This window comes from Ylistrum balloti, unplaced genomic scaffold (genome assembly GCF_031769215.1).
Source record: "Ylistrum balloti isolate Yb309-2 unplaced genomic scaffold, AGI_CSIRO_Ybal_v1 Utg371668, whole genome shotgun sequence".
In the NCBI taxonomy this organism is placed as follows: domain Eukaryota; kingdom Metazoa; phylum Mollusca; class Bivalvia; order Pectinida; family Pectinidae; genus Ylistrum; species Ylistrum balloti.
The window spans coordinates 275124-331658 of NW_026782845.1; the positions used below are offsets into that span (position 1 = coordinate 275124).

Below are 56535 nucleotides of genomic sequence, written 5' to 3' on the forward strand. Positions count from 1 at the left end.
TCACTTTTTTCATCGAATTCTAGTTTAAATAACATTTTTTGTTCACGACAATTGTCATAATTGTATGGGAATTATTGATGAAAGTTCAGGAATAAAATGCATCTATCGCCGAGTGAAAAATTATGACATCTAGATATCAAAGATATGGCATGAGCATTTAAGTAATTTCTGATCTCATTTACTATATACATACCCGTGATAGCAGTAATAAAAAAATAACTTAGATTGAACACGACGTGATCACGTGACCTGACATACGGTATCAAATCCATTAACAAAACCACATTCCTTCAGGAAACAATACATAAATCTATAGCATGAAACAACACAACAAGAACAGAAATAATTACAAAAAATACTGAATGTGATGGTAACTATGGAAACTGTTCGGATGGCGCCGATATCAAATATTTGATATGATAATCTAGCTATGTCTTTAATATCATATTTTTAAGTACAAAAGATGTAACTAAAGTGGAATTTCTACCTCGACATTAACACACACACACTTTTATACAACAATATTGTTTAAAATTTAACATGAACATAAAAAGTTTCCTTCTCTCGAGGTTTGAATTAGCATATATTTAATATTACCGTAACTGTGATTAAGGTTTTTTACACACATTTAGCTGTGTCTCTTCAACCTAGTAAATGAATACATTTAAGTGTTGATTCTTATATTTCTTTTCTGAATTTCATCTTCAGTTTTTATTTACTTATCTATTTATCCTTATTGCAGCGTTGTTAATTAAACAAAACACTGACTAATTGTATACCCAGGCATGGATCGCTAAAGTCCTATATACTTATTAGATTATATTAGGAGTATTTTTTCTGGGATTCCAAAAATGACAAATTAGATTTTTTTTTTGAAATTTAGTAAATAAATTAAAAAAGTTACCGGACTGCTAATTATTAATCGTGGGGAAAAGGTGACAGACAGAAAAAATATTTTTATCTCATACACATAACAGTGAAATTAATGCTATCTTGTATCTTTTAAAGGGACTGAATGGTTGAATTTCGTTATTTTTTCAATGCGTTTGATTTCGGGAAAGCGTCGGGAATACTTAATATTAGACTATATTATATTAACAAAAGTTTCGCACTTCTGAGGAAAATTTATAAAGATTATTAGTATTAGCATGAAATTAACACTGGTTGACACTCGCTGTTGTGATCTAGGACAGCCAACATAATCACGCGATCTTTCGGAGCCTCGTTTTAACCCAGCGCTTTGTTATGATTTCTAACACATTGTTTACACTTTCCGAACGATAATGATATGAATAAGGGTAGCTCCAATTTTATTAGTTTTATTATATTTTTTTCACATTTTTGATAAAAACGGTTATGCAAAATTTTAGATATTGAGAGTTACTTCCCTTAGATTAGCAGTTATCCGAGTTCCGAGTTCTCGGGTCCCTAGCATTTTTCCGAGTTCCCGGATCCCTGGGAACTTTTCCGAGTTCTCGGGTTCCTGTGTTTTTCCCCCGAGTTCTTAGGCCCCTGTGATATCTACATGACTAGAAGGCAAGGGTATCATTTATCAATATCTACAAACAATTTCCGGAAGTTCGAATGTGGGAAAAAATATTGATACAAGCAACAATTCCGTTCAGTCGTAATTGTTTGTCTGTTTTTTTGTTACTTTTTTGATAAATTGCCCTTGCTTGAGCCAGGTTTGAAATAAAACCTAGATCACACACTGTTTAGATATAATAATACTCTTAAAATATCGATGAAAACTTAGGTACTTGTGAGCTGACCGAAAATATATCAGCAAGCCATTAAATAATTATGAAAGAAAAAACTATACCCACATATAAAATAGTTTGTGATGTTAAAATATGTACCAGAATACCCTGATTGTTCATGCGACATCTCGAGATTGCTGGTTCAAAAGTAGACAACCGTCCTCCCCGATTCTAAGTTTCGTTCACACCAAAGGCATTCTCCTCTTCAAGGAGTTCGATTTTTCGTTTTCTCCAAACTTATGTATTAGAATCTGATTTTCTGTTTTTCACTTCATTTTTGTCAAATGTGCAAACACCTACACGCGCGGCATATGCCATCACGTGCGCGATGTAATTCTGTTCATGAATGCCATGTATAAGGTGAGACATGGGTCCTCGGGCATAGATAGAAACGTCTTCTCCGGCATGTGTTTCGGAATCTATGGGGATAGTGGTTTCCTGTTGATAGTTGATGAATGCTGTAATTTTAAAGACACATAAAATAAGTGAAAGATAGCTCAGGATCGAGATTCCTGGGGTGGCAGGTTAGGGCCATTTAGCAACTCGCACCCTCGCGTTGTCACAAAATCGATCTGTCGACCTTTAGGTCAAGGGAGCGAGCTAGCAAGGTAAAGGGGGACCTATATTTGTAAATGTGATTGTACATTGACCTGTATTTGTAAGTGTGATTGCACATGAACCTGTATTTGTAAATGTGATTGTACATGGACCTGTATTTGTAAATGTGATCGCACATGGACCTGTATTTGTAAATGTGTCGTACATAGTCCTGTATTTGCAAATGTGATTGTACACGGACCTATATTTGTAAATGTGATCGTACAGGGACCTGTATTTGCAAATGTGATTGTACATGGACCTATATTTGTAAATGTGATCGCACATGGACCTGTATTTGTAAATGTGATCGTTCATGGACCTATATTTGTAAATGTGATCGTACACTGTATTTGTAAATGTGGACCTGTATTTGTAAATTTGTGTGTACATGATGGACCTGTGACCTGTATTTGTAAATGTTGTAAATGTGATGTACATGAACCTGTATTTGCAAATGTGATTGTACATGGACCTGTATTTGTAAATGTTATTGTACACTGACCTGTATTTGTAAATGTGATTGTACATTGTAAATGTGATTGTACACTGACCTGTATTTGTAAATGTGATTGTACATGGACCTGTATTTGTAAATGTGATTGTACACTGACCTGTATTTGTAAATGTGATTGTACACTGACCTGTATTTGTAAATGTGATTGTACACTGACCTGTATTTGTAAATGTGATTGTACATGGTCCTGTATTTGCAAATGTGATTGTACATGGACCTGTATTTGTAAATGTGATTGTACACTGACCTGTATTTGTAAATGTGATTGTACACTGACCTGTATTTGTAAATGTGATTGTACACTGACCTGTATTTGTAAATGTGATTGTACATGGACCTGTATTTGTAAATGTGATTGTACACTGACCTGTATTTGTAAATGTGATTGTACATAAATCTGTATTTGTAAATGTGATTGTACACGGAAACTGTATTTGTAAATGTTATTGTACACTGACCTGTATTTGTAAATGTGATTGTACATGGACCTGTATTTGTAAATGTGATTGTACATGGACCTGTATTTGTAAATGTGATTGTACAGGGACCTGTATTTGCAAATGTGATTGTACATGGACCTGTATTTGTAAATGTGATTGTACACTGACCTGTATTTGTAAATGTGATTGTACATGGTCCTGTATTTGCAAATGTGATTGTACATGGACCTGTATTTGTAAATGTGATTGTACAGGGACCTGTATTTGCAAATGTGATTGTACATGGACCTGTACCTGTATTTGTAAATGTGATTGTACCTGTATTTGCAAATGTGATTGTACATGGAGCTGTATTGTTAAATGTGATCGCACAGGGACCTATATTTTTAAATGTGATTGTACACGGACCTGTATTCGTAAATGTGATTGTACACGGAAACTGTATTTTTAAATGTGATCGTACATGGACCTATATTTGTTAATGTTATCGTACATGAACATATAATTTATGAACAGTACAAGATCTAAGCTGCTATGTTAGTTCATCAATACAGTAATACAAGAACAAAGTTGTGACGTCAGATTAAGAAATATGATGAAATCAAAACACCACATTATTAAAGTAGTTTGATTACTATGACAAGCCTTTCATACAGTAAAACAAATAAGTGGGAAATATAAGATCTCGAAACGAACTTTTGCAGTAGGTATATATGTATATGTATGTGTATATATATATAAGTGTCTAAATGACGTTTGCAGTACGTATATATATATATATAAACGTAATACAAAGGTAAATATATATATATATATAAATATATGAATATATAAATGTCCATTGCAGTATATATATATAGATGTTTTTAATGACCTTTACAGTATGTACTTGTATATATGTAAATGGCTTGTGTCTTTTGAGGTCTCACAATAATTCCTTAATTTTTACTAAATGTTATTCATGGTACAGTACAAGATTAATGATTAATGTCTTACTAGAATTGATGACGTTGGAGATGTCGCGAGGTCCGTCTCGATATGCAGGCCCGTTTGCGTAAGAAAGTGTCGTGAAGGGCACACCGTCAGTTGGGACGGGATAAGGTCCGTCCATAATTCCTGAGAAAAATGTGCATTTGAGTAAATTTGTAAAATGAAAGAAATTATTAAAATATTCCTGTCATCTTTCTTTAGTGGTGTTAAATGCTACGCCATGTTACTTACATATTTTAGCCGTACATGAAGATCTACGCCATTGATGGGTTAAAATGACTTTACAACCGTTAACCGTTTCTTAATAAAATCAGGCTATGTCCACAGACGATTCTATCCCCATGAGAGAGAGAGAGAGAGAGAGAGAGAGAGAGAGAGAGAGAGAGAGAGAGAGAGAGAGAGAGAGAGAGAGAGAGAGAGAGAGAGAGAGAGAGAGAGAGAGAGAGAGAGAGAGAGAGAGAGAGAGAGAGAGAGGGGGGGTTCAAGATGTTGCTTGCTGCCACAACATCAAATGTAACAAACCCTAAAACGGCCCGCATTATAGTACCGGATAGACCAAAACAACCAACGATCATTTTTATTAGCATTCAGTGGATGGTCTTCGACAGCAGACGAATATATAATAAATTAAATATGTGTGCCGATTTCTAATGGATTTGTATATATTGATTTACCTAGTATGTTATTTCCTCTGGATGGGTAACCTGCTATAGTGAACACATGGGAATGGTCAGCTGTAACTATTATGAGAGTCTCTTTCTCATTGGTCAGTTGGACTGCCCTCTTCACAGCATCCTCAAATGCCAACACATCATACAAAGCCCTTATGGCATTATTTGCATGGTGGGCGTGGTCTATTCTTCCACCTGTCAATCAATCAACCACAACTTCACATTTACATAAAATAATAATACATCTAAAACGGGGTTTTCGTTGTATAAACATTGTTTGACGCTTAAAAATCAATACTATGACAAACTTATTTTACAACACAAGGTAAAATCAAAATGTTTGGCACAAATATTTATATCGGGTCTATGATAATGAGAAAAAATGTCCAAACATAAACATAATTCTTATTCAAATTCAATGAACCAAGGACAAAAAAATCTCAATATCACGGCGATCGCCCGTCTGTTGCCGAAAGTCGTAAAATCGTGAAATGGGGAACAAACCTGTAAACATCAGAGAATTGGGGAGCTAGGATATGTTCATCTCAGAAATGGGAAATTCATAGTTGAGAAATTAAAATTAAAGTCGATAATGTAGAACAAAAACCCATACCTTCAACCAACAAGAAAAATCCTTTTTTATCCTTCTTGAGAATATTAATAGCTTTCGTCGTCATTTCCGCCAGTGACGGCTCACCGGCCAGGTCCGCACTTCTGTCTAATTCGTACTGCATATGGGACGCTTCAAACAGTCCTATAAAAGTAAAAGCTTCAAATGATATGATAAGGCAAACAGGTTTTGGTTGTAACGAAGACTGTTTACAAAAGTTTCCCCAAAATAACCCTGCTGACGCCAATGAAAATTTGTAACTGATTGTTTACTAATTTATTACAAATCTGCATACTGAATAATCATGTACTAAAATATCTACCAATCAGAGATCAGTAAATGACAGCCATGTTGTCTATGTAACATCATCAACTTTGGTGCGAGCGTTTCCTTACCCAGGAGTCTGTCAGTCTTTGCAGGGTGAACACTGTTAAACTGGGACTTTTTCCAGATATATCTAGACCGTTCGTTCTTATACTTCTTTTTCCATTTCTGTAAATATATACATATCTGTTAAGGAAATGCATTAACGCAAAATTCTATATTTTCATTTTATCATTGTTAGGGTTTTTTCGGTTTTTTTAATTGTTGTTTATTCCTAATCTCATATTCCGATGTTGAAAAAATGATTGTGCATAATTCTAAATGTAGAAGAAAAGAGAAATGCGTGAACAAGTCTCAAATGATGGAATAGTAAGTTTTCTATGAGTCTGTTGAGCCCAAATTGCTATAAGATATAAGATGTGTTGCCTATATGAGTCTGTTGAGCCCAAATTGCTACAAGATATAGAATGTGTTGCCTATATGAGTTTTGAATCCAAGTTGCTGTAAGATATTAAATATGTTGCCTACATGATGCATTGTCTTCAATATGGATCACTTTGTTGTTTGGGAGACTAAATCACGATATTTAGATTCTCTCGCCGGTGTTGAGTCTTTTGGAAACAAAATAAAAATGTCGATACGTGTCTGTCAGTCAAACTGCAAGAAAATTTAGAAAGTGCTGCCTTTACGAGTCTGTCGAAATCGAATTGTTGTAATGCTTAGAATTAGCTGCCTTTACGAGTCTGTCGAAACCAGTTTGTTGTAAGATTTAGAAAGTGCTGTCTTTACCAGTCTGTTGAACCCAAATTGATATAAGATATAAAATGTGTTGTCTACATGAACCTGTTGAACCCAAATTGTTGTAAGCTATACTGATATACTGTAGAATGTGCTACCAGTAACCGTTTTCTTACATTGATAAGATTTAAGCCGTCCTGACGATGGTATGCAGTTGTGAGATTTCCATATTCAGGATCCAAAGTACTGTTGTCAAGGAAATATATTCGTCCGCCTCCCAGGATGACCTATAATGATTAAAATAAAAGAAATGAATTTTAAATTAACATGACTAAACCGGCCGAACATAAAGCTCTCTTCAGTATGTCACACTCGGTCTGAACTGTAAAAAATGACGAAACTTGTGGAAGATGTAACATGTGATTTATCCTGCAGCTGAAGCTGCCCTTTGTAGCATGGTATTGTGAAGCATACTAAGGTGGACCGGGGTCAAAATATCATAATGTCCTACCATAAATTTCATACCCAGACGTATTGCTTTGTTATTTAAATGTTGAAAAGAATTAATCGGGGTAATTTGAAACCAAAAAATGGTAAAATAAGTTCATTGGTAAGAAAATATTGAAATGCTTCACATCGTCATGGCCAATTTTTATCATGTATGGAGGAACATATTTGAGTAAACTGATCTAAAGTTAAACTAACAAAACTTATTAAATCTAAAATGGATTCACTTTACCATGGTCTTCGTTTGATCATACTACACCTTATCGGAAAATACTTGCCACTTACATGTTTACTGTATTCGGCGGTAACGGAAACAGCTGTATTTTAGCACGTTTAACAAATTCGCCAGAACCGCTCTGTGATTTACCAAAATAATAATTTTTTAAAGATGTGTCTAACTAAATAAGCGATTTCATTTGCTCAAATGGACAAAGATATTAACAAAAATTACAACAATTGTAGAGGTTACAACTCCTGACTGTGTAGTCATCGAAGCGTCACAACCTTCTACTGCTTTTGTTATAAGAACTCCTATTCTATAACTTGACAATGTTTCAACCAATGAGATGCCAGGAAATTGCAATAATACAAGAGAGTTTCAGGTGTCTGGTTTATTTGTTCAGTTTATCGTTACTTTATGTACTATTTACAGTCAGGTTTGGAGGGAAGCCGGACTGCCCGGAGGATAACCGAAGAAAAGGGCTTGGTGACTACCCCATGCAGGCAATGGACCCGTCACCCAAAGATGGAGGGCTAATGATAGTTTTAGATAAAAACCTGACGACAAAATCCCTAAACAAAACGATAACTGAAGAAATAAAATAAAAACTGAATAAAGACAGAGGCAGCGAATGAAAGGTACTAGGTTCCATGATTCAGAATGAAAACGGATCGTATGAATGGTGATGATAACAAGATTTTAGGGCAAAAAATGCTGCTTTTTTGCTCTACGTGTATTGCTTTCTCTGTCAGTGTAAGGAACGATAACTCTAAGTTAGGTCATTTTTGCGTGAGAACATAAGTGGTTATATCATACCTTTAGGTTACTGTTGAATACAAGCTGATGTGCAATGTCTTTTTTGCAACCTTCCAGTGAAACTCCCGCATTATTCATCGCACTGTCACCCTCCCAGTTCCTGTTGGGACTTTTAGCGTAGGCCGCTGCTGGTGTGGCGTGAGTAACCCTTGTAGTGGTTACAACTCCTGACGAACGTCCTAAGACACGATAGTATTGCATTCTTTATTCAATTTTAGCCTTACAGCTCGTATCACATGTGCAAAATTTTCAATTATTTTATATAAAAAACCTATATTGTACATGGCCAGAGGGAAAACAAGAGCCACGCAAGGCCTGTATCGATCACCTGGTTTAATCAATCCAACACAGGAAGTTGTTCTATTTCTACTATTAGGCCCCACCACTTCCGCCCCAAGGGTCTGGACCCGCCAATCATATCAAACTGAATATACTTCACCTACAAGAGAGATTGGAGATTTACCTTTAACACAAATTTGGTTCCGCTTTCCCCAAAGATGCTTCAGATCTTTTTTGGGCAGAATCCCTCTTACATGACTAGAATGACTAGAAGCGAATTGTAGAAAAAAAATTGACAGACGAGCAACAGACACCGCAGTTATTTGCCTAGATATCAAAGTTATTTTCTGTTTCCTGTTATGTGCTGTCAGTGACGGATGGTTCAATAGTAATTTTTGATAATTGTTTTGCGTAAATTTATAGTCAGAGGACTGATTAAGAGAACTCGTCTTCTACTAACTTATGGTATAAATGAATGCAAATCATATATTCCATTGAAGTATTTGATATCTCCCTTCTGCTAAACGCAGCTGATGAGAAGATAATCAAAACGTTGACATAAGTCGAAAATAATAATCTGCAAGTGATTTGTTAAATATTGGCGAAAAGTAAACGAGTCTAATAAGAATTTGTACAGATAACACTTTGTTTTCAATATACTCATTAACGTTTTCGTTATCAACGCTATGATTTAACCAAACATACCTTAAAACCAGTTAATGGCAATAAGTTTTAACCTAGCACCGCCAGTTACAGTTTCTGTGATTACATTCAATCACATCTTCATAAACTGTCTTCGATTTAATTTTAATTCAATCTTTAATTTCGACTAATATTTAACTATTCGGCACTTCCGGGTAATATGTACAGGTAAACTTAACAGGTGTTCTCTTTTTCAAAATGCCAGTGTGTATTTTTCTATTTAGTGTTTAGTCAAGATCAACCCCCAAACTTCACAGCTATGATCATGATTAAGGACAGATATATGTAATATTAATATTGAAAGGGGGCTTGGAATAATGTTGACATAGAGGGGGGATAATGTTGACATGGAGGGGTGGGTGGGATAATGTTGACATGGTGGGTGGGATAATGTTGACATGGAGGGGGGTAATGTTGACATGGAGGATGGGGTAATGTTGACATTGAGGGTGGGGTAATGTTGACGCGGAGGGGGGTAATGTTGACATGGAGGGGTGGGTGAGATAATGTTGACATGGAGGGGTGGGTGGGGTAATGTTGACATGGAGGGGGTAATGTTAAATTTGAAAAGGAGGGGGTGGGATAATGTTGACATGGAGGGGTGGGGTAATGTTGACATGGAGGGTGGGGTAATGTTGACATGGAGGGGAGTAATGTTGACATGGAGGGGGGTAATGTTGACATGGAGGGTGGGGTAATGTTGACATGGAGGGTGGGGTAATGTTGACATGGAGGGTGGGGTAATGTTGACATGGAGGGGGTAATGTTGACATGGAGGGGGGTAATGTTGACATGGAGGGTGGGGTAATGTTGACATGGAGGGGGTAATGTTGACATGGAGGGGTGGGTGGGATAATGTTGACATGGAGGGGGGTAATGTTGACATGGTGGGTGGGATAATGTTGACATGGAGGGGTGGGGTAATGCTGACATGGAGGGGGTAATGTTGACATGGAGGGTGGGGTAATGTTGACATGGAGGATGGGGTAATGTTGACATGGAGGGTGGGGTTATGTTGACATGGAGGGTGGGGTAATGTTGACATGGAGGGGTGGGTGGGATAATGTTGACATGGAGGGGGCAATGTTGACATGGAGGAGTGGGTGGGATAATGTTGACATGGTGGGTGGGATAATGTTGACGCGGAGGGGGTAATGTTGACATGGAGGGGGGATAATGTTGACATGGAGGGTGGGGTAATGTTGACATGGAGGGTGGGGTAATGTTGACATGGAGGGTGGGGTAATGTTGACATGGAGGGTGGGATAATGTTGACATGGAGGGTGGGGTAATGTTGACATGGAGGGTGGGGTAATGTTGACATGGAGGGTGGGATAATGTTGACATGGAAGGGGGAAAGAATTTATAGTGATTTCGATATTTAAACCAAACATGAAAAATTATGATTACAGGCACAATCAAGGTTCCAGTGTATGACAGTCAAGATGTCATTATCACGGACACGATCAATGACATCCGGTGTGTCATTATTACTCAAGATCGGAATATATGCTACACCTGAAGGATTTCGCAATTGACACTGCCGACCTTTTATTTCAGTTTGAATTAAATTATTATCGACATGAAGAAGCAACATACCCAATGAATAAATATCGTAATATGGCATTTATAATTTACATAAATCACAGAACTTTGATAGCAACATAAAGAGCTGACTTTGTTTTAGTGTGATGTAGTCGGCTCTTGCTAATTATCCTCTTTTCGCTACGACATTATAAAAAGACGTTATATCTGTACGCGACCCTACTTAGGGCGTATGTAATGAAGGAGGTTCTGGTAACACTCCACAGATAATTAATTTACCTTTTAAAAGAAATGACTACGCAACTTTACCAGCCAATCACAATTAACGTAACAAACAATGGCGCCATTTTTAAATTTGCAAAATAAAAAAAAACTGAAGAAAAAGATATTTCCAAGAAGCAAAATCAAACAGTGTAGTAAATTGGAAATTATTTATATTTCTAAAGCTTATGAATACCGAATTCACGCCGCAACTATCATCCTAGGATATCGACCCGCAACCACCAGGACCATGTGGGTCTAGTCACACAAATACATGCTCTGAGTGAAAGATAGAAGATGTCATGTTTTGTTACGGGACACCAAAACAAACTTAGTCTCCATATTTTTGTTCAATTTGATTAGTAACCCCAATAATTGTCCGCGGTTAGAAGAAAACTAACCTGCATCTTGGAACCAATCTGTTATGCAGCTGAGTTCATTTCCAGGCTGAGTTGAACAGTTGTTGAATTCGACATTGTCGTTGATCCCGACCGTGTAACCTTTCGTTTTCTCCCCACACATAAGCGCTGTAGCTGTAGCAGCGGAGTCGGAAGTCTGTTTGTCAACGGAGTACGTCTGAAATGACAAATCTATCATTTCTTTTGATTGGAGTACCCGGAGAAAGCCTAAACATTGCAATATCAGTCAGCGTTGAATCATATTTGGGTATTGTAGACGTTAGATGATGGATCCAAAGTTGTGGTAACGCTTAACGCACCAAAAACGTCGTGCGCACATGGTGCATATATCGTGCGCACATCATGTGCACACATGCATTATACAGTATCGTGCGTACAACTGTGCGATAGTATCGCCCTTTTTATGCGGTTTGGTAAAAATGGTTGGCTTATATTACGGATTGAAAATTAAACGGAAAACTCGTGTAGTTATAACGAAAAAAATCAAGCACAGGAATAATACAACTGAAATCATTTTCAATTTGGCAATTGACAATGATAAATTTATTATAACTTGTGACTGATCCTATGTCTTCAGTTGATCCAAGTTATGTGGTTCATCCCCCACTCCCCTCGGAAACAGACCAGTCTTTGGTTGACCTTTGGACAGGACACTTAACCCTAATCGCTGTGAATGGTATGTGACGGATCATTATCCGGTGAAGTCGCCATCAGCTAGTACAAAATTACCCTGGCTGTCCACGGGGCGATAGACACAACAAACTAACAAACAAACAGTGATCGTTGTACTTACTTTGGACATCCCCACATGAGGAAATTTCTCAAACTCTAACACAGTTTCCTCCCCCGTGTGACCTTGCAGTTGACCTCTGAGTATCCGGGCAGCTGTCACCGTACTAACGCCCATCCCGTCTCCCACGAATAATATCACGTTCTTAGCAATGTTAGTATTTGTCTTGGCTCGTAGAGTTCTCTGTAATTCCTTCTGTGCATCAGCAAACCAGTCCGTATTTGAAACTGATAACGTAAAAAATAAAAGTAAATAATTTAAAAAAAAATAAAAATAAAAATAAATACTCTACGTTCTAGGTTAATTTTCTAAAAATAAATAAATAAATAAATAAATAAATAGTCCTAAAATGTTTTTTCAGTCGATGGACCCAATCACATATTTATATACAGAAATACATATTAATTTAAGCATATTGAGAAAATGGGATTAATAATGATTACATACCATCTTAATGATTGTAATACCGCAGCATGTTTAGAATTTCTTCTTACGGAAGATTGTATAATGTATAGGCGGTATTTCCTTCGCTATCAAGCAAACCTAGTTCTTTATCTACAGGTACAATAACATTAATGCCGGCAACATGTATATCGTGAAGTGAGGATTAAACACCAGGATCAAGAAATAAAGACTTGTTTTGTTTATATATTAGATTTCAGGCGGATGATTCTTGATAGCCCGATTGGACGTCACCCACTTTGAAAGTAACATGATTTCGTTTCGACCAAATTCGGAAGTGTCTTATAATTAACATCCTGGATAATGGACGGGGTTTCACGATATTTTGGGCTCTCAATGAACAGCTCTCGTTGCTTAATGTTTTGGAAAATACTTAACTCGCCAGTTAATATGTACCCGGATGGACCATAATCATTAAGGGATATAGACCAAGAACAGGTCGCTGGAAGGGGAGTAACTCTGCCCATCGTCAGTCAGTTGCTACAGCATAAGCTTTAAGTAATGGTAAGAAATGACAGGTGTATTTCTGTATAAGAAGTATGGCGAGATGTTGACTTGAACAGACTTCTGGTATTAAATATTGCTGATGTTAATAATTTCTTCAAAAGTTACCGAGTTGCTGTAGAATTTCGGTAATCGTACGTATAGACTTTAAATGCCTGGTTTGTGTCATATATTTGATTTAATATTATTGCAGAAAGTTCTTACAATAGGATTGGACACAAGTTTTACCAACTTATAAAGCCCTCTGCATTACATAGTTTATACACCAATATTTAAACAACAAGCAATGTAACAATATATATATAATAATATTTTTTGATTGAAACAAAAGGGAAGGCCTGAAGAGAAGGATAGCAAGGGTAGGTGAGGAGGGAAGAAGGGAGTATATAGTACAAAGGAGGAAAGGTGGGAAATGCAGATAACTAGCTTAATCACTCTGATGCATCAATAAATTTTTGAACAGCTCTAGCTAAAAGCGAGTTTTCAGATGAACTTTGCCTTACGTCTCCGTTTAAAAGAACGTCTATCGAAATATCACCCGGATACCACGACAGTTCGGTTAATAGGGTGTTAGGAATTCGTATAGAAAGGAGTTTTCGGAGGGATGTCCGCAGGCGCAAGATGCAGAGTTCGTGAGATTGGCTCTGAATAGGTCATAATTGAGTGAGTTTGCTCTATTTCTTAAACGACAACGAAGAATATTTACCTGACGAGGGCTATATGATAAAAAGCACGATTTTAGCTTGTTGGTGTTTCTTGTACATAGTTTGGTTTTAAACAAATTCAGTGAACCAACAGTTTTTACAGACTCATCTAATCCATTCCAGAGTTCAGTTGTAGAAGGGAAAATGGTTACACATAGATTGACGACGGTATGTTGGCTGTCGTAACTAATCTGCGTTTCTTAGATAAATTATACCTAGTGAGATTGCCAATATGTTCAGGAAGAAAAACAGTGAGGAAAGATGGCGCAGTGCCGATAATTATAGTAAAACAATGGATAACCTTCGATGTTCTTCCCGACCCGGCTCTCTTTATAGTAAGTCAGATCTAGTATATATGGGTACACCGGTCACAATGTGTGCTGCCTCTTGTTTGATTTTATTTTATATTTGATGATATAATAATTTCACAATTATCCCATACTTCGCAAGCGTTTTCTAATAATAATTTCTTTTACATGTTTATTCCATGTTCCGTCACTACTCAGTACGACTCCTAGTTGTTTGTGTTGATCTGTAAGTTCAATAAACGTATTGTTAAAAATAAAGTGGGGTTGGTGTCAAATTGTGTGTTTGTTATTATCATTATTTCTGTTTTGTGTTGATTAAAAGACATCAGCCAATCCTTCGACCATTTTCCTAATTTTCTCAGATCACTATTAACGGCAAATTCTATGTCACCTATATTTCGAGAATAGTAGGAGAGTGACGTGTCGTCAGCAAACAAACAAGCGTGATAAAGATGTAAGTTCTGTATAGATATTATTAATATAAATTAGGAAAAGTAAGGACCCTAAAAAGGACCTTTGTGGAACTCCTGCAGTGGTAGTCTTCACAGATGAGCTACAGTCATTGATAAAGACAGCTTGTGTTATGTTGGAAAGATAACCATTGAAGAAGGTTACCATTAATTCCATATTGTTTTAATTTATAGATAGGGCCAGTTTGCCAAACCCTGTCAAAGCATTAGAGAAGTCGCAAAAGACAAATGCATTATGTTCATATTTTTCCAAGCTAAGTTGAAGAGTGAGATACATCTCAATAACTCAATAAGAAGAGAGATAGGTCTGTAGTTTGACACGTTGTTGTGGTCATCCGATTTGAAGATAGGCATTACATTAGCACATTTCCATTTATTGTGATAAGAACCTCAGGAAAGTGAAAATAATGGAAAGGGATATAGAAATTACTAATGATTTTCAACATTCTATGACTAATTCCATCAGGACCTGAAGCTTTACTTACATTAAGTGAGTGGATTATATCCTCAATTTCAGTAGGTGAAATGATAAGATCTGAGAGTAGAATTAGTTCTTTTCTCTGGGTGATGTACAGACTTGTCATTATCGGAAAGTGAAGATATGGAGGAAAAATAGTCATTTAGGAGCTCACACTTGTCTTTGTCATTAAAAGTATATTCATGTGACGTTTCATCATAAAGAGGAGGTATTTCAACGTTTTTCTTACCTTTCATCAAAAGACGCAAGAGTTTCCAATATGTTTTAGGTTCGGTTTTTACTTTTATGCGTAATAGAATCAATATTCTCAAAAAAAAGTTCTTTTGCCCGCTCAATAATATCATTTGCCTAATTTCTTGCATTTTTATATTTATTTTTATTGTAGTCACTACTTCTCCGAATATATTGTTTTTTAATCTATCCCTTCGTTTTTGACGATGTACAGTGTTATTCATCCAAGGTTTATCATGAATACGGATTTGAACTTACTTAAAAGGAATGCAGGTATTAACAGCAATTAAAATATTGGTAATTCAAAATTCACATATATCATATACATAATTCAAGTCATTCAAAACATTGTTCCATGGAATATTAGAAATAAAATCCTTGAGTCCGTCAGTGTCAGTTCTATTGTACAACCAGACCTTTCTCTTGACCACTTTGTCAATGGTATTAGGTACATGGATAATAGCAAAGACAGCATCATGATCACTAAAAGACATGTCTATAGTCATAATTTCAGAGTAGAAAATGTTCATACTGTCACTAATTATAATTGGATCTAATAAAGAAGATGATATTCAGCCATGTCTCTGATAGGTTCTGTAATAATGTTTGTTAGGTTGTAGGATGTTATTATGTTAGATGGTTCGCCACGGAGAGGTTTGAGAAAGTCCATGTTGAGATCTCCCAATAGTATAATATTACTGGTAATTTCAAAACCCTATCAAGATAGAAGTAAACACGTTGCCACAACCCGTTCAAATTACTTGTATTAGGAGACCTATATAAAATACCTATCGCAAAAACTTTACTTTTATAGCAAAATTGAGCCCCAATGAGGTCGTCGTTATCAAATTCAGGATCATTTAGGCGTTTGGCAAATAACGAGGAAGAATAGTGTCGACTTTAAGAGTATATTAATGGCAGCAACACCTGTAATAATGATGTAGTTACAACAGAAATATTACCATGAATCTACGTAATGAAGTAAAGCATATAGTAATTATCACCATTGTGTACGCATAATACCAGACACAACAGTGATAACAGTAGAGCATTTGGTAATACAATATTACACAAAGCATGTGTAATGGTAATTAAGTACATTTTGTATTTACCGACAAAACAAAAATATTTGACCAATAAGATGTTATTACAGTGCATAAACAACATATGTAAGATTATAACTCATCAAATATATCCACTGTATCAATGCGGTACCATTTGATCAATATAGGCAAACCGACTGAAACCCACTTCGCATACCCTTTTTAAATTTTTGCAAAGAGTAGTTCAAATGTTTCCGCATGAATTACAAGTTGACCGAAAACGTAGATCCTATAAAGAACGAAATCTCTGATGTATTAAAATTGAACAATCGAGATTGTGTGTCCCGTGCATAAGAAAGAATTCCATAGATGAACAACATCCATTGGCCACCACAAAGTGGGACAGTTCGAGGGTCACTGTGGCCTCAGGACGAGCACGTACACAGGAATACAGCCAATGGAAAGGTATACATTCATATTCAAAAGAATTATATTGCTGAAAATCAAGCAATTCTTATTAAGGAAGATTTTGCAATTACTGATCAGAGATGGGACTATCGGTAACCTTAGGCGAGTAGACCTAATTGGGAACCACATTCGCGATTTCAGACAGATTTTGAATATGCACTTTTGGGGAGACAGTATCTTTCTTCACAAAGATTAGACCGTCACGTGTACTGAAAGGCATTCTTTTCCTATCGTACCCAAGTTTCTTCAGTTCATTTACAATAGTCTAGCGCTTTTTGGTCAGTGCTTCAACACCGAGGGTTTTATCCAGGTTTTGTCGGAAATTGCCGTTAGCTTCAAAACACGCTGGCGGTCATAATACCTAACGAACCGCACACTCACGTTCACCTTGTGGTGTTTAATTTGGCAAAGGATGTGACACCTGGAGATGGCGTTGGAGGGAACATCGGCTTTCAAGGACCGTTCACAGATAGACGGGACAGCAGCTAAAGCATCAAATGATTGGTTAGTTTGGTCAGGTGGTACCGGCACGTTTAGGAACTTAATGCATGTTCTTCGAGAATATTATTCTTGTGTATTTTGGAGATCATCTTTAGTTTTTCTAAGTCCTCGACTTTAGATTTGAAAGATTCATTATTGTTTTCTGTATTGTAATTTTGTCAGTAAGACCACTCACGTGCACATCGTCCATGGAAACAGAGGGTTGACATTGCAAAATAGCATCATTGATCAGGGCACCGTCACTAATTAGGCTGGATACATGTTGTTCAATAATAGGATGTAGTTCATCCATGAGAGGTTTTTGAATGCTTGACGTAACCACGTTGACTACTGGATGAATGATAGTCTGAATGAGATGATTTATGAATGGTGGAGACGCTATGGCTTTTTAAATAGAGTCTGTAATAGCAGAAGGCGATACCAGACTTTTCTGGAGAAGGGGTTTCTTGGAGTCAGTTTGTGCGGAATTGTCAGGTGATATTTTCAAAGTGATACCGTTTTCTTGCTTCACTGTCAAACAGTGGTGACGGTTATAATACAGCCTGTTTATGTCATATCGAACCAGGGTTTACAGAGTCATGCCTGCTGGCTGTGAAAAGGTAGGAGCGACGTCGCTACGGTTAATTGCGTTTACCTGAGAGTCCAAAATGGTGGCCTGTGGGTGTATTTCACCTGTGTCTACCATTGTTGATTACACAAAATGAAATGTCAAATAACTACAAAACTGCTAACTCAGAAAGTCAAACGGAATACATCAATCGACTCAACGACTTGGGGACAAAACATGTATCTAACAGGGTAAGTTCCATTTGTACACAAATATAGGGAATTTGGATAAATGTTGCACCCCGATCCAACACACGTCCGCTTAAGTCATCGAACACATCTCACGCATAATTACGTGATTTATATTTGCATTATAACGTGTCTTAATTTCGCATTATTACATGTCTTAATTTCGCATTATTACGTGTTCTATTTTCGCTTTATTACATGTTTTATTTTTTTGTCTTAATACTTGTTTTAATTTTGCATTATTAAGTGTTTTCATTTTGCATTATTAATTTGAACGGGTTTTGGCAACGTGTATATTTCTATCTTGATCGGGCTTTTGAAATTACACGTAATGTTATACTATTGGGAATTGTTAACATAGGCTTTTTCAAACCTATCCGTGGCGAAACATCTAACATACTAACATCCTACAACCTAACAAACAATAATTCAGAACCTACCAGTGTCATGGCTGAATATCATATTCTATATTATATCCAATTATAATTATTGTTAGTGTGAACATTTTCTACTCTGAAGTTATGACTATAGACAGATCTATTAAAGATCATGATCCTGTCTTTGCTATCACTGATATACCTGATATCATTAACAAAGTGGTCAAGAGAAAGGTCTGGTTGTACAATAGAACTGACACTGACGGACTCAAGAAATTTATTTATGATATTTCATGAAACAATGTATTGAATAGCTTAAATGATATAAAGGATATATGTGAATGTTTAACTACTAATATTTAACTTACTGCTAATACCTGTATTCCTTTTAAGTAGTTCAACTCCGTATTCATGATAAACCTTGGATGAATAACAATGTACGTCGTCAAATAAGAAGGAATATATTAAAAAACAATACATTCGGAGTAGTGACTACAATAAAAATGAATATGAAAATGCAAGAAATAAGGCAAATAATATGATTGAGCGGGCAAAAGAACTTTTTATGAAAATATTGATTCTGTTATTGATAAAAGTAAAAACCGAACCTAAAACATATTGGAAACTGTTGCGTCATTTGATGAAAGGTAAGAAAAACGTTGAAATACCTCCTCTTTATGATGAAACGACACATGAATATACTTTTAATGACAAAGACAAGTGTGAGCTCCTAAATGACTATTTTCCCTCCATATCTTCACTTTCCGATAATGACAGGTCTGTACATCACTTAGAGAATAGAACTATTCTTTCAGATCTTATCATTTCACCTACTGAAATTGAGGATATAATCCACTCACTTAATGTAAGTAAAGTTTCAGGTCCTGATGGAATTAGTCATAGAATGTTGAAAATTATTTCCAAAGAAATTTCTATATCCCTTTCTATTTTCTTTAATTTTTCATTTTCCCGAGGCTCTTATCCCAATAAATGGAAATGTGCTAATGTAATGTCTATCTTCAGATCGGGTGACCACAACAAAGTGTCATACCATAGACCTATCTCTCGTCTTCTTGAGTTATTGAGTTGTAACACATTCTTCAACTCAGCTTAGAAAAATAATGAACATAATGCATTTGTCTTTTGCGACTTCTCTAAGGCTTTGACAGGGTTTGGCATACTGGCCCTATCTAAAAATTAAAACAATATGGAATTAATGGTAAACTTCGTGAATGGCTATTTAGTTATCTTTCCAATAGAACACAATCCGTCTTTATCAATGACTGTAGGTCATTTGTGAAGACTACCACTGCAGGAGTTCCACAAGGGTCCGTTCTAGGGTCCTTACTTTTCCTAATTTATATTGATAATATTTAAACAGAACTAACAACGTCACACGTTTGTTTGCTGACGACACGTCACTCTCCATCTCTTCTCGAAATATAAGTGACATAGAATTAGCAGTTAATAGTCATCTGAGATAATTAGAAAAATGGTCGAAAGATTGACTGATGTCTTTTAATCCACACAAAGCAGAAATAATGATAATAACAAACACACTTCTTGAACACCAACCCCACTTTATTTTTAACAATACGTTTATTGAACTTACAGATCAACACAAACAACTAGGAGTCGTACTGAGTAGTGACGGAACATGGAATAAACATGTAGAAGAAATTATTGAAAGGGTATCTAAATGTATAGCAACTTTACATAGGTTAAAATTAATTCTTACCAGACACATTTGAAAATAAGGCCATTATTAGAATACGCTTGCAAAGTATGGGATAATTGTGAAGTTATTATGTCATCAAATATTGCTAAAATCAAAATAGAGGCAGCCCGAAGTGTGACCGGTGTACCCATATATACTAAAACTGTGTTACTATTAAGAGAAACGGGTTGAGAAGAACTTAAATTAAGACGTCAACATCGAAAGTTATCCATTTTCACACTATCATTAACGGGACTACACCATCTTTCCGCACTGATTTTCTTCCTGAACATATTGGCAATCTCACTAGGTATAACTTCAGAAACGCAGATCAGTTACGAAAGTCAGCTTACCGTCTTCAATCTATGTGTAACTATTTTTCCCTTCTACAACTGATCTCTGGAATGGATTAGATGAGTCTATAAAAACTGTTGGTTCACTGAATTTGATTTAAACCAAACTATGTACAAGAAGCACCAACAAGCTTAAATCGTGTTTTTATCATATGGTCCTCTTCAGCTAATATTCTTCATTGTCGTTTGAGAAATAGAGCAAGTTCACTCAATTATGACCTATTCAGAGCCAATCTCACGAACTCTCCATCTTGCTCCTGAGTACATCCTTCCGAAGACTCCTTTCATTACTTACTTCACTGTACCAACTATATACAAATTCTTAACACCCTATTTACCGAACTGTCATGGTATCCGGGTGATATTTCGATAAACGTTCTTTTAAACGGAGGCGTAAGGATAAGTGCAGCTGAAAACTTGCTTTAAGCTAAGGCAGTTCAAAATTTCATTGATGCATCAGAGCGATTTGGCTAGTTATCTGCATTTCCCACCTTTCCTCCTTTGTACTATACACTCCCTTCTTCCCTCCTGACCTACCCTCCTTCCTTCTATTCAGGCCTTCCCTTTTGTTTCAATCAAAAATTATTATTATTATATATATATAAATATATATACATTGCTTGTTGTTTAAGTATTGGTATATAAACTATTTAATGGAGAGGGCTTTATAAGTTGGTAAAACTTGTGTCCAATCCTATTGTACGAAATTATTAAATCAAATCGAAATTATTTTATTTTAGCATTAATACGTGTTTTATTTTTGCCTTATTACGTGTTTTAATTTCGCATTATCACGTGATTTATTGTCACGTCATTACGTGTATTACCTTAATGTATTTACGTGTTTTATTTTCTATGTAATTACTTTTTTTTATAAATGTAAAAATATCAGTCGAGTGTATATTGATTTGAGTATAAACAGTATTAGTAATTTCTATATATTTTTGATCAGCTATCAGCTACCGATCTTAACAAAGGTACAATCGCTGATAGATTATTTTTCCCTCCTGATCATGAATTCTTGTACTTGTACTGGTGAAGGCAAGAGACGAATTGATTAAGTTGTTCTGAAATAGTCTCTCGTCATATCAATTTCCAAGTGGTTCAAAAATATTTTTTTAGGAATGGTCAAAAGTTTTCTAACTTATAATAAGCGTTTTTCCAGTAAAGGTTTACAATATTTAATATTTTCTTTGATATTTACAAGATGACTTGTTTAAATATATTTGACATTACAATCAAATATGGAAATGTCGCAAATAAAAAATACTATGGTGTTTATATGTTTATATATATTGATCATCATCGGAGGAAAGATCGAAGTTTAGTAATCTAATGATTTGTAGATAAAATCGATGTGTTGTTTACTGATGATTTGTAGATAAAATCGATGTTTTGTATACTGATGATTTGTAGATAAAATCGATGTGTTGTTTACTGATGATTTGTAGATAAAATCGATGTGTTGTTTACTGATGATTTGTAGAAAAAATCGATGTTTTGTTTACTGATGATTTGTAGATAAAATCGATGTGTTGTTTACTGATGATTTGTAGATAAAATCGATGTGTTGTTTACTGATGATTTGTAGATAAAATCGATGTTTTGTATACTGATGATTTGTAGATAAAATCGATGTTTTGTATACTGATGATTTGTAGATAAAATCGATGTGTTGTTTACTGATGATTTGTAGATAAAATCGATGTTTTGTATATTGATGATTTGTAGATAAAATCGATGTTTTGTATACTGATGATTTGTAGATAAAATCGATGTTTTTGATACAGATGATTTGTAGAAAAAAGTGTTTATTTGTGTTAAATAGACCATGGATCTGATGGTACTTTCTTGCGTAATTCCGAACTGACGTCACAATTTACAAATGTACATGTGTGTACTAACGGTCGCCTTGTAAGATGGTCACACTTGGTATTACTGTTCTGTAACATGTATATTATCTGTTGTGCCTGTGCTACATTGTTATTTATTAATTCATGTTGATCATGTGAATCTTGATATGAACATTTTAAAGATTTTAATCCGTTTTATAATTATACTAAAGATTAAGATATCAAAGTGAATTTATTTAATTCTCTGTTTATAGTATTGATAATTATCATTAATGGAGATATATTACAGCTTGTAGATAAACTTTGTCTATTTTACAACAATTGCGAATCAAGTTTCCCCAACTTATATAGATCACGTTTGTTGGCCCGGAAGTAAACGCGCGAGGGGTCTTACTGTGGGAGGAAACCCCAGTACCCAGGGAAAACTAATGTCTTACAGCTTATGACTTACAATTACCTGTACTTTATTTATTTATTTATCTATTTATTTATTTTATTTAACTTATTTATTCATTCATTAATTCAGTTTTGCTGTGGTTTTAATTATAACATTTTCTTATTATTGATCTCATTTTCTTGTTCAATATATATATTTAAAAAAATCTTGCAAAGCATTATGTCGTGTTGAATTACTAAAAACATTTATAACTCGACTTCTTAGAAAAACACAACGTAGGAAATGCCTTATACTAACCAAGCATAAATATACGGTTTGTACCGAGGAAGTAGGTTTCTCTACGGACCATATATATGCGTCTCGTGACAAAATTAATTATGGTAAATTAAGACATGGCTGTAAGCTAAAACACACGTAGTCTAATTCACCTGCGTTTTCCGGTCATAATACATTCACAAGGTTCACTTATAATTACTTCACAATTAACCTTCAATGTATATCTTACAAAAAATAAATACCACAGAAATTGTGTATTTATGGAGGGATGTTTTGTTTTCATACTTACTCCTGGCAGGATTTACACATCCGAGGAAAACAATGCTAATAGTCAAATAACGAAATACTGTAAGAGAAATCATAGTTACGTCCGATCTCCATGAAACTCTTCTGAACGTCTCCACAGTGGTGTATTAGTCACAGATAGTTAAATTCTGTTACCTACTACGGAGACACGAGCCAGCCATCGCCGAAAATGTCTGTCTTACATAAGTATGGAAGCCGCATTTGGCTATTTTCGAATATCTTCTTGTATGACAAGTTATCAATCTGCTCCGAGTTTGAAATTTGAAGAGAAGATACTCGAGTCGCTTAAAGATGGGGGAGTGTTGTATTAGATATTTTGACCGTATTCTCGTGTTAAAATTATTCTTTACTTGTTCCCCAGCTTTGAATAATTAGTCGACTTCCGTTTACCCTTTGTTTATCATTATAGTATATTATTAGTTATTCATCCCTCCTCTCTCTATCCCCCACCCCCTCCGTGCTACCCCCTCCCATTCTCCCATTCTCTCACACATAAGTCAAAACACAAATGTATGCAAATGTTTGTAAATTATTTCTATATATGCTATAAGTGATAAGTGATTATACATTTAGAAGGTATGTATGTCTACTGATTATACACACATATATTAGTTTTAATCAGTGTTTCAGTTTAATCTGTTTGCGCTGTATGTGTGATACATTGCTAATACATGTATGTATGTATGATGTATATTAATTACTACTATGTGTGGTTAGTATGGTATGTGTGGTGTATATTTAATACTAAAATGCACATGGTTTGTTTTGTATGTGTGTGGTGTATTCTCAATATTGATGAATGATCTGTTTTGTATGTGAAGATTTTGAGGTCAACAAAATTTGCTATCATTTTAAGATTTATGAGGAGCAATGTATTGTTATGTGTTTGTGATGATAAAAGATGATAAAACTGAATAAAAAATATAAGTTACAAAATAATAATAATAATAATAAAAATAAAATAAAATAAAAAAAAAAAAAAAAAAATAAATAAAAAAAAATAAAAAAAAATCTTTGTATTTAAAAAAAAAATCATAATTTCCATAATTTGATACAGTAGAAATGACCTAAGTGAAAGAGTGCATACATCGTGTTTTGAATTTTCTTTAATAATCATCAGCGATGTCTGAAATATGTAAAAATAAAGACTGCCCTGTCGTATGATTGCTATATTAAGGCAGTACTTAGAACACTTCTAAGAACAAACTGCACCTAGTCGTGTAACATCAATACAAAATTTAATTAATCTACTTGATGTAATACGAGAATCTATATCTTCACTTTTCCGTTTGTTGTTGTGTAACATTAAAGCATGTACCTCAGAAAAGGAGACGGATTTATACAAGTTGAAAAACTTGTTTCCTTATCAAATTCAGATGTAATCGTTTTTGTATAATCGTGATGTACATGTTCTTATCAATGAATAAAGTTTATATATAAATGAATCTGTACTTTGTAGACATGCGTCTCTCAACCTGGCTTGTCGTTTTCTCACTATGAGTATATTAACAACCTAGTTAGTTAGTTTGATCAATGACTCTTTATTGTACACACATTGCGTTCTACTTATCTAAAACGTTCAGTCACATCCCGTGCTTTGTCGTTCTCCTGGATCACTCCTTGTCCTTCTACTATGGCGTACTCGACCTCCTTTGCCGACAGGATTAGGAAACCACAGTCGTGATCTTAGTATATGGTTTTGGTAAAATATGAATATTTAACGAAGTATGTATTAAATAAACATTATAATTATATAGATAAAACAATACCCGTCTGTGTTGGGAGGAAAGGATGAAACTGGATGAATGGAAAGGGTGTGGGGAATTGAGAGTATAGAAATACTAGGTGTCCTGGTTATCGATGATTAAATGTTAAAACGTTTAGAACTGGACATAAATTATTGTACAGAACTACAGATGACAATATTTTTTATCAGTATCGAGATTTTCGTCCCCAAATAGAATGTGTTCCACGGTTATTTCGTTGTACCAGTAAAGCGACTGAAGCATTATATTACTTAATTGATCAAAGTTGTTACAGAAAATCAAGTAATGACTAGAGTCTTCAGAATGATGTCCGCAACTGCAAGAAGAATTGGGTCGAAGATGTGCTTTGTAAAGATCATAATTTAGAGAACTGCTGCGGTTGAGGAGTTGGCAATGTATTATATTTACTTTTCTAGGCCGGTACTCAAGAAATGATTTAATATTTGTAGGGATAGTAAGATGAGGTAGAAGAGTTTTGAAATGTTTGATAGAATCAGATGACTTAGTTTCGATAGGTAGATTATTTCAGGAGCCAGAAGTGTTTGGTATAAAGGATGAATTTGTAAGTTGTAGCATATAGAGTGGATTTTGAAAGATATTTCTGTTTCTAAGATTGTAATTTGTAGAATTTGACACAGTAAGTGGTAGTAGAGATTTTAGATATGAAGGAGCATTATTGTGATAAATATTCAGGGTTTAGCCCAGCAGAAATGTGTAAGCCCAGACGAGGAGTCTGCATTTGATAATTTCAAAGATGTTTTGAATCGTTTTCTGAGACAGTTTTTTTTTATTTATTTAACAACAAACTTCAACCCCTGATATCTATTTTCAACCTTAGTTTTGTAATTTTGTCTTACATATGTGTAAGCCCGGGCTTTTTCTTTCTATGGAAGCTACGCCCCTGATATTACAAAACATAGATAACTTCCTATTTTTATGTCTGTCCGCCAATGATTGCTAGCCTAGCTCCCTGTAAATAAATTCTTTTTAGTAAATACTGGTAATCCTGTAATTATGCTACCTGCTTCATACTGAATATGTTCTAATTCATTAAGAATGGTATTGCAATTGTCCCAAACTTCGCAGGCGTATTCAAAAAGTGGTGTGATGAAAACAAGATATATTCTTTCAAAATGTTTTGTTCAAGATGTACTTAAGTTTCCTAAGTGTAGCGATGTATTTATCAGTTTTTGTCAAAATGTCACCAATGTGAGAGTTCCAAGTACCATTACTGTTTATAACTACTCCTAAGTGTTTGTGTTTGTTAACGATAGGAATGGGTGTTGTCAAAGAGAAATTGTGGGTTAGAAGGTATATTTGTGTTGGAAATCAGGAGTATTTCAGTTTTAGTTCGATTGAAGCTCATTTACCATTTTTGAGACCAAAGATTCAGCTGTTCCATGTGGTAGTGTATTACCTGTTTTAGATCATGTAAATGTTTAGAAGAGTATGCTAATGCAGTATCGTCAGCGGAAAGTCTAGTAATAGATAAAAGAGTGTTTGAAATATCGTTAATGTATACAAGAAAAAGAAGAGGGCCAAGAGCAGAACCTTGTAGAACCCCGGCGTTAATACATACTTCTCGAGAGACAATATTTCTAAGGACAACTGATTGACGTTTGTTGCTTAAATTGTTTTTTATCCATTCTAAGACTTTACCCCTTATCCCATATTTTCCTAATTTAATTAACAAACTTTTATGCCAGACTCGGTCAAACGCTTTAGAAAAGTTACAGAAAACAAGAGCTGTAGATTCGTGATTCTCTAGTGCTAAAAGTATATTATGGTAGAGTTCAATAAGTTGGCGAGTCGTAGAGTGATTTGGCAAGAAGCCGGGTTGTAATTTGTATAGAAGATTATTAGTGAAAAGGTAGTTATAAAGATGTTTATGGATTAATCGTTCAAAACGTTTGCCGATGGAGCTAAGTAAAGAAATAGGTCTGTAGTCATTTGCCAATTCAGGTTCCCTCTTTTTGAATATAGGTGTCACGTAAGCAAGTTTCCACGAATCAGGAAAAACAGAAGTACGAAACGATTTGTTGAATAGAATGGTGAGTGGTGTAGCTGTTTCACTAGATATCATTTTTAACATTTTATGACTTATGCCATCGGGGCCAGCTGCTTTGTTAATTGTAAAGTTAAAGTAGGATGTGACGTCATCGGGGTCATCAAGGTCAGAGACAGATTTAATGAAGTTATTTAAGATATTGGATTTTATATAGTCATCGGTAGTTAAGTGTTTGTTAGAAGGATTTAGTAAGGGAGGTATGTCGGTAGAGGTGTTACCTTTAAAGAGCATGCGCATTAGTTTCCAGTATACTTTCGGATTAGCTGAAATGTTACGGATGAGACCATCAACATTATCATAAAAATGTGTTTTAGCATATTTAAGCATGTTATTTACTTTGTTTCTTGCACGTTTGTACTTTGCTTCTGAGTGTGCGGTTTTAACTCTGATAAAATACTTCCTTAATCTATTTCTCCGCTTAATTTCTTTTCTTATATCTCCGTTCATCCATGGTTTGTCATTTTTATTTACAGTTATAAGTTTTTTAGGAATATGTTTCTCTAAAATGGAAGTAAGTTTTTCAGTGAATAAAACACATTTCTCGCTCACATCATCAGTGACAGAAAACAAATTTACCCGGTTTACTTGTCTAACAGTTTTTAGGGTTTAAACTATCTGCTCTACTGTATAACCATATTTTAAAAAGTTTTCGGTTTTGGTTGATAGGACAATAGAGACACAATGACAGCTCTGTGATCACTTATAGTGTCCAGAACAGGTACAACGATGGATGAATCGGAGGATATAGTATCACTAATATAAAATGGATCGATGAGAGATTGTGTAGTGTTTGTTACTCTAGTCGGACGTGTTACCAGGTTAGTTGGATTGTATTGTTGTTTAATGAAGGTGAGATCATTGTTATTTCCAGTAAGTAAGTTAATGTTAGTATCCCCTGTCAGTATAATATGAGGTGTATAAGCAAAGGCTATATCAAGAGAATGTTTCAGCCGTGTCCAAATTCCAGAGTTTTGCCATGAAGGCTTATATAATACACATAAAAGATATTTCTTATTATCAGAACAAAATTTAATCCAAATCATTACGTCGTGTGGTGATTCAATATCAAGCCTGCGTTCTGGAAGTATGTCATTGGTTGAAAATATCATAACACCACCACCAAAAGCGTTCCTATCTTTTCTAAAAATAATTGGAAGTTTGTAAGAAGAAGGTCAAAATCAGGAATGGAAGAATTGGGACACGTTTCTGTTAGACATAAGATGTCTATATCATCAGTGAAACTCTCAGGAAAATCTAGTTTGTTTCTAACACTACGAATGTTTAAATGCATTATTTTTGAAGAGTTATCATCAGAAAATGAAAAAAATGTATTATCGGAGTCGTGAGAAGAGGAAACTATTTGTTGGCCCCGGCTTTGTGAGTATGTCTCCCGACAGAAGTAAAATCCAAATAAAAACTAATGCAATGTTGTTTGGATTGTTGTATGCTTGTAGAAAAGATAGAGAGGTAAATACTAGAGGCACATGTACAAACTGTAACTTAAAGATATCATAGTAGGAATATTTCGGATTGCGAAATCTGTGTGCAATGATTAGTTCAAGGAATCTCCCTTCGTTGTGTTGTTAGACGACGTCAAATTCTCGTAACTGTGAAACAGCTGTTATTTTAGCTCCGAGTGGAAATCGAGTAAGATTGAATTATATATACTCCGACATGGAGGTTTAAAAACCTTCCTTTCATGTAAGAAATTTTCATTAATAGATTAGATTTAGATTTTAGATTTAAACATATTTATTGCCCAAAATTGAGCAGAGGATTAGGCACAAGTTATTTTAACTTATGACCGCCTTTTCCTCTAATACAATAAATGATAATATTTACATGATAACATTAACAAGGCATACATAATATATTTAACAGTTAGTACATTTTACTTAAAATCTGTTGCTGGATCTGATAAAAATTTGCACGTGTCTGAATACTTCTGTATTGGTAATTAGGGACAGATTTTCATTTCCAAATAAAAATAGATGTAAATTCACTTGATCTATATTCAACATGTTTATACTTTGAAAAGCGTTATTCTTACTCTATTATAAAGCTTACATTCTAGGAAAAAAATGACTAACATCCTCACAGTAATGTTCACAAGCACACGATGGGTTATCAACAATCTTAACACGGAACAAATCACTTTACATTAATAGATATAAATCTCGCGTAGTTACTTTTAATCTCTCTAGATATACAAACGGTATCTTAGTATTTTAACGGGAGTGAAACTTCAGCTCGGAAGATTAATTATATTATCATAATTATGTGTTAAAACGGCTGGCTACAACCCAAATTTTAACATTACGGTTTCTAATTTGCCCTGAACTCGCCGAAAAGAAATAAAATTTATCATAGTGTCAGATTCTATGTGGGTTTAACTGCAATTAGTTTTTTCTGTCATCGCTACAATGTACAGATAAACGACCATATTATTTATGTGTTTTTCATCTTTAATCTTCATAAAGATAAAAAAAACCACTTTGACATGTTTTAAATGAGGTCGAAAATTAATATGGTAGACAAAAAAAAAACGTGAAATGGAGGAAACCGTTTTATAGCGTCATTTTCAATTCATGACGTAACGGTTAACGTCAATGTCCATATGATGACATCAATGAAAATTTCAAGGGAATATATAGTCAACAGGCCCGGCGGAAGCAATTTGACATTGGGGGGGGGGCTGACATACATAATTAAGGCAGGGGGTATGGGGGCCACCTTTAGCCTCCCACCCCCATTGGGTCCAGGGCAAAGACCCTTAAGCTGGTGGATTTTAGCATTGTTAAGTTGCAGATTTAAAAGCTTAAGTACACATAAAAACTTTGTTTTCAACCATGTTTTTTTGTAAAATTGCTCAAATTGTGATGATGACAATAGTAAATTGCAAATCATTACCAATGCTGTGAGTGAACGGTCAGCATCAGCATTAAGCGGAATCAAAAGGGATTAAAAAATGCAGGGTGTCATTATTTGCAATATCTTGCGAACGCGTTGTTCAAAAACAATGAAAATAGGTCAAGCAACTCTCTAGGTCACAGTTCACGTGGACATGTATCGAATGTTGCATTATTGTAATGCGTGACGATGTCTTCCGGGGAAAGCTCGAAACGGGAAAATCTCGTGCACAGAACTGTTATGACATTGAGTTACACTGCGACCATTTGGTAGTCTTCATTGAGAAACATCATTTTTCGATATTCTGATTAATTTCTGAAAGCATTAAAAATGGCTGACGGAAGTTCAGAGGGGTCAAGCCATTGCGATGGTTATGCAAGTTCAAAGACAAATACAGGCTGCCAGACATTTTGGTGTCTAAGGGAAATTGAGCGGGTTGCTGCCAGACCTACAGTGAAGGTCTGGGCGTCCGCGCGTGACGTCACAACGCCAGGACAGTTATATTCGTCTCGGTATTGACTAGCCAGCTCCCACAATGAGTCCATTTCGATTTCAGATTACAGAGTTCTCTTTCAACTTTATTCAATTACTCCTAAATCACTTACCAGATACAAATCGTTGATTTTGCAGCTTGTTCCGTATGAATTAACTCCAATTCTTATTTGAAATATTGAACATTATACTCGTCGTCTTGTCTAGAATTATCTTCAAAGTTTACCCTGCATTTCTTTATCTCTTGAATATACTTCCAATATACACTGCTCGTAGTTTGTGATATACACAGAAAATGTTCCGTGGTCAAATTCACTGAATAGCACATGATAAATATGTAATACCACGGACTTGATAATATATACAACTATATTTATAAAGGCCATTAGCCATACAACTAAAAACGTGTAAAACACCACTGGATAGAAGTTAATCAATACATTGTATTACATAATGCGAATCAGAAATGGATTTTTTAACCCACAGGTTGCGGATGTTGAATGAGGGTGTAACAAACCAGAGTTGTCTCCCGTAGGAAAACCCCCGAGATGACAACACGTAAGAGTAACTTTGAACCAATGAGAACGAGCCACGCTTTGCTCTCCGGGTCAGTATAAACGTGGAGAAATCACCGGTAACTGGAGCGGTGTGAAACTGAAGAAAAGGGAATTCTATCGTTGAAAGCAGAAAATAAGTCAACATGCAGGTGTTCGGTAAGTGTCAATGCGGTACAACATTTGACGAATTCTTCTTTGTGGTGCAATTTGTGACCCGAATGTTACGTCGTCGACAAAACGAAACTGGGCCGTTCGAGCTGTCAGATGTGTTACGGACCTATGGTCCCTTAGTGTTTCAATGTTTTCGTTTGAGTTGATGTGATTCGTCATTTTACAGCCGTTCCTGCAACTCACCTGCATCGTTATTGAGACACATATTAAAACCTGTTTCGTCTACCAGAAGATAACTGATATCGGTTGTCTCACATTGGTTTTCTTTTGTCGTACATGCTACGGGATCGCACGCTAGGTACCTATAGCTAGATATTTCACCCCATTGAAGATAAAATTAGGAACCCCAAACCTCAGGAAAAGATCGTTGCAAACACTCAATCTATCTCTTACCCTGGTGGCCTTCATAGTATAGTCCGAATAAATATACAGATGGACTCCGGCTATCTCTTACCCTGTTGGCCTTCTGAGTATAGTCCTAATACAAATACAGAGGGATGGAAAGATAAGAAAGCTTTCAAATAACTTTCAAATTTGTCAAAGCAATTAAATACATTTACAGATGAACGGGAAAATGTGACAGCTTTCTAATAACTTTCAAATTTGTCAAAGCAATTAAATGTTGTAAACTGAATTATGTATTTCTTCTCATTTTTTCCCAGCAAATTTCCTTTCTTCTACAACAGAGTGCCTCATGTCTTGTAAAGGTAAACCTACCAATAAACAAACTTTGTGAGGTTTGAAATGAAAAGTCTAGAGGGTTTCCACAGGTTCATCAGGTTTGATGAGGTTGTATACATGTATAAAATTAACATGAACTACAATAATGCTGCTATGCCATGGTTCATAAGAATACATAAATAAAAATAGTCAGTAATTAAGTTGAATATGATGTTAATTTGTTGTTATAAAGATATACTTCTGCTTTATTTATTTAATTTACTGATGATTATTATATCCCCACTTTACCTCAGCTTCCTGGACTTTGTTTTAGTCCCTGTGGTTTAGTCTGAGAACAAAAACACATCTGTAAAATCAAAACACACCAACAGCACATGGGTATACTTAGTGATCACCCAAATGGTTGAAAGAGATTGTCACTGAATATATACTGACAATGAGCACATGACATGAGATTGACAGAGCTTATAAACAAAATGTGTACATGACACTTCCTTTATCCATTTTGGTGTTTTTAGTTAAACTTTGCATTTGACTTCAAATAGATCAACGGGGCATAACTTGAGTTTTGCAAATATGATCTAGGTTTAGTAGAAAATATCTCTGATTTTTATCAGTGGAATAAAACAGTAAAGGCTTTCAGGAAAAAAACAAGTTTCTGGTTTCTCTCTGCTAGACATATGGGACATATACCAGAAAAGTCTTGGAGATCCAGAAATTTATGATATCCCACAAGCTCAGACTTTACCAGTATGTTCAACAATATCTCAAAGGTTACAGCAGGCTTTAGAAATATTTGGTGTTATATCAATCAATATCTATGTCCAGTTTGCTTAAATAGAGTTGGTTGAAATTGAGATGGATTTCTAATTTTGATTCTTTTAAATTTTTTTTCAGTTTTGGCCTTAGCTGGCATGTTGTCAACAGCAACAGCTATGTACTCGGCGGGTGACAGTGTCGTTGAGTTAACACCTGCCAACTTTGATAAGGAGGTGATGAGGAGTGATGAATTGTGGCTCATTGAGTTCTATGCTCCATGGTAGGTTATTTAGTACAGATTCACTATCTATTAATGGTAGGAGAAAGCAAATTTTAAACAAAATGTTTGAAATCCTGATTGCTAGATTTAGATTTGAGGAATGTTGGGAGACAGAAATGGTGTTTACAACAATAGAATATTTATATGAAAAGTTGTTTGTGTTACAGTAATTAAAGTAATGACTTTTTACAGGTGTGGTCATTGTCAGTCCCTGGCTCCTGAATGGAAGAAAGCAGCTAAAGCCCTGAAGGTAAACTTTGGTCCCTGAACCATACATAACCACATTTTTCTTCTCTTTTTATGCTCCTACACAGCTTTTATATCAAGTCATATCAAGATATCTAATCGTTTTTTTTTGTCAAACAGAATTTTTTTCTATACATAACTATCACATGTTTTCGTCATAATTGTCACTGTCATATTTTCAATTACACAGGGTGTGGTTAAGGTGGCTGCTGTAGATGCTGATGCTCATGGACAACTGGGTCAGAGATATGGTGTTCAGGGATTCCCCACCATTAAAATTTTCGGGGCCAATAAAAACAAACCAGAGGATTATCAAGGTGGACGTACAGCTAATGCCATCATTGATACAGCAATGTCGAAGGTCAAGGCCATGGTGAATGACCGTATGAGTGGCCGAGGAGGTAGCAGCGGTGGTGGAAGTGGTGGTGGATCACAGGTAATTTTAAACAGTAGCATTTTCTGTTGATATCCAGGGCTTTGTTGAGGACTGTTTGGGACTGATAATCAGATTCATTCCAAGTTGATATAAATCTTTATCTATGTAAAATTTACTTTTATAATTTTTTTTCCCAGCTCACCAAATTTTTCTTTCCAAAATGAAAAAAAAAGTAAAAAAAAATTACTGATATTTCATTTCGAATTAAGTCCAAAAAAGGGTGTTTCCTTACCCCTACCTGAGCAACAACAGGTTATTTTCCAAAAGAAAAGAAAATTTGAAATCTGTGCTGAATTTAGGTAGTGAAACTTGAAAAATGATATTTTCACATTTGTATTTTCTTTTTGTCACGTTTTGTATTTAGAATTAAATGATATTTTTAACGGACTAATATCTTTAAAACATGGTGATAATTTCAGTCTGGAGATCCCAAGGATGTGATTGAGCTGACAGATGGAAACTTCCAGAATTTGGTACTGGATAGTGAAGACCTCTGGTTAGTGGAGTTTTTTGCACCATGGTGTGGTCACTGTAAGAACCTTGCACCACATTGGCAGTCAGCTGCCTCACAACTGAAAGGCAAAGTCAAGTTTGGAGCTGTGGATGCTACTGTACACACTGTGTATGCTGGCAGATACGGGGTAAGACCTTTGATATTCACATATGATATAAGACTGTCTCTTTATCAACCGTGAGGTAAGACTCCCAAATGGTTAAATTCAAGGTAGGTCTCCTTAACTCCTTAATGGTCACATTTAGAGTAAGACTCCTTACTGGTGACATTCAAATTAAGACTCCTTACTGGTCACATACAGGGTAAGACTTTAATGGTCACATACAGGGTAAGTCTCCTTAATGGTCACATACAGGTTAAGACTCCTTAATGGTCACATACAGGGTAAGTCTCCTTAATGATCACATACAGGGTAAGACAGCTTAATAGTCACATACAGGGTAAGTCTCCTTAATGGTCACATACAGGGTAAGTCTCCTTAATGATCACATACAGGGTAAGACAGCTTACTGGTCACATACAGGGTAAGACTCTTTAATGATCACATACAGGTTAAGACTCCTTAATGGTCACATACAGAGTAAGACAGCTTACTGGTCACATACAGGGTAAGACTCCTTACTGATCACATACAGAGTAAGACAGCTTACTGGTCACATACAGGGTAAGACTCCTTACTGATCACATACAGAGTAAGACTATTTAATGATCACATCATGCTCATTTTCATATATAGTAATTTTCTGAAATGATGAGGAGTTTTAGATCGATGCTACCACTTTATGTAAATTTTGACAGTTGATTTGTAGCCTCATTGATGTGAAAAAATTTAATATTGCTCATTTATTTGTATTAGGTACGTGGCTACCCAACCATCAAGATGTTCCCAGGGGGAAAGAAAGATGGGGAGGCTGTTGATTATGACGGAGGTCGAACAGCTTCAGATATTGTTGCTTGGGCAACTGAAAAAGTAGCTGCTAATATTCCACCCCCTGAAATCTACCAGGTATACAATATATTAATTTAGTGAAATGTTTAGCAAAACCTCCATATTTGTTTTACCAGTTAAAGAGATTGTGTCAGAGAAGTCAGTGTCTGATGTTTGTAATGTTGTGTTATATTTCTCATTTAATGTTGGCGTTTTAACTTGGTACAGTAGCTGATATTGTTTTGGTGTTTGATTTTATACAGTGGTGGATATGGTTGAGTGCACAACTCGGTAAATAAAACGTGAAATATTTCTTGTTATTTGCTATTTAGGTGACATCTCAGGATACTATAAAGGAGAACTGCCAGGACCACCAGATTTGTGTTGTGGCTGTCTTGCCACATATTCTTGATTGCCAGGCAGACTGTAGGAACAACTACCTATCAATTCTAAAACGCCTGGGAGAAAAGTACAAGAAAAACCAGTGGGGGTAAGCCTTTGTCAGTCATAAAATGTTCTGGTTTGTGGTTGGGAAGGACCATTTTATTTATTTACATAAATAGTGCATAATAAGAAGGAGAATTGATATTAAATATACTGTAATACTGTATAACAGTTTTAGATTCTAGGTATAAGGTATAAATGACCAAGAGGTGTTATCAAGATAATGGTAAAGATTTTTCTGCTCTTAAAAGGTTATTTTTCCAAGTTAATTTTTTCCATAAGAAAATGATATGACAATGTTAACATTATTTGGTGTAAACAATGATAAAACTGTGAAATATAAGCTGATTAAGTTTAACTGGAATTTTACTTAAAATTTTTACTTTTACATTTTACTTAGATTGTGATGTTTACCATTTAATTATTAAAACATGGAGTATATACAATATTACATCAGGGATGTCATGTATGATGTAAAAATATTGCAGCCAATGACCTCTTTTGTTACAGATGGGTTTGGTCCGAGGCTGCAGCCCAGCCAGAGCTCGAGTCGGCCCTTGGTATTGGAGGGTTTGGTTACCCAGTAAGTACTGTACGGTATACAACATCAAAGTGTGTATGATGGATTCTAACATACATTGAAGTGACTGCAACAGTTTATTAGTTGACTTATATTCAAGGTCAAAGGGATCAAAGTTGTTTAAACCTTTTAAAGAGTTCTACTCATGAACTATAAGGCCTAAAGGCATGATATTTAGCTGGTATGTTCCTTTGATGGAGCTTGACAAAATTTGCGAAAATAAAGACCTTGACCTATGTTCAATTTTACAAGTGTCAGATTTGTTAAAACCTTTAAACATACCCGACATATATCTTGATGTTGGACATGTAAACATACCTGACATATATCTCAGGGCCAGACATATACAGTAAACATACCTGACACATATCTCGGTGTTGGACATATCAACATACCCGACATATATCTCAGGGCCAGACATATACAGTAAACATACCTGACACATGTCTCTGGGCCGGAGACAAAATCTACCAATTTCAATCCAAAATTGATCTCATGAAGCAATATTTGATAGTCTCTCCTTTATTTTGTAACCATATTTTATAATGATAGTTTTTTCACAAGATTTTATGAGATTTTGCTATAGTTGGCCACAACAGTGACTACAGTCAGTCAAAAATTATGTCTATTAAACCATTCCACTTCATGCAGTCGCTATAAGTGTCACCAGTGTTCTGATTATCTGCTATATTATCAGAAAATTTTCACATTGATAAAAAGGGAATAAATACAAATAAATCAATTCTGTGGACACGTGTAAGACAAACTGCTCTCCTAGTGTTAACTGAAAGTTGAGAAACCGCCATACTTATATGCTGATTGCCTAGATGGTAAATTGCTTATTTTCTGCTTTAGGCAATGGTAGCTCTTAATTCAAGAAAGATGGTTTACGTTCTACTGAAGGGACCATTCAGCGAGAGTGGCATCAATGAATATCTGAGGTAAGTCTGCACTGTAATGATATTTCACAGGAACGTTACTAGATAATTAATTTACACTCTAATACTGAATGATGTAAATGTAGTCAATTTCACAGAGTTTTATTTTTTCTCTGCTTTTTAAGAGAAGGTAGGAATACACAAAAACTAGCATACTTTTGGCATCACTTATTTTGCGACTTCATCACAAAAAAAACACCTATTTGGTAAAATTACAAAAACTGGTCAATGAACATTAGCCTTTACAGTGTATTGTTAAAGGACCTGGGTCAACGTCATGGTTGAATGATCATGTTAATAAAATCATTGTATGAGACACAAAATTACAGAGTAAAAGTATTATCTTAATAGGAGACTTATTAAACAGTAATGTATAATAGGTGAAAAAAATCCCAAAATTTCAGTGACTTTTGACTAAACGGTGCTCTTTGTCATTTTTTAGGGACCTGTCATATGGCAAAGGGTCCTCAGTACCAATGAGAGAAAAGGAGCTACCCACAGTACAGAATCTGGAACCCTGGGATGGAAAAGATGGAGAGGTACGGCAATATTGATTATAAAGCTGAAGCCTTACATAATCATATCATGACCAGTTGTTTATATAGGAAGGAGACATTTTCTTTGAAATTCCATAAATCATAATCTATAATAAACATTGTATGTCAGTAAGGAGATGGCTTGGTTATCTCCCTTGGAGTCTGATTCAAAACTAAATAGAATTTCTAATATCAGTAAGCTAGGTTTCTGGCATTACATCACTATTACATTGGTCCTGTGACTTCTCTCTAACGTATGAATGTACGATTCGTGACAGCATTGGTATAGCACCATTTACAGTTTGTAGATTATATCATCCTTCTCAAAGATTGTTTTAAATCGTGTCTTATATTAGTTATGAAATTGTTAAATGTTACCATACACAAACAATGGTGTACCTTTTGATTGGAGCATTGGTTAATTACAAAATCTAAACTATGTATTATTTTAGAGTGAAACTCTTTTGAAATTGAGGGTCAGTCATATAAATGTGACATATGCCCTTAAAACTTGGATGAAGTACATTTAATATAAATGGTTGAAAGTGTAAGGTAGATTTAATCTGATTATCAAAGTCTGTTATATTTCAGATGTACGTGGAAGAAGAAATCGATCTGAGCGATGTTGAACTGGACGACCTCAAGGATGAACTATGATTTAGAAAACCAGAATTTATTTATCATTTTATGTATGTAAAGTTAGTGAGAATGGTGTTTGATGAAAATTCAGTGTGGAAAGTTGTATGTAGAATTGTACAAGTTTGTTTAAGTTACAGTATGAAAGACTACCAGAGAGGATCAATTGTGTGTAATTTTGTATGGCATTGAACATTTACAGTATGGAAAAGTGTGTGAAAATGTATGCTGTTATGTTTACATATTGTTACTTCAGAAACAACAGCCTCACAAGCAGAGGTTTTCTAGAAGTGTAAACAGCTGGTGCTCCCTCCCTAGATAAGATATTAATCTACATTGCTGTTATCACATTGAAGAGTCATGTACAGGTGTTGTGCTGCATCTTACCTGTGTGATTTAGGTAAGAATGTGTTTTGATCATGTATGGGTCAGAAATTCCATCCCAAGACTGTGGTTTTAATTTCTTTCCTTCTATCCAAAACTAACTGGTAGAATAAGCAGTCTTTGTTATAGAAAAACATTTGTTCACAATTATGATAATTCCATACTGGATGTGTTTCAGAAATGATTGTTCACAACAGTACATTCAGATTTGGATCATTGTAGATCAACATAAAATTGTACCAGTTTTCTTTATACGTAACTTGAAGGACATAGGATACCAGTTATTTCTTTCATGAAATGATGGACCATTGTTAGATATGTACATAGTAAATGTAATATAGATTGTTGTGGACCTGTGAGTTGGAGTTACTGGCAAAGATTTTGTGTGTTGTAGACTTTTGTATGGCTCAATGTTACCTATAGCAAGCCTAGTCTACACATCATTTCTATGCCAAGAATACAGATTATTAAGGTATTTGACTAAGTACCTGATGAAAGCCAAGCATTTTGTGATTATATATTGTCATTCCTGTAGCGTGAAAAGTACATTGTAGGTTCCTGAATTTGATCTTCTGCATGCATCCCCCCTTGATTCGTTACGACCACTGGTGTTGGTGTTGTATGTGTGTATAGACGGTGTTTAGATTTCACCCTTGTGGTTTTTTCGTCATTGTTTCATTCCCTAGTCATTTGATAATACACTGAGTTATCCAAATATAGATTAAGAGTTAAATATTGAGTGGTTTGTTGGTCCATCTCTGGTGTTAAAAGCCTTAATATCTTTACTACAAAAATATATTTCAAGGGCAGATGCTTTTACAGATGTTTCGTATGATACCAGGTACCTCATTCATTCTTTTATTGGTAGCTGATGATTTTTGTAGAGGTTTGATAGTTTATTCTGAAACGTAAACATGGTTGTAAGAGTGCAGCACATTCCTGGATCATTGTCTCGCATGTAGCAGTTGTTTACCAGTTCATACAGACAGAGATACAAAACTTGTGTGGAGGACTGTCTGATATTGTTTACAGGGTAATCAAGTAGATTTGATGATTCTGTTTTACATTGTAAAATCATCTGTTTTTTTCTGACTCAATTTTTGTGGTTTTTCAAAAAGAGCATACTTATTTGCACTTGATTTTATGGACAAATCTTGCATGTGAAATCCACTAGTAATAAAAACGTTTGTAAATTATCATCTCTTCATCATGTTTCTGATAATACCCACATAAACATGAACGAGTTCAGAATGTACAGATCAATAAAATTCAGGACTCTGCTTCCTCAGGACAATAATCTGACCACCAGTTGGTTCTGAAGTAACTTTCTGTATATTTGACATTGTTAAAGCGTATGGATGTTAGTGGGTTACACTTCAGCTGTCGCGTTTGACAATGTTGCGCTATAAGATGCCTGTGTTTGGCTGTGCGGTTGTGTTTTCTGTCATGTTGTTTCTAGAGATCATGTTATGAGTAAAGTTTTCTGTCACCATGAGATTACCTGTTGCTAGGTATCATCTCGCCGACAAACGCCAGTGTACTGATGACTTGTGCGACAAAACATTGGTATACTGGCAACATGTGTTGAACGTTGGTGTACTGGCAATTGCGTCATGTGACCATGTAGTGAAACTATTTCTCACAAAAACATTCAATTGTAATCATTTACACTGAAGCCACAGTTATATTGTGCTAAAAAAGAATGCTTTATATTATCTACATCGAAGACATTATGTAACTTTTAAATAATCTTTTTTTTCATTCATTGTGAGTGTTAATATTAATTACTGGTCAATACCTGTACAGTCAACATAATGCGATCATGTGAACATGTAAGTTGCTATGATGAAACCATGAAAAATAAAATACATATAATTTTTGATATGTTTCGATGTTATTCACTTATTTCAAATAATTGCAACTCTTTTGAATTTGTTTAGAAGCATATCAGCTATATTGATTTGAGTACAACTGTAAATGTACTTGAAAATACCAAAATATCATGTACAATGGCAGGTGCCCTAAGTATATGAATATGTCAATAAAGGTAGATGCTGTCAAAACCTTTTCAATTTAAACAAATTACCAGAAACTCCTGTTTCTTTCCACAGCTTTCATTTTACAGTGATTTTAATTTCTGCTTTAACAGTAAATATTTTTGATATTTCATTCCATTTTTCATGTCTTAGAAAAAATATATTTTTTCATGAAATTTATCATCAATCATAGATCTCCTTTTCATTTAACGTGTCCTCAAGGTTTTTTTTTTTTTTAAAACTTTTCATCAATAAAATACCATTACCACAAACAGTAAAACAATATGATATGTAACCACAAACACTACCAAAATTTGATATGTCGCCACGAATATTACCACAACTTGATATATGTACGTCATCACAAACATTTCCATAATTTGTTGTCACCACAAACGTTACCACAATTTGTTGTCACCACAAACGTTACCACAATTTGTTGTCACCACGATTGTTCCTGCAATTCAGTGTCACCACAAACATTACCACAATTTGTAGTCACCACAAAAATTACCACAATTTGTTGTCACCAAAAAAATTACCACAATTTGTTGTCACCACAAACGTTCCCACAATTTGATATTCCATGGAACATTGATACTGATGTCATATATTTAAGGTACATGCAATTGGTTTTGTACTCTGATCTGTAAAAAATGCATCTGCTTAACTGTCTCGGTATCAATGTAGATAAAACCCCTGAAAATATAAAAATTTTTACTATGTGCATCAATATGAAAAAATGACTGATTATGCATCTAAAATTTGATTTCATAAAGCATACATTGTAATCGCTCAGTCAGTTATTTCCAGACTTACTGTGCTTTTATTTTCAACATTGTAATCCAAGAAATAGATGTGTATGTTAATGTTACTGTTTGGTAATGGAGAGTGTTTTTAACATTTGCTGGCTTGAATGTAGGTGATTATTGTGAATTTATGTGTTATAGATGATAACACACCTGTTACTAAGGCCAAATCTATACATGATCTTTGTTAATTCAACACAGCAAGGATCTTGCTGAGAAAGAATTTCTTCTAACTACAGACAGAAAATGCAATCTTGGAAAAAAATAAAATGTAATTTTAAAAAGATAATTGAGGTCTTTGTGTTAATTAAGCATCTGTACATAGTGCATGCAGTATAAAGGGAAATTTTTCACAACAGTTTATTGCCTGAAGACATATGTTGATGCCAGGGCAAAAATAAATAAATAAATTTTTGAGCTTTTTGCGGGAAGCCCCCTCCTTCATTTTTGCACAGTCTTCAGTTTTAGATAGTAAGCTGCAGTTAGTTCACAAACAAGCCCTCCCAACACTGTAATACTTAACTTTTAACATCAGTGCAGGAGGCATATTTTGGGACAAATACAAAAAAATTATTAAAGAATGTTATACATGCATAAATTTGAAAATGACAGGATGATTAATGAAATGCAACCCTCACAAGAAATCATTTTGAGAAGACTCTCAAAACCTTCACTGGCCAAACATGTCTTTAGATATTTGTGGAAAGACATTTTCTATTTCAATTAGTAACGTTGACCAGTTAGATCTCTTCATAAATGCAATCTAATGAAAGCACTTCCCAATAGGGATATAGCCTTTGTGGAACTGGCCAAAAATAGAACTGAAAATATTGAACAGAAACCACTTTTCTTTTAATAACTGCTATAATATTTACCTCAAAGTTTGAAAAACAATTTCAATCAAGCTTTTTGAATTGAATTACTCCAGATATGGCTATGTGGAAGGCAAATACGTTATCAGGCACCACCAGACCACTCAAAGATTGGTGTCAGAAGAGGGATACCCATCTTTGTAAGTGGTCAGTTAGCGACGTGGTAACTTGTCTTTCAATAAGACATCCCAGGTTTGATTCCTGAAATGGACATGAAAGGGTATGGAGTCGCCTGCCTGAGGTATTAGCAAAACAGAACTAGAGATATTACAGGTAAAATGGAACTGGAACAAACAGTGATGTTAATTGATCTAATTTCTATAGAAGTGTTACAAACAAGATGCAGATCAAAAATTTTCTTTTGAAAGTAGACAATTTTTATTTCAGCAAAATCAAGTACCATTATCAAACAATTAATTTTTTTACCACCACGAAAGTAAATTGCACAAAGCAAATTCAACAAGATAAACTTTTTATTCTATTACAAAGTTGGCATGTAGAGTTCAACCCACAGAGAATGCAATATCCATCGACCACAAAAAATCTTAAACAAAAAATTTATCAAATGAAATTTTTTTTCCTCATTTCTCCCCTTTAAACATGACTTTTAGCAGAATTATGAATTTTTTAATGTTACAAGCTGGTAGCATGAGGTGAATTAATTACAATGGTTTTGATATGAAGCATAAATTGACCTTTCTGATGATTGATATAACTGATATTACATTTTTACACATGAAATCTAACTTGATCTCATCTACTAGTATTTAAAAGCAGGGATTTGAAGGAAAAACAAGAGTGTAGCTGCTTTTACAAAAACTACACAGCTGCATATACATTGATGCAAAATGAAGCAAATGCTGACAAAATTATCCTAATCTCTAGTCTTTCCAGCTCGCCCAACCCCCATCTCCTATCAAGGTGTTGTCATTAGTCCTGCTTCAGAAATCAAAATTAACAAAAATATACAAAATTGATTTCCATTCACCTAATAATGCTTCAAGTCAAATTTGGGTAAAATCAAATCATTCCTTAGGGAGAAGTAGGGTTTTGAAGAATTTGTTCTATTTCCAAAAATTTTACCCCATCCCTCCCGCCCTAAAGGGCAGAGATACACATTTTTTACAACATATATTCCCCCTCCACCAAGGAATGCTCCTGACCAAATTTTGGCAAAATATAATAATTTCTTCAGAAGAAGGAATTTTAAGAACTTTCTACATTTCCATTTTTGGCCCCATCCCTCAGGCCCCACGGGGCAAGAACTGATATTTATACATACTTAGTTCCTGTTTCCCAAGGATGCTTCTGATCAAATTCAATCAAAATCCATTCAGTTGTTCAGGACTAGTACAGATTTTAGGAAAAATCTGACAGATGCTGCGCCATGACCTAATCTCACAGGACCCCAGACCAAGTAAGCTAAAACCCAAAACAGAAGCCCACAATAATCAAAACCAGCATAGATTATCACCAAATGGAACAACAGATAGATTATTGATGAACCTCGTACAAGCTAGAAATAATATGTTAACAACATTACATCATAGGTATACATTTCACAGTTCATTTTACACATGATCAGAACTTTCTGTTCTGTTTCCATGTTCTACAAAATACACATACGATTCATTACTAGAGATACATGTATTATGGTATCAAAAATAAAAGTCTTGAAAACTACACTGAATTAATACTTGTTTAACAGCAGCTTATACACCACTTTTACCATTCTAGTCTGCTACTTTAAAACTATCTTCTCCAGTTTGGCAGGGGACTCATCTCAATGCCATAAGGTGCACTAGCTGTGTTACAATATATCCAGCCTCTAGAACCAACCAGACCTAAGCAGTATACCAGACGGAGACACTGCTAATGTTTCATTAGAGGTGTGGATAACGCTGCCCCCTATCTTCATCCCACTTAATTCCCTGTTGAAAGATATAAAGTTACTCAACCTACCATCTAACTAAAAGGGACCATTGTGTCTCATCACATTTGCTTGGATCAGGTTTATCTTTTGACTGATCTAACGTATTTGGACATCATACATCCTTATAATAGTATGATGATGTTTTGTGACATCCTTGAACTTAATTGCTTCATGTGTAATGCCCATGGGTTTGTTGATTTCCTTTCAAAAAGTCAATAAACTGAGAAATTTACTCTACAACCTTCCTACAGTTTGTCATACTATCATATTTATTATACAGTAAACCTTTGTAACAGCTATATCTAATACTGTTCTGTATATTTATTCATCACATTTTATTGTCCTGTAGTAAGCCCATACCAAAATGTGGGACAGATTACTATGCTTTACTTACCAAAATATATGTATAGTACTATATATAAGTACCATGCTTGACCTCCTTCCCTGTTGTGCTGTCTACTAAACAAGACAAATTTCTTGGTACTCCCTTCCCTGGTGTCTACTATACAAGACACATGTCTTGGTACTCCCTTCCCTGGTGTCTACTATACAAGACACATGTCATGGTACTCGCTTCCCTACTGTCTACTGTACAAGACACCATTCTGAGTACTCCTTTCCCTGGTGTCTACATTACAGGACAGGACAACATGCTTGATATTCCCTTCCCTGGTGTCTACTTTATAGGACAACATGCTTGGTACTCCTACTGTACAAGACACCATTCTGAGTACTCTCTTCCCTACTGTCTACATTACAGGACAACATTCTGAGTACTCTCTTCCCTACTGTCTACATTACAGGACAACATGTATGAGTACTCCCTTCCCTGGTGTCTACTTTATAGGACAACATGCTTGGTACTCCTATTGTACAAGACACCATTATGAGTACTCTCTTCCCTGGTGTCTACTTTACAGGACAACATGCTGGTTACTACCATCCCTACTGTCTACTATACAGGACAACATTCTGGGTACTCCCTTCCCTACTGTCTACTTTACAGGACAACATTCTGAGTACTCCCTTCCCTACTGTCTACTTTATAGGACAACATTCTGAGTACTCCCTTCCCTAATGCCTACTATACTAGACATTGAATTAATTTGTATATATTTTAAAATGACAGCCCTGATGGCTGTATTGAATTTCAGTCTGACCTGAAAAATATCCCAGGATCATTTACAGCAGGGTTTGGGGTTAAGTTAGTAGTACATGGAACCTGCATAAAGGTTTAAAATGTGAAAAGTAAATGCATGGCAGATCGTTAATCACTATGCGACTCATCAGAGGGTTAAGTAAACCAGAAACTCAGACACCTGACAATTGCAAAAATTATCAGAGAAAATTCTGTTTGTGATTTATTGCCAAAGACAGCCATTTAAGCAGTAATTTTTTTTTCATTACAGGATCCCATTTGAGGAAACAGATCTCTATACATTTTAAAATTTACAAAACAAACTATTTCTTTGTCTCAATTTAACTAGCATTAAAATAGTTATACATGTATACATTATGTAATAAAACTTGAAAATTTGATCTGATCTCTTCATTAAGACTTCGGGAAAAATATTGTGCCAACACTTTTCAAGTTTCAACGGATGCAGATTACCTCCTACTTTCCCTATTGCTTCACACATATTGCATACACAAATACATTATGAGATACAGGACCTATATTATACTATCACTACTACTTACATTATACATTGTGATTCAAGTCCATAACAAACCATAATTTTTTATATGTTACATCTTATATGATTTCACAGCATACTGGTTTCTACTAATCCTTTTATATATCATATTCAAGGGAATCTGTAAGTTGGTGGCATGTTTTGTTCACGTTCCATAATTTGTGTTAAGGTTTTGAAATTTCTAAGTTAAAAAATGTTCTAATTTTTAAGTGGAAGGGTGCTATCTTCGTCTCTCTCCTTTCTGTGTTCGTTTTTTCTCTGCCTCTTTTCGGTCTAAATTTTTCTGTTTTTGTTGTGCTCGGTCCTGTTTATCCTTTTCTTTCTTTTTGTCTGCTTCTTCCTTTGCCTTCTCTCGTTTTTCTTTCTCAATCAGTCCAACACTCTCCGCGTTTGTGTTTTTCATCAACAGAGCTGTTTGTATAAATCAAGGAACACTTATGATCATTTGAAAGATATTCATACATTGACTTCCTTTCGAAATTTACCATAAAACATTTTTGAAATTTTATGACCATAAACTTGTTTTTGACAATGAATATTAAGCATACAATCATTCCTTTACTGATTTCCTTATCTGAAACTGCAGAATGAATAATGTAGTGTTACATTTCATTGTTTGTAACACAATGAATGCTGTAATATATATATATATATTTTTTTTTACATTTTTGAAGAGTGTCTGAAATAACTGTATCATAAAAACAAAGTAAATATAAGGGCATCCCTATCTTTAATCAAAGGAGGAAAAGAAAAAAAAAAACATGAATACACTTTCTGAGAATCATGTGAAGAGCAACACAGAATGTGTTTGGAAGGTATCAATATAGCTTATCTTAAAATTTCAGAAGCAATGAAAAATTGTCAGACTTGTGGAAGGATTAAGATATACACAGTAATGATTACAGCAGTTCATTCAATGGTACGATAATCACAAAGTAATATTGACATCAATCTGACGTCTTTTAGGAAAACTTTACAGTACAAGAGGTTTCAAAAATAATCAAACGGTAGCTGCAGTATTTTAGAATCTAGAATTTTGAAATTTTAAACCCTTGACAAAGGTCTATCTACATGAAGATGCCCTGATTCAAGGATTCTACTTTTACATGCGAGATAGAATCATTTGTTTGTTTAATGTATTTGAGAGTTAAGGATACAGTCTCCTGCAGCGGCGGCACTTGCAGAGCCACTAGTGGCTGCTCCTATGGTTCCAGTATGGCTTGACGGTCCATCGCTGTTGTGTGTTAAAGACTATATGATTGATTCAATATCAAATCTAAATGAAATGAAAAACACATTACATATATGTATACATACCTGGGTACATAATTGCATGGTTACTATTGATGATCTTTTCATAAAGCAAATAATACCATCAAATGCTCTCAAAATTATTTTGAAAGTATTGGGATCATATCAATTTATACTGCTGGATAATCATAGCTTTGACAATTAACAGGTGGGACTATTGAATAATATTTGCAGAGTCTAAGATATTCAGATTTTGTGTTTCTAAATTTTTCCATAAAAAATATATACTCACAAAATATTTCAATTTAACGAATAGTTTGAGATCTAAAAGAGATATATGTATATTCCTTTCTGAAAAATCTTAAAGTTCCAACAGATTTCTCAACTTTTGATACATTCATCATTTCAGGATTCATCGTGAAACACATGGTCTCATTTGTAAACTTATAAAATAAGTCTTCAAATTCAAAAGTGAAAGAAATTTTTGGCAAAAGTATTAGCTCATCATAGGATACTCGTCTTCTTCATCAGACACAGTGGAATACTGGGCTAAAATGGCCTCCTTTCTGGCACGAGCTTCGTCCGAGGTTGTGTCTTTTACCTTGACAGGCTCTATTGTCTGTTTCTCCAACATATTTGACAACTGGTCTGCAATATTTTTCTGAGCTGTAAGTGAAGAAGTTTTGCACTGTTATATTCTCATCAAAATGGTAAAAAAAATATATAGAGGTTTAATTCCCAATTGAAATAAGATCAAGACTGTACATATATCAGATTTTCAAACCAATTTATGATTAGTGGTCTTGATAAAAAAAGTATTCATAAATACTTAGCAAGAGAGAACTTCTCTACATCTAGATTGGTTGAGTGATTTTACTGATTGGTTGAGTGATTTTACTGATTGGTTGAGTGATTTTACTAGTAAGCCAGAGATCCCTGGTTCAAATCTTAACAGAGGCATAAAAGAAATTTACTTCTGTTACACAGATCAGGATGGTGGCATTGAAAAAAAATTACTTCTGTTACATAGATCAGGATAGGGTTTAAATCAGATAGTACAATTTTCTGACAGAAATGAAATTTCACTTAAAAGATTTCTGATTGGCAGGGCTTACCTGATTCTGTGTTCTTGTTTACGGTTTCATTGTGAATTTCTTCGTATTTCTTTATGATGTCATCACAGACTTGTTCACGGTCTGTTTCCTATAACAGAGTCATTGATAGTCATATAATACATTATACCTGTAAAAGTCTGTAGATACAAATGCAAACTAAAATGTCCATAACACATGAATGCCCCTCTCTAAATTGCATATAGAATCCAGAACACCACTTTCAAATACTAAGATATAGTGGGTTCTCAAAAAATATGGTCAAGTCTCTCTATGAAAGTATGAGTCTGTGAAGCAAATATATGTACAAATGGAAGAGACCTCAGTGACAAAAAAACAATGACTACATAAGTCTCCAGTGATTCCAATTCTTGTTATTTTTCCTTGTTGTTAAAGTTTGATACCAGATCAAGCTCTGACAGAGAAACTGCAGGTAACTAATTGGGCACAGGTTGGAACAATTTTTAAATATTTTTTCTTGGTGCATTCCCTTATTACAGAGGACAATAACCTCTGCATAGTTTTTGCTGCCCATTCTATCATATGATAATGATGTAATGACAAATGTTTTAATTTTTGTTTAAAAGTGTATTTCACGAAATATTTGCCTAGGTTAGTTATTGTGAATATGTTTCTGTGGTTACTTTTAAAAAGAATTCCGTGGCTTAACTGTACACCATATCCCCATCCTGGTTTACAACATAAAGCATTCACGTACATGTATGACATGAACAAGTATATACATCGATTTGTCAAGTCTTAAATGTACAGGTCTCGAAAGAAAGGGTGAAAGGTTGAACATATGTTAATTCTCTCTTCCGAAGTACTATTTGACATGGTCATGGAACATGTTTTCTACCCACCAAAACCTCAGCCAGTAATTCAAGTATTGATTCGCGTTTTTCGTCAGCTGGCGAGTCTTCATCCAACATACTACTGATGTACATGACGAAGACGTCTGTGTCAACCTCAGGATTAAGCGACAACAATTTGTCTGCCAGCCACTGATCGTACGGTGTTGTGGACGTCGCCATCTTTTCCGTACTTCGGAAGAATTATGCCTGTGACGTTATTTAGCCATATAAAGTAATGAAAAAAGAAGAGGGATTCGGTAACAAGAGAACTACATCCGGTACACATGTTTCTGGAGCGAAGGCAGAGAACTATAAAAGGAAGCGTGTTATTTCAATACAGCAAAATCTGTCGTCAATTTCTTCTTTTCATATAGAAAAAATGTCTTTGGAATGTCTTTAGAAGATGCTTTGGTTTATCTGTAACTTGACAAAATATCACGTATATGTCAAAAGTGATCAATAATTGCTGAAGAAAACCTAATTGTTGAAAGTGAAAGTAGGTGTCAATATCTGTATACACGAGTTTACCGTAAGAAATCTTCTTGGATACAAAACTCAGTGAAGGAAATTTGATATGTTATTTCGAAGTTTCTCGATACAAAAACTGTTGTTTAGAAGTTTTAGAAAGAGAACTCTGTGTGTTGTAACTCAGCCATCATTACCACACGACCACATATATGAAGTTATTGTTTCCAAATCCAATGATATATTTGCCAACTTATCATTGGAAGAATGGCTTTTTGAGAACCGAGATCTTTCAAAGAATTCTGTGCTACTTATGTGGAAAAATAGACCATGTATTGTGATAGGACGACATCAGAATCCCTGGTTGGAGTGTAATGTTTCGGAAGGGACTGCTCTGGGTGTGAATATTGTTCGTCGAGGTAGTGGTGGTGGAACAGTGTACCATGATGAAGGAAATCTGAACTGTTCCTTTATCACAGACAAACGTTACTACGATAGACGTAGGAATCTCCAGTTTGTCATCAACGCTATTATGTCTAGATGGGATATAGATCTCCAGATAAATGAAAGAGATGATATCATTCTTGATCAATTATATAAGGTAGAGTATCTAGAACTAAGCCTAAGTCTGATAAAAAGCACACCTACATCTGTAAGTCCCATAGAAATGCCAAAAAAAATCCCTCAGTATAACTGTCCTGTAAGTGACACGGCCCCGGTTGCTCACAGCTTGATTAGAGTTAACCAGCTTTTTGTGAATCATTTTAAACATGAATCAAACAAAAATGAGACAGTTCTTATATATTTCACAGCTTCACAGGTCAGATTGATATATTTTGAGAGTCAGCTTTTGCTTTGAATATCAATGGGGTGGGGGTGAAAAGATTCATATTTATTTTGCCCTGTGGTAGATTTGTTCTAAACTACAGCGCTCAATAAGAAAACAGGACACTTTATTTGATAGGACCTTTAGGATTTTCTTTTTAAATTTAGGTAATATATGGAGACAATCTCATGGTGTGAATTAGCCAACCAAAATGCAGGCACTTAGCTCTGCTATACATTCAGTATTGGAAGGAAGGATAGTGGAATATTTTGAGATTATGTGCGTGTATATTTCTGGTGTATTCGATTGTTTAGGTGTCTGGTACAGCTTCACGTCTAACAAGGGCCAAGACCTACCATCACTTGACACTTCTGTACAGAACTGACTTGGAAAAGCTGCAGAAAATCCTTACAAGTCCATTTGGGGTAAAATTAACTGAAGTTCATAGTACAAAAAATTAAAAGTTTTACTGGTGAAGAGTTTAAATGTGTTTAAAAAATATATGAAAAAATGGCATTGCACCAACAGTGAAAAGTTCCTCTTTGACAGTTGTTATAAAAAAGTAACAATAACATCAAGTCAATAACGTTTTGATATTGATTACATTGTATTTATGATATGTTTACAATCAATAAACAAACACATATTTCTGTGTTTTTCAATGGGACTCTTAAGTGTTATTAATGTTTCTTGACAGACAGGTGTTAATTCCAAAGCCACAAAGAGTGTGTCAGCACAGGTGAGGAACATGTCGGACTATGTGACGGAGATGGACTTCAGTAAGCTGGTAAAAGTCCTGGGAGAACATTTCTACCATGAATATGATCAGCGTAGGGTGAGCCATTATTTTTCATTTAAATCTAATTACCAGAGTTTTGCTGTAATTTTTGTTATCAGTTTTACAATCAGGGAAAAAAGCTGTTTCCCATCAGTAAAACAGTGGTTTTAGATGTTTATCCAACCAATGACTGCACTGCTAGCTAAGTCTTTGAGAAACTGGCTGTATTCAATTGTATTTGTGGCATTGAAAAAAATAATGGTCCTACATATCTCTCCTCATTAGATTTTCCAAATTTTCTACAAATTGAAGATCAGGAAGGTTAAATTTTCAAACTAATGCTTATTCTAAAAGGTGAATGATGCACATTCGATCTCAAGGGAGGTAATTACAAACAAGCACTTTGAAAGGGGAAATCAAGTCTGCTGGTAATTGGGTATTCTGGTTAGCATAGTTTGTTTTAAAATTTGCAAGATTGTTTTTATCAATTTTAAGAAAATTTGTTTTGTTTTGACAGTTTGGTGAAATCCAGTTTGTGGAGCCAACAGATGATGCATTATTCCCAGGACTTGACAAATTACAATCCAAACTACAGGATTGGGAATGGATTTATGGGAAAACTCCAAAATTCTTGTTAAAAAAACATTACAGTCAAACTATACATGGAACACATTTTACAGTTACTATAGCAACAGAAATAAACAAAGGAAGGATAGCCCAACTTGACATCACTTTTCTTGATACAAATCAAAATGACTTTATTGAAAGTTTACTTTCAGATGTAAGAAACATCATTATTGGTCAAAGGTTCTGGATACCTGACCTGAAAGTGTTGTTACAAGACCTACAAAAAGATGTAACTGTTGGTAACCATGGAAACCAGGATCTCTTTAGTTGGATAGTATGTTGTTTAAAAGATGCATTCCATATACATATATAAGCTGAAATATATTTACAACACAATTTGAGTATTGTACACAAGTTCATGTGCATTAAACATACTAAACCCATGTATGCTGTTGTACTTGTGATAATCTTGTTTGCAAACATGGCCTAGAAGAGGTTTTAGATATGCCACAATCTTTAATTCCAATAAGCTGTCTTCAAAATTACACCTGACAAATTTATTATTTGAAACCAACAGATCAATATTGGTATTTAAACTTTGATTGCTGTCGACCGACACATTTTTTAGCAATTTACTGTCCTTGAAATCTAACAACCTTATAACTTAGGACCAATTGAAGTTCAAAATAAAATCATGTGAGTTTCATGTGACTGAATTAAGCAGAGAAAGATAAGATAAATTTTGATTTTATACCTGTTTATAGTACATAGCTGGTGGAATATCTCTACTCTTTTGTTATCTATATTTTGGTAAAGTAAACCAAGATATCACTGTCAGCAACCAGGTTTTAATAAGAACACAATTCATATATTCTTTTTTTGAGTCTATGTTTTGTAACATTAGGACCATAGGCCTTAACAATCCTCTTGCATCAAATGATTTCAGAAATTATTGCAATTTCAAATGAAATTCTGTTAAAATCCACTTGGACATTAAGAAATACTAGCATCAGAAGCAAATTCAAGGTAAATTAACTTCTCTGCTCCACTTCCCATCCCGTCCCCAGGGGTTGAATCAACTTTCTGAATTTTAGAAATTAATGCCTTCTCCTAATGATGTTTAACAATCTGGTTGAATTGTGCAAAGGTGTTCAGGAAAAGGGGATTTTACGCAAAATTTCAGATAGATTCTGTTTGCCCCCTACCCCTCCCCAGTCCCCACGGATTAAATCATTTTCATGAATTTGAGAAATGATTGTCCACACCTAATGATGTTTCAAACTTTCAAATTCGGTTGAAATTCATCAAGCGTTGAAATTTATAGATGGTGCACAGTAGATAACGACAGAAAAACTTGGTTAGAAAAAATTTAATCCATGATATCTGAACACTAAAATTTGAATTAAGGTTTATTCAAGACACATTATACTTTAAACAGATAATTCTGATTTTCGGTACGAATTCTTCAGAATTATAAATTATCAATTCAGAATCATATAAAAGTTTTCAGATGTTTCATTAGTTTGTGTCCTTCTGGAGTTAACACCTGAACAGCTAGGGTCATTTGAGACCGAGACTCCTTGTTATACTGTTATGCTGGGAACTCCCTCACTGAATAAAATATAAAAAGCATGTTATTCAGAGCAATTAGGATAAAGTAACTTGTCAAAAGAGACTACCATGACAGTTACAGAGAGCTGTTTATCAGCTTCCAGAAAAACACATACTGCTTCAAGCCATGCTCCTCGGATCTTCAGGTGAGGTTATGTACGCCAACAACACTCAAAACAGCTACCCACTTCCCCCACCTCCTCCCCCATTATATAAAAATAAAAAGAAATTACACATGACCACAAAAGAATTGTGTATGTTTTATTAATATCATCATCAAGAGCAGGATCATACAAACATATACACTTTTTGATATAACAGGAACATATACAGTATGATGAGCTACTCAAAAACACATAAAGTCATATGGCAGCTACAATCAAAACAAATCAATTTTATACATAGAACAACAATATATTTTGATTAGAAGTGGTTCAGGATTTCTCCCCCTAGTAAACAGGGTTGACTCCCCTGGTAATCAATTAACATGAATTTTTACTAAACTATAATACCAGAGAAAATCTTTCAACAAAACTAAACTTAATCTGACTTTTACTTTCAGAACAGGATCATGAAGTTACTTTTTCATTACTTGTCCATTACACAGTCCCATACTGTCATTTCTGAAAAAAATCTTTTGTTCTCTGTACATTTGTTACAGATTGAAAATTCAAAATGCTTTTTAATGTTCGTGGAGTAATTAACACATAAGACAGAACTAGTAAATTTGTTTTATCCTAATTTTTATCTGGTATATTTAAATGGTTTTACTTCATTCTGGTAAAAAAAGTTAAAATTTGCTTCAAGAAAGGACCAAAGACCAAATTAGTGTTTCAGTCTCATCTGCATTAAACTGCTAAAAAGAGTGTTACAAAACTTTCAGTGAAACCAATTAAAAAGCATATTAAAGCCAGAAAACTGTTATAGACCTATATCTACAAAGGGACCTGACACTCCCTTCCTTATCTTGGTCAGTGATAGTCATATTATAAATACATACATCACTGGTACAGTATATAATCATTGCGTACTTTAATATGTAGGGTGGAGAAGTCTGGTGTTTGAGTTAACCAACTCTGGAAAATAAGACAAAAAAAAAAAAAAACTTGCATAAAGATTTGCATTAAACACACCATATTAACACATTAGAGGCAGCTCTTCCAAAAGGTACAGCAATCTGCTATCCTTCCCAGTATCTACAATGTATTACACTATTCATAAATACATTCATTGATAAAATTTACGTAAAGTAAGCTCCTTACTGCAGCCCTTTAACTACTGAGAAAATGTGATGCAAGCGTTTTGAATATAATCTGTGGATAGTGAAAATTTGCCCCTCTGGATAAAACATAACATTCATTTTTCTACATTCTGTATAATCATATCTTTTGGCGGAGCTCAAATTTCGTAGATTTTCAAAATACTGATTAGTTGGCATTTGATTTCATGGATAGATAACTAGATATATATATATATATATATATATATATCTAAATATGTGCTAATTCTGAATTAATCAGCTAACTAGTTAGTGGACATATAAATTCAGGGATTAAGAATATACCAACAAAATTAACATATTATTATAACACACTTTTAACAAGTTATAAACATTTTACATAATTAGAAAAAAATGTTAACGATAAAATCACACATCACTTAAATCAACAGTAAAGGAATGTTTGGAAAAATATGTGCTAGAAAATGAAGATTTAAAATAGGTATTTCCTGTGTAATCTCAGACTTAAATTATGACAACATATGTATACAAGTTTATATTCTGTAATATATTCTGTAAGTCAATTATCGCTATGGAAACAATGGTTTCCTAACAAGATGTGACCTGGATACATGTTACATGACAGGATATGACCAAAAATATTTAACAAATGCCCCCATCTTGCATGAAAATCAGATAAGTATCTGATGCATGATATGATGGGGTAAATATAAATAGATTCTATGATCTGTTGGAAGATTTATAAAATACTGATCAATGTGACGGGACAAGACAGACCCTCCCCCCTCCCTTCACACACACATAAATTCTGAATATTGTTCTGTATTTGAAAGCCATATATGAATATGGTGTTAAATTGTACTTTGTGTAGTGAAATGAGTTTTGCAATTGGTCAGATTAACTTATCTCATCTGACAGCCAATTTGACACATTATCCTGTCTTATCTGACACAGCTTAATGGTCAGGGTAACCTGTCTTATCTGACACAGCATAAAGGTCAGATTGTCCTGTTTTACCTGACACAGCCTAATGTCAGAATAACCTGTCTTATCTGACACAACCTAATGTCAGAATAACCTGTCTTATCTGGCACAACCTAATGTCAGAATAACCTGTCTTATCTGACACAACCTAATGTCAGAATAACCTGTCTTATCTGGCACAACCTAATGTCAGAATAACCTGTCTTATCTGACACAGCCTAATGTCAGAATAACCTGTCTTATCTGACACAACCTAATGTCAGAATAACCTGTCTTATCTGACACAACCTAATGTCAGAATAACCTGTCTTATCTGACACAACCTAATGTCAGAATAACCTGTCTTATCTGACACAACCTAATGTCAGAATAACCTGTCTTATCTGACACAACCTAATGTCAGAATAACCTGTCTTATCTGGCACAACCTATGTCAGAATAACCTGTCTTATCTGACACAACCTAATGTCAGAATAACCTGTCTTATCTGACACAGCCTAATGGCCAGGGTAACCTGTCTTATCTGACACAGACTAATGTCCAGGGTTACCTGTCTTATCTGACACAGACTAATTGGCCAGGGTTACCTGTCTTATCTGACACAATCTAATGGTCAGATTAACCTGTCTTATATGTTATATAACACATCCTGTTTCTAAGATTATTCTGTCTAATCTGAGATATTGAAGGACACAATATAATGATCACATTAACCTGTCTAATATGACAATCAGAAATATTTCGA

General features: G+C 34.8%; 4 protein-coding genes across 4 annotated transcripts; 2 read left to right on the top strand and 2 right to left on the bottom strand.

Annotated features, from left to right (window-relative positions):
- Positions 1-1997: 1997 nt before the first annotated feature.
- LOC132563284 (alkaline phosphatase, tissue-nonspecific isozyme-like) lies at positions 1998-12399 on the bottom strand. Its single transcript, XM_060228044.1, has 9 exons — positions 12190-12399; positions 11379-11553; positions 8191-8369; positions 6824-6934; positions 5981-6077; positions 5589-5729; positions 4979-5170; positions 4311-4430; positions 1998-2218 (listed from the first exon to the last, which is right to left on the bottom strand). Exons 1-9 carry the CDS (start codon positions 12301-12303, stop codon positions 1998-2000), a joined length of 1350 nt encoding a protein of 449 aa, XP_060084027.1. The 5' UTR covers positions 12304-12399.
- An 18892-nt stretch (positions 12400-31291) lies between these two features.
- Positions 31292-40635, top strand: LOC132563290 (protein disulfide-isomerase A6-like). The gene is made up of 11 exons (XM_060228049.1): positions 31292-31378; positions 32972-33113; positions 33306-33363; positions 33550-33795; positions 34215-34436; positions 35166-35315; positions 35570-35727; positions 36192-36264; positions 37117-37202; positions 37642-37738; positions 38327-40635. The coding sequence occupies exons 1-11, from the start codon at positions 31366-31368 to the stop codon at positions 38390-38392; spliced, it is 1311 nt and encodes a 436-aa protein (XP_060084032.1). The 5' UTR covers positions 31292-31365; the 3' UTR covers positions 38393-40635.
- A 2191-nt stretch (positions 40636-42826) lies between these two features.
- Positions 42827-49499, bottom strand: LOC132563291 (coiled-coil domain-containing protein 43-like). The gene is made up of 5 exons (XM_060228050.1): positions 49329-49499; positions 48469-48556; positions 47869-48019; positions 47260-47336; positions 42827-46513 (listed from the first exon to the last, which is right to left on the bottom strand). Exons 1-5 carry the CDS (start codon positions 49497-49499, stop codon positions 46323-46325), a joined length of 678 nt encoding a protein of 225 aa, XP_060084033.1. The 3' UTR covers positions 42827-46322.
- Positions 49500-49655: 156 nt separating this feature from the next.
- On the top strand, positions 49656-52398 carry LOC132563297 (lipoyltransferase 1, mitochondrial-like). Its single transcript, XM_060228058.1, has 4 exons — positions 49656-50385; positions 50925-51035; positions 51308-51445; positions 51906-52398. The coding sequence occupies exons 1-4, from the start codon at positions 49894-49896 to the stop codon at positions 52326-52328; spliced, it is 1164 nt and encodes a 387-aa protein (XP_060084041.1). The 5' UTR covers positions 49656-49893; the 3' UTR covers positions 52329-52398.
- Positions 52399-56535: the final 4137 nt, after the last annotated feature.

Excerpts from the sequence above, each read along its gene's own strand:
- LOC132563284 (XM_060228044.1), bottom strand. The coding sequence starts at position 12,303 with ATGGGCGTTAGTACGGTGACAGCTGCCCGGATACTCAGAGGTCAACTG. Across the intron at positions 6,935-8,190 it reads TATTCAACAGTAACCTAAAG|GTCATCCTGGGAGGCGGACG; the intron begins GTATGATATAAC and ends TAATCATTATAG. Across the intron at positions 6,078-6,823 it reads ACGGCTTAAATCTTATCAAT|AAATGGAAAAAGAAGTATAA; the intron begins GTAAGAAAACGG and ends ATATATTTACAG.
- LOC132563290 (XM_060228049.1), top strand. Across the intron at positions 34,437-35,165 it reads TGTATGCTGGCAGATACGGG|GTACGTGGCTACCCAACCAT; the intron begins GTAAGACCTTTG and ends TATTTGTATTAG. Across the intron at positions 37,739-38,326 it reads GGGATGGAAAAGATGGAGAG|ATGTACGTGGAAGAAGAAAT; the intron begins GTACGGCAATAT and ends GTTATATTTCAG.
- LOC132563291 (XM_060228050.1), bottom strand. The coding sequence starts at position 49,499 with ATGGCGACGTCCACAACACCGTACGATCAGTGGCTGGCAGACAAATTG. Across the intron at positions 48,557-49,328 it reads AATTACTGGCTGAGGTTTTG|GAAACAGACCGTGAACAAGT; the intron begins GTGGGTAGAAAA and ends ACTCTGTTATAG. Across the intron at positions 47,337-47,868 it reads GTGTCTGATGAAGAAGACGA|CGATGGACCGTCAAGCCATA; the intron begins GTATCCTATGAT and ends AACACACAACAG.
- LOC132563297 (XM_060228058.1), top strand. The coding sequence starts at position 49,894 with ATGTTATTTCGAAGTTTCTCGATACAAAAACTGTTGTTTAGAAGTTTT. Across the intron at positions 50,386-50,924 it reads TTCTTGATCAATTATATAAG|GTGTCTGGTACAGCTTCACG; the intron begins GTAGAGTATCTA and ends TCGATTGTTTAG. Across the intron at positions 51,036-51,307 it reads TCCTTACAAGTCCATTTGGG|ACAGGTGTTAATTCCAAAGC; the intron begins GTAAAATTAACT and ends GTTTCTTGACAG.